This window comes from Emys orbicularis, chromosome 1 (genome assembly GCF_028017835.1).
Source record: "Emys orbicularis isolate rEmyOrb1 chromosome 1, rEmyOrb1.hap1, whole genome shotgun sequence".
NCBI lineage: Eukaryota > Metazoa > Chordata > Testudines > Emydidae > Emys > Emys orbicularis.
The window spans coordinates 143,978,432-144,049,557 of record NC_088683.1 but is presented as its reverse complement, the minus strand read 5'-3'; the positions used below and the strand labels follow the sequence as shown (position 1 = coordinate 144,049,557).

The 71,126-nt window shown below is 49.9% G+C and overlaps 1 protein-coding gene across 1 annotated transcript; it reads right to left on the bottom strand.

Annotated features, from left to right (window-relative positions):
- Nucleotides 1–15,961: 15,961 nt before the first annotated feature.
- LOC135895215 (alpha-2-macroglobulin-like protein 1) lies at nt 15,962–66,262 on the bottom strand. The gene is made up of 37 exons (XM_065423290.1): nt 66,195–66,262; nt 63,277–63,460; nt 61,716–61,757; nt 61,133–61,277; nt 60,334–60,386; nt 58,514–58,534; nt 57,653–57,821; nt 56,892–56,976; nt 55,740–55,863; nt 54,084–54,198; nt 52,595–52,704; nt 51,450–51,614; nt 49,446–49,679; nt 48,865–48,928; nt 46,499–46,644; nt 46,111–46,257; nt 44,835–45,023; nt 41,224–41,338; nt 36,866–36,986; nt 36,011–36,236; nt 35,249–35,375; nt 34,991–35,112; nt 34,611–34,662; nt 34,152–34,235; nt 32,707–32,883; nt 31,853–31,934; nt 31,572–31,728; nt 27,810–27,884; nt 25,840–26,002; nt 23,181–23,386; nt 22,538–22,753; nt 20,635–20,759; nt 19,320–19,410; nt 18,222–18,290; nt 17,885–17,987; nt 16,658–16,699; nt 15,962–15,987 (listed from the first exon to the last, which is right to left on the bottom strand). The coding sequence occupies exons 1-37, from the start codon at nt 66,260–66,262 to the stop codon at nt 15,962–15,964; spliced, it is 4,440 nt and encodes a 1,479-aa protein (XP_065279362.1).
- Nucleotides 66,263–71,126: the final 4,864 nt, after the last annotated feature.

Genomic DNA, 71,126 nt, shown 5'->3' with positions numbered 1-71,126 from the left:
AGCAATTTAGCAGATTTTTGCACTTCAGCATGTCAGCAGTATTGCTGTCAGCCCAAGAACCTTGGGCAACTCCTCTGTCCTTTTGTTCCTGCCTGGGTTGCTGTCTCTTTGAGATGGCCTCTAGCTCTAACTAGAAGTTGCACACTTTGTTGCGTTTGTAGGCAGAGCTGTACACCTACTGAAGATATAGCTACACTTGCAGCAGCGTGTAGAGTACAGACAGTGCACACCGTGCTAGCACGGGTATAAACAGCAGCATACACAGTGAGGCACGGCTTGGACGGATAGATCAGAGTGCTCTACATACCTGAACCCGCAAGGTGTATAACCCACACAGATCTCTACACACCCAAGCTGTGCCTCCTATGTCTACACTGTTGTTTTTAGTAGTATAGTGTTCTGCTGCTTCCCTGCTTGCCAGGGTCTTTCACTGCAGTGTATAGCTATGTAATGCCAAGAGACTCCAGCCATTGTTGGCTGGGATCAAACCTGTGACTCCTGGAGTTTAATGCATGAGGTTCTACTGCTGAACTAAAAGATACCTCTCTCTTAGCCAAGGCTGTAGCAGGCTCATCGATCTCTAGCTGGTCTAGCCTCCACTAGAGGGGGGCAGAGTGCCACACCACACAAGCATTACAGCTACCCTTGCAGTGCCTGTACTCTACATGCCACCCTAAGCAGACAGCCTATGAGCAGCACATTAAGCTGCTGTCTCTGCGGTATGCAGCAGCAGGGGGCGCCACAGAGATTCCGCTGCCTGCAGCACCAAAGGGGCATGCTACTGGCCTGATTTTTCCCACACACCGGTGGAAATCAGGATTTTCTGGTTTTCTGAGTATCACCAAAATTAATAGGCATCTTCCCATTGATGCCTTGAACCTAGGCACCGACTTCTAATGGCGCCGGTGGGTGCTCGACCCCCCTCTACCCCCCCCCCACCCCCATTCCAACCTCCTCCCCAAAGTCCCCACCCCAACTCCGCCCCCTCCCACCCCCATTCCAACCTCTTCCCCAAATCCCGGCTCCTGCCCCACCTCTTCCCCGCCTCCTCCGCTGAGCGCACCATGTTCCTGCTCGCCTCCCTCTCGGAGCTTGCTACAGCTGTTTGGCGGCGGCAAACGCTGGGAGGTAGGCGGAGGAGCTGGGACGTGGCACGCTCAGGAAAGGAAATGGAGGAGGAGGTGAGGTGGGACGGGGAGCTTGTCTGCCGGTGGGTGCAGAGCACCCACTAATTTTTCCCCGTGGGTGCTCCAGCCACGGAGCACCCACAGAGTTGGTGCCTATGGCCTTGAACAGTTCCAGGAGTTTTGGAATTGATCAGCTGTGGTGTTCAAAAGTTATCATGTTATAGACAAAAAGGGAAGTGCCATTGAGTTGAGTGTAGGGCCCCACTTTGCTTAGCCAACTAGTGATAAATGTGCTTCAGTTGCAAGTTTGTGTTGCTAAAAAGTGTGTAGATAACTAGGACCCAGGCACTTGGAATTTAAGGAGTTTATTTATTATTAATTATTATTATTTATTATCATTTACATGCTTTGACCAACTACTGTTCTCAGTCTGAGTGTGGAACCAGGGTAGTGTGTGGTCTTGTAGATCTAGAGTTAGTTTGTGGAGGGGACCTACACACTGGGGCTGAATCTAGCAAGTTAACTACTGCACAGTCACAACGTGCGTTCAGTCAGGTTGTAAGTGTAACATTTACAAACAGTGGGAGGGACTGCAGAGGGAAAAAAACTCTCTCTGGCTTCTTTTCTCAGGCTGAGGTTGTCCTGTAAGGGAAAACGAGGAAAAACACTGATGAAAATGGGGATTCTTTTCCTTTTTTGCAGAGCCCAATTTTCTCCCCAAAATATGATTAGCTGTACAGAATGACAACAGGCCAGTCCTGAAAGGGGTTTCTTGTGAGCTGTTTGACAGCTGGGGGAGGCATTTGGGGGAGGGCGGAAAGTGGCAGGTGGGGCCTTGGGGGAGGGGTTGAAGCACAGTGGGAAGAAGTAGAGCAAAGGGGGGGCCTCAGGGGAAGGGGCAGAGTGGGGGCAGGGCCTCGGGGGAGGAGCGGGGGTGGAGCACCCCCAGGGAAAAATAAAACTCAGCACCTATGTATCAGCCTGTTTGGCCCCATGAGGAGCAATCCTACATCTCCACCCATGTCTTCACTGCGGTAACTCTATTGACTTCAAGGGAGTTACTCTTGATTTACACTGGAGTGAGGGAGATCAGAATCTGGCTTATTGGCTTTAATGGGAATTTTGGTTGCGCCAGGAAGACAAAATACACCCTTCTTCTGTTCTTCTCCTGCTCTACAAACCACGGCAGCTGCATGAAACAGCTGAAAGTTTAACTGCAGAATTAAGCACAAAAATATTCATAATGTTTTAGGCACTTTCACACCCCACAAGTTTCACTTTTCCATTAAACACCCTTTAATGGCTGTTACAGCATCAGCACCATGTGCATCCTGAATGTGCAAGAGTTCCGATTCCAGAGTCAACTTTGGCTGCAGGTGGGATTTTTAGAAGTGCCTCAGGAGCACACGTCTCACGGACTTGCAATAGCACTTGTGCTCCTAAGTCATTTCTTTGTTTTGGAAAACCCCACCTGATGGGGCCATTTCCTGCTCAGAAAGTGACTCATTTTCTCTGTAAAGGGATCCATTTCAAAACTCAACATGTACAAAATCTTCTATATTTTTCCAGTGAAATGGGCCCTTTTTCAAATATGTCAGAAAATGACTCAGAGCCCACAGATTTTGAATGGCTCATCCTTTCATTTGTATAACTTCTTACATCTCTACATATGCAACTCAGTCTCTCCTCCCCCACAACTCATCCTCTCCCCTTTCTATCATTTTCTATGTAGATGTAAGGGGACTGTTGGGCCCTTACTGAAACTTAGTGGGGTTTATTGGTTGGCTAGCTCCCAGTACTGAAAGAAAGGGGAAGGGCCGATGAGAAATCAGGACACTGAGACTGACAGTCCCCAAGACCAATGGGGAGAAGCCAGCACTCCAGGTCAGCCTGATTGATAGGGCAGGCAGGCTAATGAGGGAGTCAAGAAGCCAGGGGTCCCGTCCTCTATGTGAGTGGGAGCTGCCTGGGCCAGAGCAGGCTAGACTAAGGGGAGAGCAGGAGCCGGAGCTGAGCTGGGGAGCAGAGCTGCACCGGCCAGAGCCAGAGAGAATCAGAGAAGCAGCCTGAGCAGAGCAGCTGCAGTCAAAGGGGCCAGAGGAGCAGCCCAGGGCATAGGCGCCATCTTTCCCCGGCGCCGGTGGGAGCTCGCGCTCGCGCCTCCCCTCCGTCCCCGCTCCAACTCCACCCCTCCCTGCCCCTGCCCCGCCCCCATTCCAACCCCTTCCCTAAAGTCCCCGCCCCAACTCCACTCCCTCCCTGCCCCATTGGACCCCTTCCCCAAATCCCCACCCCGGCCCCACTTTTTCCCCGAACGCGCTGCGTTCCCCCTCCTCTCCCTTCCCTCCCAGCGCTTGCCACGGCACAAGCGCTGGGAGCTAGGGGGAGAAGCGGAGCCCGGCGCGCTCAGGGGAGGATGCGGAGCGGAAGCGGAGGTGAGCTGGGGCGGGGGGCTGGGGCGGGGAAGGGAGAGGAGGGGGAACGCAGCGCGTTTGGGGGAAAAGTGGGGCCGGGGTGGGGATTTGGGGAAGGGGTCCAATGGGGCAGGGAGGGAGTGGAGTTGGGGCGGGGACTTTAGGGAAGGGGTTGGCCCTCCACCCAACTGCTCTTTCAGAACCATATCTGGGTCTGGAACACATCAAGGGTCTCACCGCTCCACTTTGCTCATTCTCTCCTGGAGGTCATACACGTATGCCCAGACAGTTTCACCAGGCTCCTGCTTTCTCTCAAAGAACTCCTGGAGCCGGGGTCCAATAAGTACCTGGTCTCCATACACTTCTAGGTGGAGTTCAAATACCTTTTCCACATCTTTCTTGTCTGCCATTGCCAGGAAGTTTACTGTGGCCTTGGCCTGGCCCTTGAGGTATTCCCTATGAAGTCCACACGATGGTCTTCAGGTACTCTTAGCCCATGCAGAGCTGCCTTCACAGACTTGACTCACTCCTCTACTGTAATGTCTCCTAGTCTAGCTGGGAAACCACTGAACTCTGTGACCTTCTTCTCCCTTGGGAAATAAATAGTAGGGGGTTTCTTAGCTTCTGGTGCCTGTTGGTCTATTACTGCCTGAGCAAAGTGGAGCGGTGAGACCCTTGATGTGTTCCAGACCCAGGTATGGTTCTGAAAGAGCAGTTGGTGCTGAAGGCTCTGGACTGATTCCCTGCGCCGTGAAATGAAAAGGAGGTTTAAGGAAGAGCCCAGTAAGAAGTTCCATGAATTCATGCAGGCTGCCATTATGTGATCCGAAGAAGAGGAAGTTCTTGTGGAAGAGACGGCCAAGCCTAACCCCGGTACATGAAGTGGAGACCTAGTGAATGCAATTGCTGGGGAAAAGACCCCGTCCCAAACACAGTTAACATTGGAAAGTTTAAATGAAGCTGTCCAAAAACTGGCAGTCCAACAGGAGGAGATGCTGAAAGAGACGACTAAGGTGATGAAAGAAAGAAATCCCCATTAGTATGCCAAAGTATCCAAGAGCATTGGGATCCCGAAGATCCCCACTGAAGGACGAGCTGGGAAGATACATTTGTTCCACTTGTGAAACACCAGGGCATACTAGCTGAGAATGTCCATGAGTAGGAGAACAGAGTCCCAGGCACTCGGAACCAAAGGGGCACCAGGAGTGAGTGGCCCACCTACAGTAGAAGGCCAAGCAGTGACAGAAGGATTCCTAGGCCTGTCCTTGTTGGAAAATTACTCTGCATACAGTATTGAAAGGAATGCGGGCAGTGCCAGCATATCTAGCGACTTCTGTAAGCGAGCATTTGGAGACTGTCTAACTGCTGAAGTATGTATAGCAGGGGTGAAGACCAGCTGTTTGTTAGATACTGGCTCAGAAAGAACAGGAGTATTGTGGCACCTTAGAGACTAACAAATTTATTTGAGCATAAGCTTTCGTGGGCTACAGCCCACTTCATCGGATGCATAGAATGGAACACACAGAAAGAAGATATTTATACATACAGAGAACATGAAAAGGTAGAAGTAGCCATACCAACTGTAAGAGGCCAATCAATTGAGATGAGCTATCATCAGCAGGAGAAAAAACAAAAAACCTCTGAAGTGATAATCGAGATGACCCATAGAAGGTGTGAGGATACTTAACATGGGGAAATAGATTCAATTAGTGTAATGACCCAATTAGTGTAAATACCCAATGGCATAGAGGAGCCTGTCCCGAGGAGACTGAAACCAATGGAGCAAATCCAAACCCTGACAAAAATGACCAAATCCCTCAAATTGACCTGGTGTTACCTGGGGACAGGGGAATAGAAAATATGGGTAATGAACTATCAGTCTTAAGAAGGTCCCTGAGAATTTATGAATGTCCACCTGTTAAACTTAGAGATGATTATGTTATTGGTTCTATGCATTGTGTCAATGAATATTATCATGTATAGTATAAAGAAGTGGACATGGAATGTTAAATATGTTAATTGGTCTTTTGTTAATTGTTAATATCTATCTATCTATCTATCTATCTATCTATCTATCTATCTATCTAAAACATAATGCTGGTAAATGTTGTTAATATGGGACCTGGATGTGCTGGTGTGAACATTCTGGCTTTTGGCAGAATTTTAGCAAGTGGGAATGTAAGGGGACTGTTGGCCCCTTACTGAAACTTAGTGGGGTTTTTTGGTTGGTCCTCTCCCAGTACCAAAAAAAAAAGGAAAGGGACAATGACAGTCCCCAAGGCCAATGGGGAGAGGCAAATGCTCCAGGGTAAGCCTGATTGACAGGGCAGGCAGGGTAATGAGGGAGTCAGGAGGCCACGGGGTCCTGTCCTCCATGTTAGTGGGAGCTGCCTGGGCCAGAGTGGGGCCGAGCTAAAGGAGCCTGGAAAGCAAAGCCGCACCAGCCAAAGAGAACCAGAGAAGCAGCCTGAGCTGAGCAGAGCAGCAGCAGCCAGAGGGGCCAGAGGAGAGCAGCTGGGGAGAGCGAACGGGCCCTGGGCAGAGGGCCCAGCACAGGGAGACGCCACCAGCCAAGAGGCCTGGCAGGCTGGACTGGGAGGGAGACTGTGACCCTGATGGGGTGGGGGTGGGGCTGATGCTGAGGAGAAGGGCCCTGCCACCTAGAGCGTGAGGGCATGTGGCTACCACCAGAGCAAGTGTCCGTCCCGCAGCAGAGCCAGGACCTGGGCGGTAGGACTGGGACGTGTAAGGAACAGACTGTGAACTTCACTTAGATTCCAGAGATGCTGTTTGTGGTTTTCCTGTGCCCACAGAGCAGGGTTATGTGTTTTTCTTTAACCTTTCCCATTTTTCCTTATTTTTTTAATTAGTTGCTGTTTAATAAATCGTATTTGCTTATAAGTATATCTAATGATCAGTGGGTCAGGGAAGTGTCCAGATTGGAGAAAGCACCCCAGAGTGGGGACACCCTAGTCCGTGTCCTAACTGACCACAACAAGGTTGGGGGTTGAGCCCCCAGGAATCCTGGGCCCAGCCTTGTCAGAGTTACAAGGACTCTGCCACAAAGGAGAGTGGAAGGGGAGTCCTCGAGGTCAGGCAGGCCTCTGGGGAAAGGAAGTGGGAGCGAGGCCTCAGATTCTTTCACTAGCCAATTCCACCGGGGTAGTGTATAAACTAGGAAAGTTCCCCACAATAGCAGTACCATTCTCCTGCTTATATAGAGTATCACTCACAAGTAATTCCACCTGGAGACTTGTAGCAGGTTTCAGGGGGGAGGTCTGATCACAGGCTGTATTGTACTCAGCAAGACATGCTCTTCTGCAAAAGAAGAAACCCAAACATCACATTCTATCAAACCGTTGCTGTATCTACCACATACATATCTTCTGCCCCGTTACAGAATATTCCCAACTCATAAACACCTTTGAGAACCTGAAGCCTCCCTGAGAAAGATTTCCTTTTGTGAGTCCTGGAAATGACAGGACAGAGGAAGGTGTCATATTTTCCTTTAATATCAATTTCTTTCCACCAAAGACCCACAGTGGTGGATTCCAAACCCATGGAGCTCCCACCTTGCATGACACAATCCACCCAGAGAGTCCCAGTTCACCTAACTCAGTTGCTTTAATGTTGCTTTATTCGGATTTTTGATCTTCAGGAAAAATTTAAAAAATATGTACAAAAATCAAGTTAAAAACCCCTCAAATACACCTTTCCTTGCACTTATGTTGTTCACAAAGAAGAGGAGATGGTTTATTCTTAGTTTCCACCTGCATCACCATACAATCATCCTGAAGCTTTAAACACGGAAATGGGAAAGAGGTCCCATTATTAACACGTGACATCCCAGAACCTGCAGAAATGGCCACCTGGTGGCACCAAGAGACATCACATTCTTAGCAAATGCGACTATTGGCAGCTCTGTTCGTATGGGATTACAGTGGCATCTAGTGGCCAACGTCGGTACTGCACCAAAAATCACTAGGGGGCAGATTTCCAAAGGTATTATGGAGGGGTTATAGAGCTCCTGACTCTCCACAGTTACCAGTGATGACCAGAATGTATTGCAGGGGGAGCTTGGCCCCTGGCCAGAGCTGTAAATGTGACCCAGATGCCCTTCCATCAGGACAGAGAGCAGCTGAGCAAGTTTTAGTGGCTCTGCAATCTCATGTACCTGCTTGGCCACCCGACTGTTGCAGTCCTTCCAGTGCCCATGGGCACCAGGTATCCCCAGCCCCTGGGGAGAGGTGGCGTGGGGGACACCAGGAACCCCCAGGGCTGGGAGGATTGAATCCAGGCTGTTAGTGCTTCCTGTGGAAGTGGAGACGCAGGAGGAGGATGCAGTCTGGGCTCCCAGAATTGCCTGACCCATGGTGGGGATGATGCTCTTCAGCCTGACCACCTCTCTGGGAAAGAACTCGGGGCTGGGTGTGGGGCAGGGAGACCATGGGGGGAGGAAGGGGATGGGTGCAGTGGGGAGAGCTTGGAGCAGGGGTCCAGACAATGTGCGGGGGGAAGAGTACAGGGCTGGGTGTGGGGTAGCAGGAGAGGAATGTGTGTAGAGGTCAGTGCAGGGAGGAGAGTGCAGGGTTGGTTGCAGGAACAGCAGGTGGGAGTGTGTGGTGCAGAGTGCAGGGAGGAAGGGCAGGTGGGAGTGTGTGGGGCTGGGTGCAGGGCAGAGGAGGGAGAGCTCTGGGCCTCCTCCTTAGTAAAATTCTGGTGCACCCCTGTCCACCACTAAAGGCATTGATATGATGCCTCCAGCTCAGGTTTCATAACTGTGCAATGAGCTATTACAAATTCCCACTGTGCTTGGGTCAGGAGGCTGCACATGCCAGATGCACAAAAGGCAGCAAGGCCCCAGGCCCAGTTTGTGCTCATCCCCCTGCCACAGAGTGTGAGGAAGCCCCTGCTCTGGCTTTGGTGTTAGTGACAATTTATCGAAGGAGAGAAAGGCTGTTAAATTCCCAAGGGAGTTGCCAGTTGCACCTGGTCTGCTGCCAAGCCCCAGGGCAGACACCAAGGTCAAAAGTGCAGAGTAAACAGACATGGAGAAGAGTCAACTGCAAACGCAACCAATGGCTCCACAAACGTGAGAGAAAGGGGGTTAAACAGCTGCAGGAGAGCATGTGCTGGTTAGAGGTGGCATGGACATGGAAAGGGTTCTGTGATGTCATAGCCCACCTGGGATGCAAAGAGTAATAACCAGTTTTATATATAGAAACCAGGGCTGCTTTCTTAGTGTTGTCTCTCTCTAGAGTGTAGCAGGGGGAGAAGGAGGGTGCTCATGAGAGGGTCTGAGCATGTGTGGGGTGGGCCCTCTCCTTGGATTTTGGAGATAGCATGAGATCAAGTGGTGGGGCAGGTAATGCCAGGGGGGATGGGCTTTCCCAAGGGAGTCTGGGCAGATCAGAGGGATGTGAAGACTGATTCATATTCTAAATTCCATCTGTCACACAAAGCAGTGGGATGTGTATTGGGTATTCACTAGCACAACATACTCTGCTGTGCAACCTGTAGAATGGGAACAACAGGGCCACATCAGCACTTGGGAAACCCTGGCATGAAAGCAGGGACATAAGCCACATCCCCAAAGGGCTGCTGAAGGAAAAAAAAGATGGTGGCGGGGTGCGGGGAGATTAAGAAGCAGTAAGAATCAAATCCCAAAGTAATCCCCCCCCCCCCCCCAACCTGTCATGTGAGAGCAGGGCTCAGCACTGTGTATGGTGCAGCAACTGGGGAGAGATTCCTTCATGCTGTCCTGCACTGTGGAGACCACTTAGGACCCCAACCCAACCACTAGACACTGCGAAGACCCCACTGTGTAGAGAGAGTGAAATCATACTACGCACACAGCAAACAGATTCCAATACACAACAGCCAGCAACTCATCTCTCTCCCAGTAGGAGGAGAGGGATCATACTGCAGCCCCAATAGTGCTTTCTCCGACCAGATACTGTTCTCCTCTGGCCCTTCCCTCCTCCCCCCCAAATTGACAGGGCTCCAAGGAATCTCCTTGAATCACCTCCTGACTGGAGCTTCCTTTCAGCCCCTGGACACCCTAGAGCAGTGGTTCTCAACCGTTCCAGACTACTGTACCCCTTTCAGGAGTCTGGTTTGTCTTGCATACCCCAAATTTCACATCACTTGCTTACAAAATCAGACATAAAAACACAAAAGTGTCACAGCACACTATTACTGAAAAATGGCTTACTGTCTCATTTTTTACCATATAATTATAAAATACATCAATTGGAATATAGATATTGCACTTACATTTCAGGGTATAATATGTAGAGCAGTATAAACTAGTCATTGTCTGTATGAAATTTTAGTTTGTGCTGACTTTGCTAGTGCTTTTCATGTAGCCTGTTGTAAAACTAGGCAAATATCTAGATGAGTTGATGTACATCCTGGAAGACCTCTGCGTACCCCAGGGGAACGTGTACCCCTAGTTGAGAGCCACTGCCCTGGAGAGCTCAGGAATGTGTCCCCAGAATCCCTTGCAACTGCCCAGCCCCTTGCCAGCAGAGAGAAAGTACCGTCCCAACCCTCTCCTCCTTTGTTGGCTGTATGCAGCGCAGGTGCTGGTAGCTGTCCAAGCAGGGCCGGCTCAAGGCACCAGCTTGTCAAGCAGGTGCTTGGGGCGGCCGCTCCGGAGAGGGGCGGCACGTCCAGGTATTCGGCGGCAATTCGGCGGACAGTCCCTCACTCCGCCTGGGAGCGAAGGCCCTCCCACCGAATTGCCGCCGCAGATCGCGATCGCGGCTTTTTTTTTGGTTTGGCTGCTTGGGGCGGCCAAAACCCTGGAGCCGGCCCTGTGTCCAAGGGTGGCGAGGCTGCTGCAGCCAGTCCTCTTTGGGTCAGGCAGAAACCCCCTTTGCTTACATGTGTTGGGGGTCTGGAAACTCCTCACACAAAGATCCAGTGGCATTCTGAGACCATTGCTCTAACAAAATATTAGGCAGGGGGATGGGAACATACCAACCAGCTGACAGGGGATGGGGGAATTCACAGAAACAGTGAAACAATAGCCCAATCCCTCTCCCACCTCTGGAGGTGCCCAAAACCTTCACACACACACACACACACACACACACACACACACACACACGGGGCCTCTAATCCCACATAAAGCTGGATGCGCTAGCCTGGCGAGGTAGCAGCTTGCTGGCTGCTCAGTCAGAACTCCGGGTTGGTGGGTATGTTGCTCCCTGGCCTCTGCCTGCCCTCGGGACACACACGATTCTGTGTCCGAGGGGTTCACTCCCGGTCCGCAGCCCCAGTCTAGCAGCATCCATCACAGCCCTTTCCCCAGGCTCGCACATCCCTGCACCCAGGCCAACACAGTCCTTAGTCCCTCCACAGAGGCTCCCGACCCCCCCCCCCCCCCCCACACACACACTACACCTAGAGTCCCACCCTCTGGCTCTTCCCAGCTGTCCTGGAGTCCTCCTGCTTCTTGCCCCTCTCGGCTGTTGATCCTCCAGGGCTAGGTTGCTCACTCTGACACCATCTGCTGCCTGATTACACTGCCACTAGGCAAGGGCAGGGCCCATGCTGGGCAGTGACCAGTGCGGTGCCCACAGACAGTCAGGCCCCTTTTCAGTTCTCATCTCCATTCCCGAGTTCTGCTCCCATGGGACCCAAGAGGCCCCTCCATACAGAGCTCTTGCCCCAGTGAGCTCTTGCCCCAGTGAGGCCTGCCCCAGGAGCTCTGGATGACAGCTGCCTCCCGGCCGTGCTTAAACCGGTAGAAAAGGGACCCTGGCGGCTCCGGTTGGCATGCTGACTGGGCCATTAGAAGTCCAGTCAGCAGCACAGTGGGGACCCAGGGCTAAGGCAGGCTCCCTACCTGCCCTGGCTCCGTGCTGCTCCCAGAAGCGGCCACCAGGTCCCTGCGGTCCCTAGACACTGGGGCAGCCAGGGACTGGGAAGCTCCGCGCGCTGCCCACACCCCAAGTGCCAGCGCCGCAGCTCCCATTGGCTGGGAACCGCTACCAATGGGAGCTGTGGTGGGGGGTGCCTGTGGGCGCGAAGGCAGCGTGTACTGCGCAGAGCCACCTGGCTGCCCATGCACCTAGAGGCTGCAGGGACCTGGTGGCTGCTTCCTAGGAGCAGTGGTAAGCACCGCCAGGACCCAGCACCCCAACCCCCTGGCCCAGCCCAGAGCCCCCTCCTGCACCCCAAACCCCTCATCCCCAGCCTCACCCCCAGCCAGAGCCCTCATCTCCCCGCACTCCAACCCCAACCCCTGGCCCAGCCCGGAGTCCCCTCCCGCACCACAAACCCCTCATCCCGGGCCCCACCCCCAACTGGAGCCCTCACCCCCCAACCCCCTGGTCCAGACGGAGCCCCCTCCTGCACCCCACACCCCTCATCCCCACTGCCAGCTGGAGCCCTCATCCCCCCACACACCCCCCGCAACCCCCTGGCCCAGCCTGGAGCCCCCTTCTGCACTCAAAACCCCTCATCCCCGGCTCCACCCCCTAGCTGGAGCCCTCACCCCCTCCCGCCCCCCAACCCTTTGCCCCAGCCTGGAGTCCCCTCCCACATCCCAAACCCCTCATCCCTGGCCCCACCCCAGAGCCCACACCCCCAGCCCAGAGCCCATACCCGCTCCCGCACCCCAACCCCCTGCTCCAGCCCGGTGAAAGTGAATGAGGGTGGGGAAGAGTGAGCGATGGGAGAGCGGGGGGGAATGGAGCAAGTGGGTAGAAGGGGCGGGGCATAGGAGGGGCCTCGGAGAAGGGGCAGCGTAGGGGTGTTTGGTTTTGTGCCTGGCTTCTCCTCCAGCAGTCCCTGCCAGATGAACCCTCTCCCAGCAGTGGGGCTCTGTAAACAGAGGAGGACCACACTGAGGAGCTGAGAGTCAGAGGGAAATGGTCATTTCTGGGACTATGTTGTACGTGGCTCTGTGATGGGGAGTAAAAACCCCATGCGGGAGAGGAAGGGGTTAAGGAACAACTCTGGGCCCGCTCCACCTGCAGCGCATGCCCAGGCTGGGGGGAGGAGCTGAAAAGGAGCACGGAAGGAAGCAGAGTAGCTCATTGGCAGGAAGCCAGGGGAGATGAGCGGACACACACACTCTGCAAAGGAGCATGATGGGAGGCCCAGCTCCTGGGGTCCTGACTATTGATGGTCTAGCCGACCTGCTGAGGGAAACGAACTCGGGCCATTTGTAATGTTGGAGATTCATTCTTTGATTTATTTCATTTACCGGCTTTTGCTTTTTCCTTTTGTGTGGGAAGGCTGGTAGGAAGTGATCCAGGGAGGCAGCACACAGCACTCCAGGGGGTAGGACTCAGCTGCCTAACTTTGGGCCCTGGATTGGAACCTGGTGGAGTGGGTGGGGCTGGGTTCCCCTACTCACCAGGGCTGGAGGTGAAAAGCCTATCTCTGGTACCAGAGACCCAGCACTAGGGAGCCCCCATATCCCAGAGAGTCCAACTCTGGGTCTTTGGCTGGGTGAGGCCTGAAGCTCCTGGCTGGACAGCAGAACCAGCCTTTGTTGGACTCTTTAGATAACCTGGAAGGGTGGAAACAACTTGTGTCCCAGCTGGAGGTCTGAGTCACAGAAGGGGAAAGCCCACTGCAGGGCAGGGATGGCTATCAACAGAGAGTGCCAAGACCAAAGAGCACCCACGACTCCCTTGACTGACCACTAGGTGGCACCTGTGGGAAGCAGATCCCTTCACAGGCACCTAGAGAGATTTACGCAGCCCCTTAGTGAAAGGTGAACTCTGCAAACATTTCCACAACCCCTGCTTTCTGTGGACTAGGGTGACCAGATGTCCCGATTTTATAGGGACAGTCCCGATTTTTGGGTCTTTTCCTTATATAGGCTCCTATTGCCCTCCACCCCCGTCCCGATTTTTCACATTTGCTGTCTGGTCACCCTACTGTGGACACAGGGCCCAGCCCCATGGAAGCTGGGGGAAGCCCCCCTGTTTGAATTGCTCAAAATTGGAATAAACAAACCTGCTTTCACCACCAGGGGCAGGGCACAAAGGGGCAGGATAAAACCCTCTGGGCCCAGCCCATCTCCAGTGGCTGTTGTCTCACCAACTCCCAAGGTTCAGCAGTCAGGAGTCCAATCAAAACTCATGGCATTGGCTCAAAATTCATGAGATTTTTAAAAGTTATATTGTATTTTGCACCCCTAGTCCCCACATCAGTTCTGCCTCCCAGTCCCACATTGGCCAACCCCCCCACCCAGGTCCCAGCAATTAGTGCCACAGACGGCCCAGCCCCACCTCTACCCATTGCCCCTCAGTGCACCTCTGTTCCTCCTGCAGTAACACAGGGTCTTCCCCCCGACCCTTCCCAGGTTGGGTGCAGCAGGGATGCAGAGGGGAGGAGCAGGGAGGAAGTTGACCCATTGTTCACAAGAAGGGGGAGCAAGGTCACCCTGAGCTGCTCTTTCTGCCCCACCCCCGCCCCCGCTTCTGTGAGGATGGTGTCAGCTGCTCTCTCTCCCACTCCCCTACCCGAAAAAAGCTCTGGCCCCTGATGGGAGGAGGGACAGCATTGTCTGACACCTGCAGCAGCCCTGGTTGGCTGCTATTCCCCAGGAGGCGAGCAAGTGGGGAAGGCAGCCAATCAGAGGGATTTCCCCTGGGCAGGATTTGAAATGCATGAAAGCTGGAACCTGGAGTCATTCCCAGACTGGCTCCAGCTGGGGCCGAAATTGTGTCACTGGCCATGAAATCCCAGGCGTTGGCTGCTGTGCTCGGAGCGCTGCAGTGGTGGAGCAGCAGCCCCTGCTGCAGATCCCAGGATGTTGTGACTGAGGGCGGCAGCACCTACAGGAGGAGCAGGAGACATCTCCCTCCGGGACTGGAGTGATGCAAGTGCGGGGGGGGGGGGGGGAGGAGCGCTATTGCATAGGCGCTAAGGGCAATGGGGCCCAAGCAGGAGAGAAGAGCGAGACAGACCAATAGCTAAACGTGCTGCATGACAATAGCAACCAACGATTATTAGATGTGGCTGTGTTTCCCTTTCTGACATGGTGCCATGGGCAGGAAAAGGCTATTGCGATAAAATGGTGCTGGAACAGAATCTCCTTGCTGTTGGGTGGCGGCCGAGCAGAGGCTCTTGCTGATGTGACCATTCCGGGTGGTCCCTGGACGCTTGGATAGAGCTGACCGCCAATGCCCCTCAATCCTGATGTGCATCCCCCTTCTATTCCAGTGCTGGGCTCCCCACGCAGCTCTGCCAATGCCCCTCAGTCCTGCCCTGCAGCCCCCCTGCTATTCCAGTGCTGGGCTCCCCACGCAGCTCTGCCAATACCCCTCAGTCCTGCCCTGGAGTCCCCCTGCTATTCTAGTGCTGGGTTCTTCACAGCTCTGCCCATGCCCCTCGGTTCTACTCTGCATCAGCTCCTGCTGTTAGCTGAGTGTGTCAGGGTGGACCAGCATTGTGGGAAAAACTATTGTTTGAATTGAAGATGATTTCAATTTTCTGGCTTTTAATGGCCTGTCTCAGTCCAGTACCTATGGGACAGGTGCTCCCCAGAACCACCATCAGGATATTAGCCTCTTGTTTACTGTCTCATCCCAGCAGTGATGGATAGACGGTGGCTACTGAACTGCCTGTCATCCCAGAGGAGTTCCCTCAGGACAGAGTGACACACGCTGGTGACCCAGGGTGTGCATGTGTAGGAAGCTGGCCCTTGCTACTGTCCTTGCTCTGCCTGGTCTGGGGTTAAAGAAAAGCCATTAGTGCCCCAGGCTGTCAGTCTGGCAGCTTTTACCGGTGCTATGTTTTAAAACAAAAACCAGAACCTCGAGGATGTAAAGATTTTCGATCTGCTCTAGGAAGAGAAGAGATACTGAGACAAGGACCAGGAGACACAGGTTCCACAGGCACACAGCACACAGGCCTCCATAGTACAGTTTATTCATTTTGCTTTTAATACAGTAGGGATTGAACCAAAACCGTGGAAGCAAACTCCCTGCTGCTCTGGGGGAATCAGGATCCAAATCTGAACTTGGCAGGTCAGGCCTTTCCTTGATTCCTAAAGAAATCCCACGCAAAGGAAGAAACCAAGGCAAGGAAGAGATCATAGAGCTCCGAGCGCATCTGGAGGGGACCGTTTTCTCCAGCTCTTCCTCCTTCTTTCTTACCTCCTTGCTTCCAGCAGATGGATCCCACCTGGATGCGACCCCCAGTGGCTTTGCTCTCCTCTTTGCATGTCCTGACCCATTAATGTGGCTCTCCCGGGTTACAGCCCAGTTCCACACTATTGCGCCTCAAGCCAGGTTTCCCCTTGAGAAGATGGGTGCAGATCAAAAGAAGGAGAGAAAGCGAAGGGGAACAGAAATGAGCCTCGTAGAAAAGAGGCCAAAGCTGGGAAGTTCTTCCCCTACCAGCAGTGATGCCCAGATTGAGGAATTCAGGGCTCAGAGCCAGAGGGCTTTACTGGGAATCCTCCTTCTTGACATCTGCAGAAGAAAAGAATAAGTATCAGGAGGTAGCCGTGTTAGTCTGTAGCCACAAAAACAACGAGGAGTCCAGTGGCACCTTAAAGACTAACAGATTTATTTGGGCATAAGCTTTCGTGGGTAAAAAATCCACTTCTTCAGATGCATGCCACCGGATTCCTCGTTGTTTTTAAAAGAATAAGAACATCCACAATGCTGGATGAATTTAAAGGACTCAGGGAATGAGATACTCTTTCTTCACTAATATCCATGTGGTCAGTTCCAGTCCTGGGCTAAATTGGGATGGTGTGGGACTGCATCGTTAAAGTGGATTGGAAATGGGGGACAGAGTCTTTCATCTCTAGGTGGCATGTTCAGATCCAGCCCATTAACCAGGTCTCAGGGGCTTGGATACAGATCCCATAACCTCTCCATCACTGGTTGAAATTCAGTCCTACATCAGAGAGGACTGAATGGCTAGGGTTGTGCAGGAATGAGATGTGGAGCTTTGCACCACTAGGATACACATCACATGGGGAAACCAAGCAGCAGGAGGTGCAGTGATGTGTCCGGTGTCACACAACAGGTCAGTGGCAGAGCAAGGAATAGTACACATCTGTTCTACTTCCGGGACCCTGCTCTAACCACTCAATAGGCTGCCCCTACGAGGGTGTATCCATGCCACACCTACCTGAGCTGCAGGGGGCGTTGTATTCTGTAATCGCACTGTCACCTGTACGAGGGAGGAGAATTTGCTGTGAAATGCAGAACTGCACAAGACCCCGAGCTTGATCCCCCTTTAGGACAGCAATCTCTAGTGACTTCAGTTCCCTGCCACATTCTCTTCAGTGCCTAAATGGCAGGACAAGCATCTTCCCAACATCCCTTGGGAAAGGAGAGTAACCAATGGCCACTGGGGTTACTACAATACTCATGAGAGGCATAAATTTAAATTCTGCCTCCAGATTGGTCAGGGTTGGTAGCGTTAAAGGCCCCTTTAAATGTATAGTAAATGTAAGGTAAAGTCCCATTCCTATCTCATTAAACAAGAGCCTAATATTGCCAGGAGACCTGAGGAGCTGGAGGTGACAGAGTAGATTAACAAAGAAGCCCCATTTCTACCGAGACCTGAGTTAAGAGCCAGAGCAGGCCACTATTGCATCGAGGCCTCAGCTGGAGTGTTGTGTCCAGTTCTGGGCACCGCATTTCAAGAAAGATGTGGAGAAATTGGAAAGGGTCCAGAGAAGAGCAACAAGAATGATTAAAGGTCTTGAGAACATGACCTATGAAGGAAGGCTGAAAGAATTGGGTTTGTTTAGTTTGGAAAAGAGAAGACTGAGAGGGGACATGATAGCAGTTTTCAGGTATCTAAAAGGGTGTCATAAGGAGGAGGGAGAAAACTTGTTCACCTTAGCCTCTAAGGATAGAACAAGAAGCAATGGGCTTAAACTGCAGCAAGGGAGGTCTAGGTTGGACATTAGGAAAAAGTTCCTAACTGTCAGTGTGGTTAAACACTGGAATAAATTGCCTAGGGAGGTTGTGGAATCTCCATCTCTGGAGATATTTAAGAGTAGGTTAGATAAATGTCTATCAGGGATGGTCTAGACAGTATTTGGTCCTGCCATGCGGCCAGGGGACTGGACTCGATGACCTCTCGAGGTCCCTTCCAGTCCTAGAATCTATGGAGTTTGGTTTTCTCCACATCACAAAACCAACATGGTGACAGCCTGCCTCTGCTCAAGAGAGGAACAAGACATGATCAAGGCATTATGCAAGTCAAGTCTGGGAGGTTGTATGTGGGAGCCCCAGGACTGGAATAATAGGGGGGCGGCAAGGCAGGACGGAGAGGAAGGGGCAGAGCTGTGTGTGTGGGCAGAGGAGAAGTTGGTGACTTATCTCTCTGACAGTGAGATCCTACCTGGCTGGTAATAATCATAGACCGTCACTGTCGCTGGCTTCAGGTTCTGCACTTCGATCTCTTGTTTCACTGAGAAGTTGAAGCTGATTGGAGACTTGTCCAGCTAAGGAAGGACAGTGAAGGGAATGAAGAAGCTTATGATTGTGCTCACCCCAATCCCAACTGTATCTTCCCCACCCCCCCAGTAATTCCCCTGTCTCCACAGTGTCAGGTCTCCCATTCACTCTCTCCTGTTCGCCCTTAGCCCCAGCTGTACCCACCACCCTGTGCACCCTGATTGTCTCACGTGCACCCGCCTACTCCGTGTTGAACTGATAGAGCCCTACACTGCACTCACCTCCTCCAGGTAGATGGTGAGTTTGCTGGGCTCGTCCTCCGTCTTCTTCACCAGGGGCATCTTCTCCAGCTGCCAGGGAGCAGGAGAGATGAGCGCAGTTTAGCATCAGCTCATTGGGCTTTACTGTGAACTCATACATGCCAGTGTGAATGAAGGGTCCATGGTGTTACAGACGTGTAAAACTGCGGTGAGTGACATCACAGCCAGGCCCAATGAGTCTCATGGCCCTGGCCTATGGAGGGTGTCACACTCTAGAGCCCCCCGCCTCCCATGACTGTATTTCACAAATCCCTTTGCTCCATTAGATAAACGAATTCTGCCTCATGAATGGGGGAGGGGGCAGCAAGTTTTCCCGCACACGAGAGTGCTGGAAAACTTGCTGCCTCCTCCCCCATCCAAGGGGGGGGGGAGATAGCTCAGTGGTTTGAGCATTGGCCTGCTAAACCCAGGGTTGTGAGTTCAATCCTTGAGGGGGCCATTTAGGGATCTGGGTCAGAAATCTATCTGGGGATTGGTCCTGCTTTGAGCAGGGGGTTGGACTAGATGACCTCCTGAGGTCCCTTCCAACCCTGATATTCTATTCTATTCTATTCTATAGTCTATGTGGCGTTCCTGCTTACGACAGTACTGGGTTTGCAGGGAGAACATAGGATACAAGGTGGGAGCCTCTGTCAGGTTTAGAACATACCCCCATAAACAAATGCAGGCCAGCTCGATCTCTTCAGCAGGAACACACAACAGAGCTTCCTGGTTTCCTTCTGGTATAGTGTGACATGTCCCACAGTGACTTCCTTGGACTCAGTGTTGCCTTAGGATATATCCCTAGACATCATGACAGACCACATGGCAATGCTGACTTTTTGAGATATATTGGGACGTGTCGTGGTGCAACTCCTTTGGACTCAATGTTGCCTCGTGATGTAACTGAGAATATGGCCAATCTCTGCGTTTAGTGGAGTCTCAATACACAGTATGTACCATGGGTGGAAATCTCTCCATAAACTGTCCTGAAGGGCTGGTGGTTTCTGACTGAGTCATGCACGGAACATAGGGTCCCCGTATGATCAGGGAAGGACAGTTGGGGTGGGAACATCTCACCTTCTTCAAGGACTTCTTCACGGGGACGAACCCTGAGAGCATCATCACCTCTATCAGGGCCATGTTGCTGCTCTCCCGATGTCCGACGTAGCTGAAGAAAGATGGGAGAGAAGGTGCAATGAGAGGGATGGTCAGTGTAGCAGTCCTTGGAGTGGGTGATGAACACCCCCTATCACCCAGTTGCAGAAAAGCTGAGTCCCCTCCAGCCAATGGAAGAGAGAGCGAGAAACCCCTCCCTCGTACTCTCTACCCTGCCTGGTCAGCGTGGGAGAGGGTTTGTCCATGTTTCACTCTCCCCCATCCCAATCTCCATTTCCCAGGGATGGGGTCACTGAGCAAGAAGTGATAAGAGATCTTGGGCTCCATAGCTGGTGACAGGCCTGGTCCCCAGCCCCTTGCCTCTTGCCATCTGGCGTCAGGAGGGAGAACGGTTGAAGCTGTTTGAGGTCAGAGCAGCCAGTGGTCTCAGGAGCATGGAAAGTATGGACCAGGATACTCCCCATCCAGAAGATTGATCACGGGCAGAACTGGACTCCCTCCTCCCTCCATATGTTCCCTTTCTTCCACAACGCTCTCGTGGTTCTCACACAGAGCAGAGGGGTTGCATGAGGACTGTCCTGAACAGCCGTGTCCTGCCTATAGACTCTGGGCTGCTCCAGCCCATATTGCCACAAGCCTGCAGCAGCAGGGGAGCTCCTGCTCCTAGAGGGCCATTACGAGTGTGATGCTCACTGCTCATGGCCCCATGAGCTGCTTCATGCTGACTGAGATCTCTGGGAGGTTACTTGAGACACTGAGCATGATGCAAGTTGCCCCCTTCTCCTGAGTAAAAGAAAATCTGCAGCTGCTGTCCCCTAGTTCCCTCCTCCCTCCCTTCCCCCCAGTTCTGGACATATTATAAGGGCTGGCATGATATGGAAGAAGCGCGGGAAGAGGAGAAGGTCAGACAGTGCATCTCAGTCCCCACTGCCATAGACAGGGCCGGCTCCAGGCACCAGCTTGGCAAGTAGGTGCTTGGGGCGGCCTCTTCGGAGAGGGGCGGCAGGTCCAGCTATTCGGCGGCAATTCGGTGGACGGTCCCTCACTCCCGCTCGGAGCGAAGGACCTCCCACCGAATTGCCGCCGCAGATTGCGATCGCGGCTTTTTTTTTTTTTTTTTGGCTGCTTGGGGCGGCCAAAACCCTGGAGCCAGCTCTGGCCATAGAGCTCCATTGGGCAGCTTTTCATGGGGTTGCCTATGTTGCCCCAGCCCTGTTGCAGAAAAGGGAGCCAGGGGAGAGACCCTCAGGAAGCAGCGCAGGCAGGGATCCCATACCTGACTTGCACATGGAGGTCAAAGTGTTTCCTGGCAGCATGGTTGCACTCCTCAGGTGCCGTCTTCACATCCAGGACAAAGGTCGCTTTGCTCTCTGGGGGCGGGACGTTATAGCGCAGCGTCGTCTGGGGGGAAGAATTTGTCTATGTAGTGCCCTGGGGGCTCGCTACGTAAACAGACCCATTTACACCACAGGCTTCTCACCAGTTTGTCACCAGATGGTACTTGGCTGACCCCACACAAGGGTTTGTGTCCATATACAACATGGTTAACCTATGGAGCCAAATACATCCCTGGCATAAGGCCTTTGACTTCAATGGTTACACCAGGGATAACTGTGGTGAAGCTGCTCATGAGCCTGGCTTTGCACAGCTGTCAGATGGTAGCTGGGTTCTAAGGTGAGAGGCAGGACTAACTGTGTTAGTGTATCAGGCATTGTTGCAGCCATGTTGGTCCCAGGATATTAGAGACAAGGTGGGTGAGGTAATATCTTTTATTGGACCAATTTCTGTTGGTGAGAGACAAGATTTCGAGGTACATAGAGCTCTTCTTCAGGTCTGGGAAATGTACTCAGGCCTGTTCTACACTAGGAAATTAGGTCGGTATCATTAGGTTGCTCTGGGGTGTGAAAAAATCCACACCCCTGAGCGATGCAGGTAAACTGATCTAAGTCCTGGTGTAGACAGTGCTACATCGATGGAAGAATTCTCCTGTTGACATAGGTACTGCATCTCAGGGAGAAGGAGTACTTACGCTGACAGGAGAACCTTTCCTGTCCGCATAGGTAGCGTCTTCACTGACACGCTACAGCAGCGCAGCTATAGTGTTTTAAGTGTAGACAATCCCTCAGAGTGTCAGCTAAATACAAGATGGAATAGATAGTTTAGAATAAGTAGTTAACACATATTTCAAGGGATCATTCAAGGTGAAGCGGCCAGTTAACACCTCTCCAGTCATAGGCGGGAAAGGGAAAAAAAGCTGGGGGCGGTGGGGAGGATTAGGGGTCATAGATTGTTGTAATAAGGCATAAATCTAATATTTTGATTCCATGTTTGTTTTTTAGCATCTACAAAGTTACAAGGTTAAGCTCCCAGGCTCATTGCAGAAATGTTGTGCAGGTTTCCTTTGAGGACAAGGACTGAGAGGTCAGATACGGAGTGATCGCTTTGTGAAAAGTGTTCTCCCACGGGTGTTAGGGTGTTTTGTCTTTTATCATTTTCCTTGTGAGTTCATTCGAGAGTGTAGTGATTGTCTGGTTTCACCCATATAGTTGTTATTGGGGCATTTATTGCACTGGTACACCACGTGTTGTGATAGCCATATGTAGGACCCAGGAGTCTTGAAAGGTGTGTTGTGGGGGTGCTACACAACTAAAGATATTATCTTACCCACCTTGTCTCTCAGTGTATCAGGGTTAGACAGCTCTCCTCCATTCCCCATCTCTGTATGGGATGACATCCCCAAGGGACATGCATCATGGGAAAGGTAGCCACAATCCTCACCCCATCAGCTGTTACAAGGATACTGGGACTTGATGCAGGAACCACGGGTGAAATTATATGGCCCGTGTTCTGCAGGAGGTTAATCATAGCTGCATAGAATCTAGGAACAAAGAACTGCTCATATTCTCCCAGAACACACCAGGCCACAGCACAGTAGTTGTGGATGGGCCAGCAGGGCTGACACATGCTCTTGCAGGGAAATGCTGTTGCGTGGAGGCACTCAAGCAATGTTCGCTGTAACTACCTCTAGTGAGCATGCCAAAGCCCCCTGAGGATCCACCTTTAGTATAGACAGGGTCAAAGGCAGACCCAGACCGACAGATACATAGAGTTGGGCCAAATCCTGCTCCCCTGGGAGTCAGTGGCAAAACTCCTATTGACTCCAATGGGCCGTCACTCACCTGCACATATGCACAGCCATTCCCGACTGCCTGCACCACGTACTCCCCTGGGACTTGAGGGAGAGATGCCTGCTGCAGCACCAGCTGGTTCTTCTTATCCACGTGGAACTCCTGCTGGGAGCCCTCCTTGGCTTGCACCGTCACCTTTACCCCTTCTGCCTCGTGGTATGTCAGGGCTGCATATCTGGCCAAGGCCTGAAGGGCAACCACTGTGTCCTGGGGAAAGAGAGACAGGCACCTTGCTGTGTGTGTCACTTCTTTGCAATCAAGAGTCAACACTTTGGAGTGACGGGATCTGTGTGCTGTGGGGCACCCACACCAGCATGCACACTCCACCCTGCAGTGTGGTGATAGCCGCACCCCTCTCAGCACCAGTGCCAAGATTCCAACTCTCAGTTCCCAAACAAACAAGATCTACATCATCCAGGCCACAAGCTACCAGATTCCCACCCCCAGCCCTCACTACAGCATGATCCTCACCACAGGTCACCAGCATGGGGATTGACACTCCGATCCTTCAAGCACTGCAGGTTACTTGTATCCCCCCTTTAGGGTTTCATTGCCAGGTTAGGCTCATGGCCCCTGATTCCCCAAGCATGCCGGGTCTCTTTCTCCCTCCATTTCTGAGGGAGCTGGGTGGTACCTGAGTGGAGGCAAAGCCACCATAGGGGTTCCGTTGATGGGTGAGCCAGCGCACAATCTTGGAGGTAGCTGAGATTTCTGCAGCTGACACCTCTGGTTTGGAAATGTGAGTTAGGAGGATGTAGGCCATTGTCTCAATTGAGGACGAAGAATCTTCTATCACTTCTTCAGAGGAGTCCTCATCATTTGCCTGGGGCAGGTGCCCTCCTGAGGGGGGAGGAAAACAGTGGAGGAGAACATAGTCTGACAGAACAGCAGCTCACTATGTTCTGGAGCCCCCTGGGGGCTGAGGATCCACTTCACACCTGTCTGGGGCACTTCCTATTGCAGTGACTGTAGCGCCTCCTGAACCTCTTTTTATTACATTGCACATTGCTGGGCCTGGTTTCACTTCTCCCTTGAGAGCACCGATCCCTTCATTTCTAGGGACACGCAGGTAGCTGCTGTGGCCCCCAAATCCAGATGATAGTGGCCTTTCAACAGAGGGTTGTTTGTATTTAAAGTGCAGTTCTCTGAACAGTACCTATGTGAAAATGGCCCCTTCTCACTCAGGAGCTTTGCTCCATGATTTCAGTGGTAACAATAACATGTTTTTCATCCCCGTCTGCCCTGCAGAGCCAGCACAGCTCAGAAGGAGAGAGCAGAATTCCAGTCCTACTTGTGCATCCATGGAATTATTCAGTAAGGTCCCATCAGGGACACGAGAGCAAACCCACAGAAGACAAGGGAGCTGCCCTGGCATCAGTGAGGGCAGAGTTTGTCTCACTGGATCTTCGTAGCAGATGATGATGTGGGAGAAGGAAAGGGCCCAGCTTGACTCTCAGAGCCATGAGGGTGTTTGCAGGGCTGGCAGGTCAAAACAAAAACTTTGAAATGGAACCCATTTAATACTTAATCACTGAGAGACAGACATGGGAACCTACAATGCGAACAGTAGAGTCATTATTCAGAGCAGGCCATGCACTTTAAGGAAGAGAGACAAAACAAGAAAAAAGCTTTTACAGTGACTCGTTTAGGTGAAGGCTGTGCAGACTTCTCTACGACAGGCTAGAAAACAGAGCTAGAAAGGGCAGAAGCTGGTAGCTCTCTGGGCCACATTGTGGTCTCAGGGTACGTCTGCACCACAGTTAAACACATGTGGCTTGCCTGGGTCAGCTGACTCGAGCTCACAGGGCTTGGAGTGTGGGGCTGTAAAACTGTGGTGTAAATGTTTGGGCTTGGGCTGGAGCCCAGGCTCTGGGACCCTCTCACCTTGTGGGGTCCCAGAGCTCAGGCTGGCTGTTTTATAGGAAAGCCCAGTAGCCTAAGTCCCTCTTACCAGCTCTCCCCTCACTTCTAAGGAACGCTTCAAGAACTTCATGTGGGTAAGGTAAGAATATATGGAATCTGGTAACACCTATATCTGGACATCGTTAACTGGAGGGTCTTTGGGGTCAGTAACCGTAGTCGCACCTCGGACAAGACATGGAATTTGATTTTAAACTAACAGAACCCACCAGAGATTTTAATCAGCCTGTAGGTCCATATAGCAACACATCCCCAACGTGATTTCCATGTGGCCTTTGTTCACATGGAGAGGACAGAATCCTAAAGAGCTGACTCTGCAATGTGCAGAGTACCCTGGCCACCATTAAAGCTGACAGAAGTTGAGGGCCCTCTCTACCTTCTAATCGCTATCTTCTAATCCTGACGTTTTCATTCAGGCAAACCTCCCACTGGCTTCACTGAGAATTTGACAGAGCAAAGACTAAGTAAAAACCAAGTAAAGACAATAGGGTTTGGCCCACTGACTCTAGATACTGTAAATTGCTTAATTATATTTATATGGGATATTTACCATGGCAACCAATAATGTTCTGGCAGGAAAGATTTGTGATTAGCTACTTCCAAGGTGACACAAGCAGAACAGTCTTTCCAAGAAGTAGCAGAGGGTTTTCTGGAGCCAATACAACTCCATCTGACCCACAGTTTATCTCTGAGGTCTTTCAATAAGAGGCTCTGGCTTCAACTACTTGGGTGCCAACTGTAATTATATTCATTAAGTGAACAGAAACCACCAGCGAGGGAAACCAAGGGAGGAAGAGAAAAAAGGTTCTGTTTCAGGACAGCAGTGGATACAGTCCTCAAATGTAGTCTAAGGTCTCTAAAAATTACTCAGGGAGCACTAAAATGCTTGGATAGACTAGGCAGAATGCACAGCCAGAGAGCTATGATTTTCTCCTCTCACATCTGTTTCACTCTGGTGTAACTCCATTGTTCTCAGTGGAGATAGTCCCAATTTAGTTCAGTGCAAATGAAGCTGAATGAACCCGTCACTCTTTAATTATATGGTGTATATTTACAGTGTGCCACATCCTGAGGTCTTTGTTCAGTTCTTACTGGGTGGGATTTTCAGAAGCACCTAATCAGGAACACAGACATCTAACTGAAATTCTCCAGCTCTTAGTTCTTACTCAGGCAGAACTCCCACTGACTTCACTTCAATGGGGGTGGGGGGGGTGCCCGACTAATAGCAGAACAAACTGAATAAGGACCTCAGGATTTGGCCCATGGACATCCCAGGAAGTTGGTAGTGCTCAGAACTTGTCAGGATCAGGTGTTACCAACAGCCAGAGTAATTTTCTTTGGGAACAAGTAGCTACTAAAAGAAGCCACCATACCAAGTTGGCCAGCCAGTTGGTCTAGCGGCTCCAGGAGCTGCTGCCTTGTCTCCATGTCCTTGGCCAGCGTGAAAACATAAGCCATCAAGGCCTGGGCGTAGGTGCTGTTGACATTGTGTGATGCCTTCTTGAGGCAGAGTAAAGCGTCATCCACCATGGTGCCCTTAGAAAGGAACATGAAGGTGGTTAGGCCACGTATAGCTTCCAGGAACTGTTCTAAATCCCCCGGTCATTCTAATACATCCAAGGAACATGTTCTGGAAGAATCTCCCCTCATGGCCCCAAGTAGAGCTTGGAAACAACCAAAGTAGAGTATGTCTCTGTTGGAGTTGGAGGTGTAATTTCCTATTTGGGTAGACATACTCTTACTAGCTCTCATTGAGTGAGCACACCAAAAATAGCAGTGTAGCCACAGAGGCATAAGTGGTGTCCAAGTCCGTATCTTGAGTTTCAGACAGGATCACATGTGGAGCATACGCAGAGTGCTGCCCATGTCACCATGGCAACACTTCTATTTTTAGCACACTAGCTTGATCAGAGCCAGCCAGGTATGTCTGCTCAAGCTGGGAATCACACCCCCAGCTCCATGTAGACATACCCAGAGTCACAGCGGACAAAGAATCATCCTGGATTTTCCATGAGAAGCATTGTAACCTGGGACAGGACTCTGGCCGTGTGTGGTCACTTCTGTACAGCATTCATATCAGGTGGATGTACCCAGTAATGCTCCTGGAAAAACGTTTTCAAACCTGCGTGTCTAAGATGAGGCTCCTAAATAGAAATGACCTGATTTTCAGAGGCACTGAGCACTCCCTGTTCCCTTTGAAGTCAATGGGAGTGGTGGGAGTACTGCAGCTTGGGAAACTGAGCCTTTTTTTAATTAAGGACCCTAACGTTCAGCACCCTGGTTTGGAAGTTCTGTTGCTTGGCTCGTTAATATTGAGTCCCAGGGCCAGATTTTCAAGCCAGCATTAACTGAGTTTCTGGTTTTGTATCTGCAGTTTTGCAGGCACACTTGAAGCCAGTTGGGTATCTAAGCACCTGACAGCACTCATGAAACCAGTAGCTAGATGTTTAAATGATAGCCGAACGTGCACCCCCACATAACTGTAGGTGCAAAACTATACCTCTGATTATTTACACCACAATTTACAGGTGCAAGAATGAAGGCCAGTGCTTGACAATCTGGCCCATGGCCTATTAATTCCAGTCTCCCAATAATGTAGGGTACTAACAGTTCCCATATTTAATTAACGTATTTCCCTAGGAAGCGTGGCTCAGATATTGCACCTTGCATTGGGTAGGTGGATACTATTTGTATGTTATTTCCCAAGGAAGTTTGACTCACACACAGAGCCTGGTTTCCAATGAGGGCTGTGCTGTTTATTAGAGATGGGGGATTTCTTATGGCTCAAGCACAGGACTGGGAGATAAGGCCACTGGATTCATTTTCTGACTCTGCCACTGACTTGTTGTACAATCTTGGGCAAGTCACGTCCTTTCTCTCTGTGCCAGTTTCCCATCTATACAAAGCAGATTGTACTCGCCTGCCTCAGAGGGGGATTCTGAGCCTTGAGTCATAGGTGGAACATGCTTTGGGATGTATAATGTGTTATCACTATAACCGGATATTTCAGTCAAGTGGCCCAGGCAAAAGAAGATCAAATTATCTTGGTCTTCCAGTCCCATGGTGACAGTCAACAGCTTTGGGGGGGAAATGAGAACCTGGGACTTTGAATTTCACACAAAATCCACCAAGCAGGGGATTGGCAGATTCTTCCCCAAAGAGATGCTCTTCACTTCTGAATCACCAGCCCTTTGCTTTCTCCATGCTGGTGACGTACAAAGCAGTAATGAAGTGGCAGTGGATTTCCCTAACTCGGGCCCACCATTCCCTGTACCCTAGGGCTCTGGAAGGAGGCCGGGTGGAGGGTTCCCCCAACCCCAGTGAACGTTCAGGAGCTACTCACATTCTTCTCCAGGTGGAGCTCCAGCAGTGCGGCAGTGATGTAAGCCGTCAGCGAGATCTCATCGTCCACGCCACCCTGTGGGGTGCACAGAGAAGCAGGAGAAAGAGGTGAAACGAGAGCAGAGGGGGCATGCATTACTTCCTTGCCATGTGGAAAGTGCTTCCAGACATCCCTCAGTAAGAGACAGGGGAAGCTCTGTCAGATTAACGGTGGCGCAGAGGGAGCAGTGAGAAGCCACCTGCACTGTGGCCAAATTTTCATGCTCTGCAAATTGGGCTAGAGAAATCTTTAGCCAGGTTAATGAGAGGGGGTGCAGAGGCCCCGTCTCAATACCAGGTCCTGATCGCCCTGTATCATGAGCCCTTTGGATTTTCTTGGTCTCTGGGATCCCAGAAAGGATTTGGCTCTAAAGAGTCACACAATGCTCCATCCATTGCAGCTTGGAGATTTGCTAGGCTCATAAACAATAGAGCTGAGGCTTAAACCATCTTTCTCCATCTAATTGAGCCTCCTCAACTCCCTCTCTCGTGAAGCAGATCTGAAAGAATTTCCTCCTCTATATGTGCCTGGGGCTGTCTATGCGACCTAGGATGAGTAAAGAAGAAGCCAAAGCTCTGTTGAGGGGCTTGATGGAGTTGGCCTGACTTCCTTACCACTGACAATCCAGGGCAGGCTGTAACCATAACTCCTGGTAGAACCTGGCTGATCAGGACTATTTTGCCTGTATCACAAGACATCTCCTCAGTCAAAATTCCAGTGAACAAGCTCCATCCAGTTCTGATTTGTTCCATTTAGTCAACTAAGTTAAAAGAGAACTGGATAAATTCATGGAGGTTAAGTCCGTTAAAGGCTATTAGCCAGGATGGGTAAGAAATGATGTCCCTCGACTCTGTATGTCAGAGGGTGGAGATGGATGGCAGGAGAGAGATCACTTGATCATTACCTGTTAGGTTCACTCCCTCTGGGGCACCAGGCATTGGCTACTGTTGGTAGACAGGATACTGGGCTAGGTGGACCTTTGCTCTGACCCAGTACGGACATTCTTATGTTCTTACAAATATAGCCATGGATGTTTCTGGGACTACTGGTCCTCCGGTAGAAACCAGAAAATACCAACAGAGACCCATGGAAGTTTTCTAATGGCATCTATGTGTATTTCTACTGGGGATGAGCCTTCTCCTGGCCTCATGATACAGAAGTGGCCAGTACTCGAGCCAAAGATGCCCTCATAGCTTGAAGCACTATTCATGTGGGGGAGAGGATGAAGAGGTGACTATCAGGGGAAGCAAAAACAGATACTTTAGCCTCAGTCATCTGTTCTTCCTCATTCACCTCCAGCTCAGAGATGTCATCTCAGGTGAATTGGGCTTGGGTGACCCAAGGACCCCTTAGTGCCAACTGGCAGAGGGCATAAGGGATGCATAAGAGTTACAGAGATCCCCTGGGTTGGATATCTACCCAATAGTTCAACAATGGCGATATGTAAGGTTCCTGCTGAAAGCCAGTGGTCATCATACTCACTGCGAACTGTATGTGCAGATAAGGGCTGCATGCTCTTCTGAAAGTCAGTAACCCCCTGGTTGTCATAATCATTACAAAATGTATGGATGGATAATATTTAAGGAGTTATGTGTATGTACACTGAAAATTATGTTTTTTAAGTCTGTGACTTAGGGCTGGTCACCAGAAAGTAATAGACAGGTTCCTGTTAGGCAGGAGGTAAGGGTCACTTATCTCTCTGTCAAAATATATGTATAGAATGTATTGTCCACTTCACAGTTGAGGCCAATCTACCGACTGAGCCAAATGCTAATCGATAGATTGTGCAATCAACAAGAAAGGAACATATAGGAAGAAACAACCAGTTGGGGGGGGGCGCGTCCTATATATCAGTAAAGGCAATACATTCTTTGAGGATAACTGGGGGTGCAGAGGTACACCTGGCATCTTTCACCTAGGAGGCAAATTGGCAGCATGACTTGTCTCATGAATGGAAGATCCCAGCCGAGCCTGGCTGAAAAATGCTGGAAGGACTTTGGGGTTGGGCATTGCTCTATAAGACTTGTTAGTCAAGCCTAGGTTCTCAAATGAGTGTTATGATTTTGTTTTAGATATAACCTTGTGTTTCCAGTACTTCTGCTTGCTGTCAGTCCAATCTCTTCTCTTTATTAAATAAACTTTCCCTCGTTTTCACTGTAAACATATCTAAGGGCTGTGTGTTAAGTGGAGCAGGGATCTGAGGTGGAACTGGTAAGCTGGGGCATTCTGCTTCTTTGGAAGCAATGTATCTGTGAATTCTGTGTGCCCAGTGGACCAGGGGCCGGACACTCCAGGGAGATGCTCGGTGGGCTGGTGTGTGCCTATCGCTAACCTGTAGAGTGACAGTGAGCCTTGCGAAGCCTAAAGGGGAATTCTTGTGTTGCCAGTGGAGTTGGGAGCTGACCCATGGCAGGCACAGACAAGGCTTCCTCATGCTAAGGGCTGGTAGTAGAGAGATGCTTCACAACCCTGTATACTCCGGGAAACGTCACAGCAATTTATGCCTTACAGGAGTTTCTGCTTCCTCTTGTGGACGTATGGGGAAAGGAGACTGACGACTTAGATCTCTTTATGGCTGGGTGCAGCCACCCTACCTGAACTACCAGACAGCAGACAGGGAACTTCCCGCTCAGGTCTCTCCCAGGGTAAAGGAAGAAGGCAGGGCTGAGCCGGCAGGGCCAATCTGGCATTCAGAGGAAAGCCAGGGAATGTGGCAGTTACAGCTCCACGGTACTCAGAGAGGGAGAGTGGAGCTCCCCATCTCGTTGATAGAAAGCTGGCTTGGAGCCTGAGCTGGGCCTTTTCTCTTTGACAGACTCAAGGAACTCTAGCTGATTAGAAAAAACTTTCACATCTTTTGTTACAAGCTGTGCACCGTAAGGGCCAGATTCTCCTCTCAGTGAGACCGGCACGAATCTGCAGTAACTCACCCTACTAACATCCATGCAGGGGCTCCACACTCACGCAGGAGTAACCGAGAGTAAAACCCAGCTTTAAGGCTCAGGAAATACAGCCTCGGGGAGGAAAATCTCACTTTGCACAAGGCTTATTTGCTGCTTCACTCCACCAATCTGCAGTCAGTTGTTCTACTACAAGTGCAGTTCTACTTTGAAAAGTGACTATGTAAAAATGGCCCCTTCTTCGACCGGCTTCCTGTGTGTCCTCAGTCAGAACTGCTGGCTTTGATGCCTTCTTCTGCTAGCCCTGCAGAGCTAGCATAGCCCAGAGGGAGAGCTGGGCTCTAGTCCTGCCTGTGTGTCATCAGCAGAATGGTTTTCTGAGTTTCTATCATTTACACCATGCAAACTTAATGGCAGGTGACGATGTGAGAGAAGGAAAGAGCCCAGACTGACTCTCCGAGCCTAGGCTGGGCTTTCTGGGGCATTAGTTAGAAAAAAGTATCTGTATTTTGTAAACAGAGCCCATTTGATGGGGATTCTCCCAGAGACAATGAACATGGCACCCCATGGTGCCGTTCTGATAGTCACTTTTCAGATTCAGAAGTGATCCCCTGAGGGGATCCAGAGGAGATCAAAGCAGTAAGGGAGAGGACACTGATGTTATAACACACTCATTTCAATTACAGTTCATTCTAGCTAGCAATGTGGTGGGAGAGTGCTTCCCTGTGGCGAGTGGGAGCAGAGAGCTTTTCTGTGGGGGCTGCCGAGGACCCAGCTCTCCTCCCTACTAGTAGGGCTTCTCCCACTCCTCCAGTGTCCATACCTTGAGGGCATTGTTGAAGAGCTTCCCCACACTCTGGAAGCAGCCGCTGGGCAGCTGGTTCTGTCCCAGCCAGCGGACAGCATCCTGTATGTGCCGCTCATCGATGTACAGGTAGGAGCTGGCCTGGCCAAAGGACCGGGCCACAAAAGCCGTCAGCCTGCAAACAGAGAGCAGAGGAGAGAGGATCTTTGTATTTATTGGCCTCAGAAGCAGGAAGGCTCATACCCATTCATACTCCTGGCCATAGGTGTGGCTGGATGGCCCCAATTCTGCTCACTCACCAGGTGTTGCCCTCGGCATCATGCTTCCCAAAGGCACTGTAGGAGCCATTGTCGTGTTTGTAGAGCAGTTGGCGCTGGTAACCTGGGGAGACAGAAGGAATGTGATGGTCTCTCAATCCTGAGGACTTGCAGCACCCCCTGAATTATAGCCCGGATGTGGTATTCCACAGGATTGCCCCACACCTACAGAGAGCATCTCGTTCCCTATCAGATCCTGGCAGCTTGAACAGGTGCCTGAGCCTTAGCACACCTCACTGGAGAAGCAAACTCTTTTTCAAAACGCATTTAAATCTTATTTCCCCAAAGGGCTGGTAGGTCCCTCGTGTGTGGGAGACCCTGATGCAGTGATCTAAGCCCTGGTTTGAGCTCTAGCTGTGAGCAAAAAAATGTTGCCAGAACATGTGAATTTTCAGAAAAGCTGGTTTTATTCTGGTAGCTGTATGTCAGGAACCCCTTGGTCAAATGGCCCCAAATTTGGATCACTGACCTTACACCAAATCCCCATGAGGTACACCAGTTTTCAAGGCAATCTGCATAACTGTATGGATTTTAGAGCACTTAGAACAGTCAAGCTTTAAGCAGAAAGCTGGTCTTAATTTTAACTATAGAGGAGTTATCATTCTGTATAAGTGCTGCTTGTTAAAAAGCATGGTCTTTCCTTCCTTGAGGCTTATTCCTTGTGGCATCTTGTTATGGAACAGATCCCCACAGTTCTCCCAATGCCCCTTAGTCCTGCCCTGCAGCTCCCTTCTATTCCAGTCCTGGGCTCCCCATACAGCTCAGCCAATGCCCCTCAGCCACGATGTAGAGTATCTTCCTTATACCAGAGGAGGAGAGAGAAGGGCACTGCTTACCGGTCTTCATGAATTTCAGTGCCTTGTTTCTGATCTCTGTGGTAGCCTGTTTTGTCTTCTCCAAGTATTGGAGTACAAAGATGTTTGGAGCAAACATGACCATGTTCTGTTCACCACAGCCAAAGGGCAAACGAAGTAGCTGGTGTAAGTTCTGTAAGGCTGTGCCCATGATATCCCCTGGAGGTTGAGGATGGAGAGAAAACACGTGAGATCAGCTCTATCATCCAGTGTTGTTCCTAACGCTTCTAAACCATGAAGGGAATCTGGATATGCCCTGACATAACATCACGGAACAGGGAGTTGATAATCGCTCTCTCTATGGACCTGGTGTGGCTCTCCCCTGGAATACTGAGTTTAGCTCTGGACACCATGGCCCAAGTCCTCAGAGGTATTTGGTTCTCCCAACTTCCATTGATTTTGAAGCGAGTTAGAGGCCTAAATACCTTTGAGGATCTGGGCCCACAGCACTAGTAATACACCAGTACTCTGCAGGGAATTCAGTGAAAAGCAGGGGTGGATGTAGCCTCCTGATTCAGGGGATGCACTGCGGGGCACTGAACACCTGCAGCAGCACACGCCACCCTGGCACCCCAATCCTAATCCCAGCCTGGTGCAGAGGGGAGGCCCACGGAGGGAGCAGGGCTGGAGCATGAGCCAGCCCTGCACTCCCGCCACAGCGGCAACGCCTGTTCCACGGGGCTTTGGCCAGCTCTCTGCTCGGGGCGTCATGACCTGGGAGTGGGCCAAGCTTTGTGGGACAGAAGCTACCACTGCTGGGTGAGTGTGGGGCAACTCGCTCTCCAAACCACACCACACTCCAGGACCCCCCCTCCAGACCAGGCCAGGAGAAGTGTATATTTGCCTGTTTTCCCACCCTGGTTTTCATGATTTCTGTAGGTGCAGTTGAACCCATGAACCCACACTAGAGCAGCCCCTGGAGAAAGAAATACACCGATTACAGGGTTTGAGGGATTATGTATAAGGAGATACTAAAAGAACTAAGTCTGTTTCCTTTGGCTAAGCAATAACTAAGGGGAGTGGGGAGATGAAAACCCTCTATAGTTATCTGCAGGGTGGCAATTCTGAGGAGAGAGAGGATTTATTTGTGGCAGGGATTGCCAGAGACTGAAACTGGGATGAAATTTGAGCAAAGGGTGGAATTCTCAGGCTCGATTTCAAGAAATCTTTCCTAATGTTGAGATCTGTGGCATGGTCTCCCCAAAAGACTGCCTTTTCCAGTCCAACCTTTTGGGGTGCTTTTCGTTCTGGATAATTCTTCTGGGAGGGCAGTGGCTCCAGAAAAGGATTTTGGTTTTTGATATAGCTTTCAGGGGCTATAAGCTTCAGCCATGTCTGACAGAGGCCTGGGGTTGGTGCAGCATTAGTGCCAGACGCTGCATGATATCTTCCCCCTGGAAGCAAGGGAATAGGGAAAGGGTCTTCACCAATGACAGAGACAGTGGCTCGGCCTGATCCTTCCAAGACTCCTTCTGGCAGCTTCAGGGAAACTTCATCAGTAACTGGATCCTCTGAGAGAGACAAAACCCAAGAATTAACAATGTGGGAGATTGGGGAAAGTGGGAATCATGGGTCCAACACAGCAGGAGGAGGCGCCACTCAGAGAGTGTAAAAAAGGAGCCCAAACTTGATAGTGAAGGTCCTGGCAGGATGACCTGCACATACAAACAGCATGCACTTCTCACCCCGGGGAGCTGCTCCTCACAGCACGGAGTGTAACCGCAACATGGGCATGGTACTTGTGCCTGAGAGCGCCTCTCTCTCTGAAGGGGATGGTGCTCTCAGTGCTTTCTTTCTGAACAGTTGCCTCCACTATTTGGGGCCCAGAAATAACACAGAAGCCTCCATTACAAGCCAAAGCAATCGGGGGACTAGTCCATCCGTACCTGTAGCACACAGGAAGACGTTGTGAGTCTTCTCTTCGAGGACACCACCCGGCTACGGAAGGAAAAAGAGTGTGAGTCTGAAAGGAGACGACAGAAAGGCAAACCGCTGTCCCAGTGCCAGTCTGTCTGTGCCTGAGGGGGGCTACTCACCCCCTGATATCTCATTTCCCCTCCGTAACCCTGCTGCCTGAGTGCCGCTGTATCTGTGCCCAAGGAGAACTAATCTCTCCCCACCACCTCGTTTCCCCACCCTGGCCCTGCTGTCCTGGTGCTGGTCTATCTGTGCTTGAGGGGCTGATGTCCCCCTGCAGCCCCACTTCCCTCTCTGACCCTGCTGTCCCAGGGCCAGACCCTCCTGTTGCCTTTGAAGCCCGACTGACCTTGACAAGCAGGGATTTTATCACCGTGTCGGTCTGTCCCCGTGGGGGTGTCACGGCGATCTCATTGCCGCACAGATCATGTGACTCCAGTGCCTCGGTGCTCACGGTGACATTCACCTTGCCTGGGGAGGTGACAGGAGAGCATCACTGAGGGCTCAGAGCCGAGACTGGCAAAGGGCAGGGGGCGAGAGAGACACATGGGCAGACAGATGGACATTCAAATTTCCCCCTGTCCCCTCTGCCTCTCAACTGCCTCACCCAGTTTGGTGGCTGTCACATTCCAGGAGAAGGTCTTGGCTTCATTGGCACAGAGACAGCTGGTGTATTGGCAGCCTGAGCAAGACTCAACCTGGAGCTCCGGAGACTCTGCCAGGCTAGTGTGCACCTGAGCATGAGGGGAACAAACGCAGGGGCAGCAGGTTAGTACTGGGCACCCATAGGCATGGGAAGTAGGGATGCGGGGGGTGCTGCAGCACCCCAGTTTTACACCCAGGATCCCAGCTGCCGGCCCCGCGTCCCTGCCACCCAGGGTCCCGGCCACCAGCCCCGCACCCCTGCTGCCCAGGGTCCCGGCCGCTGGCCCCGCTACTGCTCAGCCGCTGGTCCCACTCAGCCGCCAGCCCCACGCCCAGGAGCTCGCTGCTGGCCCAGGGTCCTGCTCAGCCGTGGTGTCCTGGCCCCCGGCCCCACATGCGGGCTCCTGGCTGCCTTACCCTGTCCACATCCCCCCTCCTGGAGCCATGGCCCTGCTCCCGGCCCTAGCTTTAGGGGGTGGTGAGGGTGTGGACAGGGGTAAGAGGGGTGCAGCTCAGCACCCTCACTCCAAAAAGTGTTCCAGCGCCACTGTGGGCACCTGGCAGCTGCCCAAGGGAGAAGGAACCTCTGGTACTATGAAACATCAGTCTGCGTGGTGTGAACCAGATGTGCATGACCGGGGCACTTCAGAGTAGTGTACTCAGTCTCTGGACCAAGAGCTGTGGGTACGTCCTTGCCAGGGCATGTGGGGTGGGGAGAACTCACCTGGATACAGTCCTTCAGGTAGTTGAAGACGGTGGCCTTCAGGGTGAAGGTCTCTTCCCGGACCACAGAGTATGGCAGTGTCACATCCACAAAGAAGGGTTGGAAGACCCTGAACTTGGCCGGCTGTGAGAGTCCAAAGCCACTATCCGCAACACAGAACATGTCGGCTTGCCACTCTGTGATGGTGTCAGGAGCAGTGACCTGGAGAGATGCCTTCCCCTCCTCACTGCAGAATGGATAGAGACAGCAGATCCTTCAGCACCACCACAAACCAGACTGGGGCAGCCAGTGCACTGGGGAATGGGGCATGGAGCCTCTCACCTCTAGGGCACTGGTTTCCATCCAGTGTCAGCTCTGGGGCATTGGCTGACTCAGGGGGATAGGGCAATTGGGTACAAAACCTTTCATCTCTAGAGCACCAGTTTCTTTAATGCAAATTATTTCATATAGCTCTCTTCATAACCCCCCAAATAAAAGACCAGGAGCAGAAACTGGGGGGGAGGAACTGAATTGTTTCCTCCATTTTGAAGACTCATAGAGGGGACTAAATGTTTCCGTCAAATTTTGGGTGCCTGTTGTGTACGTGTGACTATGATATATTGCTTGGGAAACATGAGAGGCCCGCTGGGTATAGACAGAAGGTTCCGCTCCCTACAGCGGGACCGTACCAATCATGAAGATAGGGATTTTCCAGCAAAGGCTTCTCCTCAGTCCCTGTGCTGGAGAAGTATTTGAATCCCATCATGAGGCACTGCGAAGTGAGGCTCAGCACCCACTGGAGATGGCACAGGGTTCCATGCTCAGGGATCACCAGTGATTTTCTTCCTGGTGGTGGATCTGTGGGGGGTCACTCACCCAACGGGGAACAGATCCCAGATCCAGGTCTCTGGAAAATGTGTCCGTGGTTTTGTCTTCTTTTCCTTCTCAGGGCTTGGCGCCACACCATCATGTGGTTGAGGAACAGGCAAGGGAATGACTGTGGGGAGTAAAGGGGCAGGTCAGTAAAGATGTACGGGCTACTGTGTTTAGTGTTTCAGGGGGAGATTAGCCCCTCAGTCACAGACAGCCCAGCACTTGGACATCAAGTTCTGGCAGAGGAGAGGGGTGTGCGAGGGCATCAGCCCCTCAGTCGGACAGTCTGACACCAGGACAATGACTTCAGGGAGAGAAAGAAGGCATCAGAGGGAGATCAGCCCTCAGGAGCACATAGTCTGGCATGGAGCCAGCAGGTTGAGGGTGGGTGTCAGGGAGGTGTAGCATATAGGAATAGAGTATTCCTTTACAGAGTTTAGAGGGACAAGGTGGGTGAGGTGATATCTTTTATTGGACCAACTTCTGTTGGGGAGAGACCAGCTTACACAGAGCTCTTCTTCAGGTCTGGGAAAGGTACTCAGTGTCAGAGCTACATACAGGGTTGAACAGAGAGTTTACCAGGAGTAGTCAGCACATATTCTAAGGGACCATTCAACGTGAAGGGTCTGTTAACACCCCTCTAGTTACAGGACAAAAAAGGGGGGCTAGTGGGTTACAGATTGCTGTAATGAGCCAAAAATCCAGTGTCTTTAATAAGACCATGATTTTCATTGTTTGGCAAAGTTATGAATTTAAGCTCCCAGGCTCATCTTCAGAAAGTGTTGTGCAGGTTTCCTTTGAGGACAAGGACTGAGAGGTCAGATACAGAGTGATCGCTTTGTGTTTTTGTCTTTTATCATTTTCTTGTGTGAGTTCATTCGAGAGCCTAGTGATGGTCTGGTTTCACCCACCTAGTTGTTGTTGGGGCATTTAGTGCCCTGGAGGAGGTACAGCACATGTTGTGATAGGTACGTGTAGGACCTATGGATCTTGAAAGGTGATGTGAGGAGTATTGATCATCGCAGCAGTGGAGCTATGTCTGTAGGTTTTGCATCTGTTGTTCTGGCAGGGTCTGGTTTTGCTTTGAGTTGTTGTGTCCTGGTCTGTGGGGAGTTTGCGTCTGATGATGAGCTTGGAGAAGCTGGAGGGTTGTTTGAAGGCCAGAAGAGAGGGTTCATGAAAGATTTCTTTCAGCATGGAGTCCCCACTGAGTATAGATTGTAGTTTGATGATACCCCATATGGGTTCCAGTGTGGGATGGTAGGTGATAATTAGGGTGTGTGCTGTGTAATCAGAGGGGGTTTTAATTCTGTATTGAAGCAGGTTCTCCTGGGGTATTTGGTTGACCAATTCCATGATGCAATCTACTTCTCTGGTGGAGTGTCTTTGTTTAGTGAAGGTGATTTTGATTGTGCTAAGGTGTATATCCTGAACTTTCTCCTCGGAGCATATTCTGTGGTATCTGAATAGTGGCTGTAGATAACAGATTTCTTGGTGTATTTGGGGTGGCTGCTGGATTTATGAAGGTAGATGTGGTGATCCATGGGTTTTTTATATATAGTTGTCTGTAGGGTTCCATTGTTGCAGCTGATCGTGGTGTCCAGGAAGTTGCTGCTGGTATGGGAGTGTTTCAGAGAGAGTTTAATGGACAGATGGTGGTTGTTGAAGTTGTGGGGGACATCTATGAGAGAGTTTAAGTTGTCTGTCCAGAGGATGAAAATATCATCAATGTATCTCAGGTATATCATTGGTTACATGGTGCATTTGTCAAAAATTCTTCTTCAAAGTCGCTTACGAAGAGGTTGGCATATTGGGGAGCCATTCTAGTACCCACAGCTGTTCGCATGGTTTGGACAAAGTGTTTGTTGTTGGATGTAAAATTGTTATGGGTGAGGATGAAATGGATGAGTTTGGAGATGTGTTTGGGGTGGATATCTGAGCAGTGTCCACTGTCTGTAAATATTTGAGGTAGTCTGCTATGCTGTCATTGTGAGGAATGCTGGTGTGTAGGGAGGTGACATCCGTGGTGGCAAGATGGTGTTCTGAGGGATGTTGTTAATGTTGCAGAGTTTCTGGAGGAAGTCGGTTGTGTCCTGGAGGAAGGTGGGCCTTTCACTGGTTTGAGGGTGGTTTCTATGAGTCCCGATATTCCGTCAGTAAGAGTGCCATGGCCACATATAACTGGTCTGCCTCGGTTCCCTTATTTGTATATGTAGAAGCATGTAGAACATCCCCGCGGTGGGTTCGTGGGGGGATGAGTCTGTAGAGTTTCTCTAGGAGTTGTCTGGGGAAGGATTTAATGATACCCTTAAATTCATGGGTAAATTGTGGTGTGAGGTCTTCTTTGAGTTCATAATAGTAGATAGTGTCAGAGAGTTCTTGGTTGGCCTTGTTAACAATCAATAGGGGCCCCACCAAATTCACGGACACGAAAAACGCATCACGGACCATGAAATCTGGTCTCCCACAGTGAAATCTGGTCTTTTGTGTGCTTTTACCCTATACTATACAGATTTCATGGGGTAGACCAGCATGTCTCAAATTGGGGATCCTGACCCAAAAGGGAATTGCAGGAGGGGTCAGAAGGTTATTTTAGGGGGATGGCGGTATTGCCACCCTTACTTCTGTACTACTGCTGGTGGGGTGCCACCTTCAGAGCTCAGCGCCCGGCCACCAGCCACTGCTCTCCGCCCACCCAGCTATGAAGGCAGTGCCCCACTAGTAGCAGCACAGAAGTGAGGGTGGCAATACCAGACCATACCACCCTTACTTCTCCGCTGCTGCTGGTGACAGCTCTGCCTTCAGAGCTGGGATCTCGGCCAGCAGCTGCCGCTCTCCAGCTGCCCAGCTCTGAAAGCAGCATTGCCACCAGTAGCAGTGCAGAAGTAAGGGTAGCAGTACTGCATCCCCTTCCCACAATAACCTTGTGACCCCCCCACAACTCCTTTTTGGGTCTGGACCCCTACAATTCCACCACCATGAAATTTCAGATTTAAATAGCTGAAACCATGGAATTTATGATTTTTAAAATCCCATGACTGTGAAATTGACCAAAATGGACTGTGAATTGGATAGAGCCCTAATAATCAACATGGTTAAGGACTGGGGGGAGGGATAGCTCAGTGGTTTGAGCACTAGCCTCCTAAACTCAGGGTTGTGAGTTCCATCCTTGAGGGGGCCACTTAGGGATCTGGGGCAAAATCACTACTTGGTCCTGCTAGTGAAGGCAGGGGACTGGACTTGACTCAATGACCTTGCAAGGTCCCTTCCAGTTCTAGGAGATAGGATATCTCCATTTATTACTATGATGGCTTCCTCTTTGTCTGCCTGTTCAGCCACTATCCGGTGGTTAGATTTCAGATACTGTATAGCTGTCCTCTTGGTGGTGGATGTGATGTTTGCGAAGTACTTCACAGTCATTTTTTTCCTGGAGCAATCAATGTCATGATCAAGAGTATGGTTTTGTCCGCTCTGTGGTGTCCAGTCAGATGATTCTTTTTTCTGATGGTTGTCAGAGGGGACATGGTAATTGTGAGTGGTGTCATCATTGTTATGAAGGAATTCTTTGAGGTGGAGTTGGCGGAAGAATTCTTCTAATTCTCCACGTGTTAGTATGGTATCAGGTTCTGTGATGGTGCAGAAGTTCAGTCCCTTAGGGAGAACAGATAATTCAGCTCTAGTTAAGAGCAGTCTTAATAAATTGATGATGTTCTGGTAGAGTTCACGTGGTGGGTACTGGTGCCATGGTTTCTCCCGGAGGTGGTGTTCTGTGTGTTGTGGAGTAGTTGTAATTGGTTCCACTTGTTTGTATTGGATGGAGTTTGTTAGACTTCTGGTACTGGGAGGGAGGGATAGCTCAGTGGGGGGGGAGGGATAGCTCAGTGGTTTGAGCATTGGCCTGATAAACCCAGGGTTGTGAGTTCAATCCTTGAGGGGGCCACTTGGGGATCTGGGGCAAAATCAGTACTTGGTCCTGCTAGTGAAGGCAGGGGGCTGGACATGATGACCTTTCAAGGTCCCTTCCAGTTCTAGGAGATGGGATATCTCCATTAATTATTATTTATTATTACTGTTCACTGTTTTGTATGATTCAGGAGCCACAAGAACCCACACAGAGCAGCAATGTGTATATGTAGTTGGCCTTGCATGTTGTACATAGTTAATAAACATAGTTAGCTGGACCCCTCTTTGCCCCTATGGGTCCTTCATATTATGTTTTTTATATATAGAACAAAAGATGCAACAGGAGAGACTATGGCAGCAGGTTCGGAGAGGAGAAAGGGGAGGGTCAGGTGGGGATTAGCCTCCCTCAGTCAGACACATTCTGGCAGGGAGTCAGCAGAAGACTATTCAGTTCTCACCATTATCACTGTCCTGGGTTCTGGCAGCATGCAAGATTCTTCTCTCGTAGGTTGGCCGTTCACAGGAAATGGGCTTCTTCACTTTGGTGTTGGTTAAAATTTTCATTCTCAATTGCTGTAGAAAATGGAGAGAACGAAAAAATAGGAGGGAAGGGGGAACAATGAAAGAAAAACCATCACAGCAAATTCTAATTAGTGAGACAGTGGCAGCCAAAGTGTTGCAACATTCTGTATATTCATATAGAATCCAAATTTCACACTGTCAGGCCCAGGAAAATGTGTGACAAAGTGCAGACAAATTTGTGATAAATATTGGAGCTGATTCTTCTCTCTCATGGGAGTAAACCAAGTTCAGCTCTACCTAAGTCAATGGAATTACCCAGGTTTTACCCTGATAACAATGAGCTCAGAATCAGCTCCACTAAATCTATTAAAAAACAATTCATGAACAAAACCAACTTTACTATGTTATAAATCTGTTCAAAAGTTGGACCATGCAGTATCGGAACACCAGGCCAAACCCTAGGATTCTTGTGCAACTTATTAGTCAGTCCTAACTCATGGAAAACTCCCATGGAAGTTACTGGCAACTTATCTGAATAGGGACTTAATTAAGCATGTGGCCCATTGGTTTGAATAACGCCTCCAGGGTTTGCCCCAGGAGGGGATGAAATGTTGGGCTGAATGCACACCCTTCGGGAGGGATGAATTTCAATCTTTATGTGTAACAGTCGCTTTTATACATGACAAAACTGGCTAGTTATTGCACAACTCCTCTAGTTATGTAATAACCTTTTGAAAAGTGCCGTAACCATTCATGTAAGGTATAAGCATCTGTAGAGTATACATGTACCTGCCGAGTTAGAGTCTTGCCATTTGGGACACAGTCATTCATTATGGGTCACTGTATACAGAGAAAAATCCTTGATTTGAAAGGTCATTTTCCCACAATTCCCCCAAAGATCATTATTCTTGGGTTGTTTGTTTTTTTCTTGCTATTGAGGATTCTGGGTAGCGTAGTCCAAAGGCATTTCCTGTATTATAAAGCTTAGACAGTCCTGTGAAGCCCTTGGTATAAGTCAGTATCATGAGCGGGATTCTGCTTTTGCTGAAGTCACCTGCAAAACTCATTTACTGCAATGGGCATTTTGCCTTTGTAAAAGACCATTCACACCTCACTGGAAAAACACAGCAAGATTTGGGAGGAGAATCGCTTGCAACGAAACCATAATTCCCATGCCTATTCTCTCCTCGACTTCAGAACCTCACCTCTCACAGCGGCGTAGGCTGCAGAAGTCATAGAATCATAGAAAAGTAGGACTGGAAGGAACCTCGAAAGGTCATCTAGTCCAGCACCCTGTGCTGAGGCAGGACCAAGTAAACCTAGATCATCCCTGACAGGTGTTTGTCTAACCCATTCTTAAAAAAATCCAATGATGGGAATACCACAATGCACAACCTCCCTTGGAAGCCTATTCCAGTGCTTAACTATCCTTACAGTTAGGAAGTTTTTCTCCCTTGCTGCAGAAAGCCCATTACTTCTTTTCCTACCTTAAGTGGGCATGGAGAACAACTGATCACCGTTTTCTTTGTAACAGCCCTTAACATATTTGAAGACTGTGATCAGTTCCCCCCTCAGTCTTCTTATCCCTAGAATAAACATGCCCAAGTCTTTCAACCTTTTCTCACAGGTCAGGCTTTCTAAACCTTTTATCATTTTTGTTGCTCTCCTCTGGACTCTCTCCAGTTTGTCCATGTCTTTCCTAAAGTTTGGTGCCCAGAATCGAACACAGAACTCCAGCTGAGGCCTCACCAGTGCTGAGTAGAGCAGGACAATTGCCTCCTGTGTCTCACAGACTGTGATAAATGAAGGGGTGGGGGAGCTCCCTTTTGTAGACACCCAGCCAGCCACTTAGCTATAAAGTCCCTGTTGGTGGCTGTTCTCTGCTTGCTTTACCTGTAAAGGGTTAACAAAGTCCCCCAGGTAAAGAAAAGGGCACCTGACCAAAAGAGTCAATGGGAAGGCTAGAACTTTTTAAAATTGGGAAAGAAACTTTCCCTTTGTGTCTGTGGTTGTTCTCCAGAGAGCGGAGACACAGCAACAATGCTGTAAGCAGCTTTAAGCCAGGTATGATCATAAATCATCAGATCATACCTAGAACTACTTATCTGGAACTCCAAATGTGCAAGTAGATGAGGAATGTTTAGAAAGACATGACTAGGGTTATTTCTGTTTATTTCTTATGGCTAATGGACTCCTCTGTGCTAACCCCAGATGCTTTTGTTTGCTTGTAACCTTTAAGCTTAACCCCCAAGAAAGCTATTTTGGGTGCTTAATTTTTGGAATTGCTCTTTTAAAATCTAGTAACAGCCTAAATTCCAGATGTATTTTCTTTCTTTTTTGTTTTGAATAAAATTTACCTTTTTTAAGAACAGGCACAGCTGATGGGAGCTGGGCAGATGGGAAAGCGAGAGGCAGAACTGATTGGGGGGCTGAGCCAATGGGGGGTCTACAGAGCAGAACTGATGAGGACTTGGGGGACTGAATTGATGAGGGCTGGGCAGATGCACTTCAGTTTATTTTCCCTCTATTTATCATTGTGCCATATATTTAGCTTAGAAACTTTTCATTTACATTTAAACACACTGGAGTTAGACTGGGTTGATACAGTTCGATGTAGAGTGGTACACTTCTAATCAGACACTTAATGCAACATAAAGTGATCAGTAATTGATGTGCTTTCATTGGTTAACTTGGCTGAGTGTGGCACTATACTTTTCCAGGAAAAAAAGATGGTGTGAGCAAGTGTCAGTTAAATTTCAGGCAATGAGAAAGGGAAATTAGATGGCTGTTCATTTATTTTGCGTTTAACTTCTAATTTTAATGTCATCGTTTCAACAGAATTAATATTAATAGCATACTGTTTTAATAGCATGACAGTGTATTTGTATAGCTATTTGTTTGCCATATTTTGTTGGAATATTTTCTACCCGCACTCTTAACCTTTTATTCTGTGATTAATAAATACAATCTGGCACACCACTCTTGGAAGGTTGCAACCCCTGTCTGGTGGCAGGCTCACTAAAAGGCAAACACCTGACGAGCCCTTTGGCCCTAGAGAGCACCCTTTTACTGCCAAGATTTGGACACAGCCTTATCTGGCCTGCCAGAAAATGTAAGTGAATACCACTGCTACAGGGAATTCGCAAATTAACACCATACATCACCATGTGTATTACTATCAATAGGTGCTGGAATTAAAATGGTTTAGTTTGTTTTAATTTTCATTCAGCTTTACAATTGGTATACCACATTTCAAAACCGGGACTGAAATAACCACAGTAATTTAAAAATAGAGTGTTTGGCTTTGAGTGGTGGTAAAACAGCAAAGGGAAGGAATTGAATATGCAGAGAAGGACCCCCAAACTATAACACCCCTGGGCCCCCATCAAACTTAATTCGGTCTTGGGAACAGTTAAGCACAGGGGATTGTTAGTAAATCTCACAATTCTGGTTTTCCTTACAAACTCCGATATATGTACAATATGCCATACCAGTGATCAATACAGGCTTAGGAGAAGTTTGGTTCAGGAGCAAAGAAGATACCCACCTTAAACAGACTATAGACATCAGCCTCGCTTTGATACCAGGGAGCTACCATCAAGGAGCGTCTGTTCCGGGGAGTGGTGGGGAAGGGAAGGACAGGGGGCAGACAAGGATATGGCTCAAAGTCTTCCAAGCGATAAACAAATCCTCGGCCGCCAATCATATAATCCTCTTCAGATCCCAGATTGTACACCTGGAATGGGAAAACAGAGGTTACTGTACTGAACTGGTTAGAGAGAGAGAGAGAGAGAGAGAGTGTATGTGAACCATAGCCCTCTACTGGCAAGGAGCAGGGCAGCTGAACTTTTGCATCATAGACCCCATACTGCTAAAAGCTCATGGCAATTCTCCTTTCCCTCAAGACCTTTTGGAGCAGGGGGATCTAAATTCTATCCCTACTATCAGCATGAAGTTTTGAGGAGCCACAGTCTGCAGCATAGTGCCAAAGAAAGTCCTAGGTAGCACAGTTTTGTTACTCTATAATAATACTTTGCCCATCTCCAAAGCTTTTCACACAAGGGTCTCACAGAAGCATATGAGCATCAGTGAATTAAGTCTCACAACCTACATGCCAGATGAAAAGGAAACTGAGGCACAGAGACCCAAGGTCACCCAGCAAGTCAGTGGCAGAACTTGGACTAGAACCCAAGAGTCCGGGCTCCTAGCCCCCTGACTGAACCATTAGCCCAGACCCCCTCATGGCAGAGAAAGGTGGCATAGGTGAAATAGCAGGAGGTACCAGGAGGGCGAGCAGAGGGCCAGCAGCGAACCCATTGCCAAACCACACCTTCCCTGGAGGGAGTTCCCACTGCCCCTGTGAAGCTGCCCCTTCCATCTCTCTGCCTGCCACCCCCCAGCCTTCATTCCAAGGGTGGCCCCTGGATCAGCCATTGTAGGAACAAGGAGGAATCAGCCACCTGTCTGGCAAGGGGACAGAGTGAGGTAAAGGTCTGCTGGCAACCAGTGCATAATCAGGGCTGGCTCTACCATTTTTGCAGCCCTAAGCAAAAAAAAAAAAAAAAAAAAAGCCTTCTGGACTGTGCCGCCCGAAGAATGGACGGAATGCCACCCCTTAGCATGTGCCGCCCCACCGCTTCCTCCACTGGTGCCTGGAGCCAGCCCTGTGCATAATGTAAGGGGTCAGAGAAGCTGGTGGTGGCTGGGTGCACCCACCTCGTGTGACAGCCCTGTTCCAGTACATCAGAGTGCTCCTCTCGCCTGGTACCTCCTGCGGGGTTAGTCTGGCCAGGGTGTGGCTGGGACAGAGCAGGTTTACTCACACTCTCTGGTGTCATGACTCTATCATCCTTCAGGAGGACACTCTTGTCCAGGGCGCGGACGGAGCACAGGGAGCCAGGGTCGGCCTTCAGGTGCAGATTGACCTTTGACCCTGGGAGGTCCTCCTCCTCTGAGAAGTCCAGTGTCACCTATGGGAGGAGACAGGATGGGCTTATCAAATGGAAGAAAGGCACAAGACAATGAGGGTGTATGAGCCACGAGCGACAGAGAGGGAGAGAGAGACTGGGAGAGGGAGGGAGGAAGAGTGGGAGAGAGAGCCTGCTAAAAACACAGACAGAAGGGCACAGGAATTGTCGAATGTATGTCATCCCAGCCAGATCGCACCTCTGCCACACATCCCATTTCCCCCACCTCCTGGGTGACCCTCACCTTGTGTTTGAAGCACTTGCTGACTATGAACACATCCACGTCGGCTGCCACCTCTCCATCAGCGAATATGGCGTAAACCAAAAGTGTGGCAGAGGGTGCAAGTTCAGAGCTGATGGGCAGAGTCAATGAGAAGGAGCCCTTCAGTGCTGTATGAGGGAGTGGAAAGTGAAGGAGATGCTTATTTAGATCCATGTGAAACAGAAAAAACCTGTGGAACTGACTGTTGCTGGATGTTATTGAGGCAGAGGATTTCATAGTTCCTGCACGTGGTGTGACACTGGCAGACCAGTGCCAATTCATGCCAAGGTCACGGGTCTCACTGAACACTGACAAATGCACAGTTGGAAACTAGTCTGGCTTACCTGTGGGTTCGTATCATTAAAATAGTTACTAGTGTTATAAGAATGGGTTTTGTGTTTAGATTTTATGGAATGCTTGTAGGATGCTGCATGTATTAATCCTACTTATAATATCTGTATTCCATGGTATAAAGTTATATTGAGTGTTTGCATTGTAAACCTCTCTAATTGTGTAACTCACTGTGATGGGGCATCTGCCCCACACTGGCAGAAAGGGGGTTAAAAGCAGCCCTAGGGATCATAGAAGGGCTATAAGAGCAGCCAATCAGGGGCGGGCTGGCCTGTATAAGAAGGGCTGCAGAACAGAGCAGGGTCAGTCACTCCCTGGAGCTTGAAAAGGGAAGAGGACTGGCTGCCTTTTAGGCGGAGGGCAGCAAGTACCCTGGGCAAAGCAGTGCTGTAGGCAGAGACGCAGGAAGCTAAAGTCAGCTCCTGGCAGGCTGCACAGATCTGCAGGCTGAGGCCCTGACACAAGAGCAAGGAGGGTGCTGGGGCCACTGAAGGAAGTGGCTGGACAGTGGACTGCAGGTCCCCCGGAAGGGGGAACATGGAGTATGACACAGCTGGAGGGCAGTGTCATGAAGAGGACGCCGTGGTCCTGGGAGTGACATGGGTCCAGGAACAGAGGTGACAGTGGGCGAGACACCACCAGAAGAGGGTGCAGCGCTAATTCCCCAGACAGCCAGCAGGAGGCGCTGAAGTGGTGAGTCGCACTCTGTCACACTCTGTCACACTCACCAAACAGGAAAAGAAGCACTAATTAAGGTAAACTGCTCGTCCTGCACACAGGATGGCCCATTGAAGGAAAATGAGGGATTGTGTAGAGCCAAAGGACAGAGACCTTGTTGATTCCATTCCTTACTCCCTCCAGGAAGAGGAAACCTGCGCATGAACTCATCCCATCAGCTTGGATTCTGGGGGGACGGGGATAAAAATCCCTGACAAGGAGAAACCCGTCCTTTTATGCTCTCTGGATTGAGAGAAGCAAAGATTCCTAAACATAAGCAAGAGATCCCCATGCTGCTTGGCATGGGTCAGCCCTAGCGGACATCTAGAGCTGTTTATTATAGAAGATTATATTACCTTTTTAAATTTAAGATTGTAACTCATTTGTGTGTGTATGTTTCCAGTTTTAACCTAGTAAATCACTCTTATTTCTTTTCTTAGTTAATACATTTTTAGTTCATTTATGACAGGATTAGCTATAGACATTGTCTTTGGTTTGAGATTTGAGTACAACTGACGTGGGGTAAGTGACTAGTCCTTTGGGACTAGGAGTAACCTGAATATTGTTGTGATTTTTGGTGTAAAGTGACCATCTATCAGATAGTCCAGCTTGCCTGGGTGGCAAGATAGACTAAGGGGACTGTCTGTGACTCCATGGTAAGACTATTACAGGGCTTTGGGAGTTCACACCTGGTGAAATCTAATCACAAAACATACTACCATTTTGGTGTGTTTGCCCTGCTTTTTGGCAGTCTGCCCTGCGGTTGGCACTCATGGTTGTGAGCCACACTAGACAGTGTGACTTGTGGATAAGAACAGAGACATTCACTAGGATAAAATTGACCCCCCCCCCCCCAGGATATACTGACCCCTCATTGTCTCAGGGTCAGTAAACCTTCCTCCCTCCTGGAAGCCTACTGAACAGGTGTGGTGTGTGAGTTTTATGCCTCCCTATGAATCATCTGCCATGGGCCAGTCAAGGAATCATACAAATGTAGGATGGGAAGGGACATCAAGAAGTCATTTAGTCCATCCCCCTGCACCAAGGCAGGACCAAGTATACTAGACCATCCCTGACAGGTGTTTGTCCAACCTGTTCTTAAAAACCTCCAATAATGGGAAGGATACTAGACTAGACAGACCAAGGCAGGAGGTGGGACACTGGACTAGATCGCCCATAGCCTGGCATGGCAGGAGCCTGCCTACCATACTAAGATATCCCAATAGCCTGATCCATTGTGATGATTTCCATGGAGTTAATTTCAGGTGCATCCCACTTACTCTCATCCTGACCAACTGGCACCTGAGTCTGTCCACTGAGAACAATCCTGCCTCTTGAGACAACCTGCGGAGGAGATAGAACAGCCTGTCAGGGGACCGGGGTTCTGAGGAGAGAAAATGCAGAGCTGGGAGAGTCTGGCAGAGACATTCACAGGTGCTTTATCTTTAAACTTTGAATGGACAAGGGCCCAGCTGCCTCGGAGACTTCCTCTGAACAACGGGACCCGTGGGAAATCCAAGGCCAGGCTGCCAAGGCACTCCCTTGGCAGCCATGCCTTCTGGTGCCACCCACGGAGTCAGGCCAGACTGGCAACAGGGGAAAATAGCCTGTCCCCCAAGGCTCAAGACATTCCTAGCTGGATGAGCTAGCTGGGGTGGCTGTCAAATGCTGTGGAGCTGGGAGGCTGTCGAGGGAGATTTCAGAGACATGCATTCCAGGTACCGAAACATCTACAAAGAGATGCGTAAAATGGAACCCACAAATTGGCCTATAGACCCATGAATAGTTACCCCTGTTTCACGGGTCTGTAGGTGCCAGTGTTGTATAAATATCATGTGATCCAACTGCCCTGGGTGCTCACCAAATAATAGAAATCCACGTGATCTGCCCCAGGGCCCAGCTCATTCCGGTCCAGGATATAATCCACCCGCACTTCCTGTTCCTGGTCACAGGGTAGCTCCTCCTCCACCTGCTGGATCTCTAGGAAGCTGTTGCTCTCAGAGTAGAAGGGTTTCAGCCAGTTGTAAGCCTCCTTTTGTGCTACTAAAATGGTGTGGAGATCCCTCTCGGTTATGTTCACAATGGAGTATCTGCCCTTCAGAGCAAAAATGCATAGCAGGCAATCAGAATTAACCAATGGAGGAGCCTACAAATGGGGTACCTGCTGGAAACACTCAGTGCGATCACCAGAGTTATATGTCCAGGGCCCCATGTAATCCACAGAGGCAGAAATTACAGCAGAATGTACCCCCAGCTGCAGACCTGAACTCCAGAATATGAGTTTTCTTTTTCTTTTCAACTTTGTTTTGAACACTTGTGATTTCAGATAAAACTTTAAAAATGTGAACTACATGCAGTCAGTAATGCCTGCCTGAGTCTGCAGACAGCCAGAGAGGTGTGAACTGGCCATTCATTGCAATAATGTGTTAACTCGGAAACCTACAGATAACAGTTACATGGCAACATTGTTAACTATTTCACTGCAAAAATATACAACTAATGTACTTGTCCCAGAATCCCAGCCTACCTTCTCCACCTTGCCAGGTGCCAAAAGTCCCAGTTATCCCCTGCTCAACTGCCCAAAACTCCATCTTTCTCTAACATCTATAATCCAATTATGTGTCCTCAGTACCATAATCTGCAGCAGATTGAAAAATGAAAGCTATGAGGCAGAGTAAAATAAATTGAATTTAATATGAAAACAATGTTACCCTTTTGACCCAAGCAGTTAGCCAAAAATTTGGAGTCTTGTAGTGTATTCCAGTTGGGAGCAGAAACTGGAGTCAGGCATTTCTTTGATGCAATGTTTTGTGTTTACAAGGAATGTACAAAGTCCAGTTTCCCTGAACACAGGAGGAACAAACCACAGGAGATACTTTCCTTGCTCGCAGCCCCAAACCTTTTAGCCAGCATCTAACCCAACACCTTTCTCTAGACTTCTGCCAGGGCTGCCACACCATGAGTGGTCCAGCCTACGTCTGTAGCCTCCTTCTCTGCCTGTTTCTATCAGTTTCTTGGCTCTTATTCCTGCTTCTTTCTCCCACACACACGTCTCCCCAAAACCATACAGTGGATCAGTATATTTGATTTGGGAGAAATGAAGTAACAGCTGCCCAAATTGAGCTTGAGCACTCCTGAATTTTGAGGGTGTTCAAATCTGGAAGGCAGGTGCTAGATTCCCTTTCTGAATATTAGCTAAATCTGGAAAGGAAAAGTCAATTTCTGCTTCCATGGCTCAGAAGTGGAAATCCTCCTATGGGCCTGGTACTGTATCTAAAGCTGCCCAGGTCCTCTAGTAGAGCTTCCCCTCCCTTACTTTTCATTTTAAATTCTAGTGGGATCCACGTACCTCCCTTGCTAGGCTTCAGATAGAGAGGTGTGCTGCCCATTTAGTCCACCCAATTCTTTCTTTGGGGGCTACAAGGTGAGGTCACACCAGTATCCCTAATCCAGTCTGGGGATGTCTTCTCAAGGGGATATCTGGGCCAAAGGCTTCTACTCCTTGGGCATATTTGCTCCCCCATTCACAGTGCCACCCTGTTCTAGCAGTGAGCTCTCCATTCACAGCAAGCTGCAGCATGAGGTCTCAGCTACCTCACTCACTCCCCCTCCCGTTCCTGTTGATCGCTACCAAGGGAATGCTGGGAAATGTAGTTATTTACCTGCTCCAAGGCTGGCTCTATAGGCAGGGAGCTAACCAAGGAACTACAGCTCCCAGGGCCCCCTGTTGGTTCTCAGCTCCCATGCTGCATCCCCCCTGCCACCCCTGCAAATGTGCCACCCCAAGCACCTGTTTGCTTTGCTGGTGCCTAGAGCCAGCCCTGCCCCTAGCTCTGCCCCTGCTCTGTCCACCTGTGTGACTCACCCTCAGAGAAACTAGAGTATTGTTCCATTTTGCAGTGTCTAGTGAGAAGTGGACTTCGCCCTTCTCATCTGTGACGAATGGCAGGTGCATCTCCACATCATTGACATCCACAGTCAGGTAGACAGTGTGGTTTTTGATGGGAACATCATTGATGGTAAAGCGCATCTGCAGAGAAGAAAGGGAAATAAACACCTCCTGTTCCAATAATCGCTGTGCTGGGGGGGTTGGGAGGCATGATACCCTCTACATGCTGGTAATCAGGTGAGTTCTGGCAGGATATAGGGGTCCTAATATCCACTGCTGAAACAACATCAGCAGCTATGCTAGAGTAACAATATGCAAGAATTTAGGACAAGAAGGAAAGGGAGAGACTACTGAAGGGATTTTAAGGACAAGAAAGATAATTATCTTGGCTACTGAGTTTAACACGTCTTTTTCTTTGCATAATAGTATAGGGTTAGTCCTTAAAGATTAGAAATGGTTCGGACTTCAATTTTAAATGTCATCTGAAACTCCAGCAGCACAATTCTTCCTAGCCCACATTGGAGCATTAGGTCAGTACTGACCCAGAGGGGAAAGCATTCCCTATTGAGCCACCCACACTGCTCGCTGCAGTACCATGCTCTCTAGCACCACACTAGGGCATTGGGGTCAGAAGTGATAGCTGTCAAATCACTACACAGTAGCCTATGCTAGGCCTGAAGTGAACGTGCAGAGACCTTTCCAAAGGTAACACCATCCCCTGCATGTATGTCCTTACAGAGACAGATTTTTAAGAGCAGAAGAGTACATCACTGTTGGAGAACATTGAGAAATGCACCTACAAGCCCTCCAGAGACCACAGAATCCATCTTCCAAACAGTTAACTCCCCATACTTGGTGACTAGGCTGGGAGAGAGGAGGGAATGGGGGGAGGGTGTCAGAATTTCTCATAAAGGTGGACACAGAGGAGCCAATCCTCAGCTGGCATAAATCAGCATAGCGCCATTGACGTCAATGGAGCTACACCAATTTACACCAGCTGAGTATTTTCCACATAGTTTATTCCCAGCAATATTATTCTCTCCTCTCCCCCATGCCTGCCTCCCAAGTATGAAGAGGGGACACTGCCTTGGTAAGGGAAGGGGGGGGGGAATGTGCGTTACCTTTCCCGTGTATGGAAATCCAAGTTTGTAAAAGGGGTTGAGATTGACAAAGGTCACCTCCACTACCTTGCTAGCGATAGCAACAGCGACTATTCCCATGTTCGTGGCTCCTGGGCAGAGAGAGGAGACATCTGTTAAATGCTGACTCATTTGTTAAGCACTCAACACTAGAGGAGACAAAAAAATAAGGCAAGTGTCCTCCCCATGAAGCTTACAGTCTAAATGTCAGCTACATAACAAGCCTGAGCCACATCCATATGGACATTGAGACTTGAACCCACAACTTTCAGCACCAGCCACTATTCCTAGAGCCAAAGGAGCAACTCTGTTACTTGCGGGTAGGTAGGAGGCTGCTCTGGTCACTGCAGCCAGCCACTATGGGGAGACTTTGTCACACCAACTAAGGCAGTTGATTACTGGCTGATAAGATGCACTGGGAGAGCCAAGGGACTGTGTTACTTTAGTAAAACATGTCAAGCTCTGTTTACTCTCCCATGTCTTCCCTCCCATGTGCAGTTGGCCTGCAAAGTACTTATGACTGGTGAAGATTAGTGTTTGCAGACCATGCAGAAGAAGCAAGTCTTCAGGAGGGACCTGACTGAGGAGAGGGTTGGGAGGCAACCGGACTGGGATTGGGACGTTATTCCAAGCACAGGGGAGAGCGCAGAGAAAGGCATGGAGATGGCAGAGGGGGGACGCAGAGGGCTAAGACAGAACAAAGAAGGACACAATAGGAGATGATGTCAGAGATGTAGGCTGGGGTGGAGCTGTGTCAAGCCCTGAAGGCAGGGGAGAAAAGCTAGAGCTCGATACAGTGAGCAAGGGGCAGCTGGTGGGGGTTTGGCACATGGCATGCTATGGTCTGATTGATGGATGAGGAGGCATTTGGGGCAGATTAGAAGAAAGCAGTGTTGGTATTGGGGATGCCAGAGAGACAGGAATATGTGAACAAGACTACCTAGTCCTTAGCATAGGAACTTATCAAAGAGACTGTGGTGAGGGACTAACTGTGGGGGAAAGACTCTTATGACTGACCGGGGACATAAGGATAAGATGCTGCTTAGCCTACGGCTAGCTATGGTTCTGTGGCTGATTGAGAGTCACGTTTTGTGGAGCTGGAGCTTACTTTAGTGACTGGCTGGTGACTGTTGTTGGACCCTCTTTGGGGAACTAAGAAATATAGTGAGCAGGGACACTAGAAAGAAGAATTCTAATCACTGGTGTGGCAGAAGACTAGTGACCCCTAATAGACACCATAACTAAGACACAATGGAATTCAGTCCCCCTGAAGATACCAGAAACTGGAAGTGGCTGAGGCTTGGCTCAAAGATCCGAGGTTAAAAAACAACCTGTACTGGAAATGGAGAAGTGTGGAGGCAACCAAACACAAATGCAGTTAGTTAGGGGGTTCGCGGAAAAAGAGTAGCACAGGCCGATGGCTGTGTCTCCCCTCTCCTCTTCCCCTCCTGCCACCCCCCCTCCCCCGCACCTGTTCCTTCTTCTTCCAGTTCTGCTACAATGAAAAAACTGTTCCCGTAGCCAGTGCTGTTTATTTCTAGCTCATCCATATCTACTGTAAAAATGGCACAACCTTTCTTGTTCGTCTGGGGACATAGAGATGGATGGAGAGAAAGAGAGAGAGAAAGAAAGACACGTTAGTGAGGCTGTGGTTTATAGATGTTGGGTAGTCTTAAAAATCCTCCCCTCTGTCCCATGACTGCTTAGAAGTTCAAAACCATGTACATCTTATCAAAACCATGGTGGACTCCTCACTTATGGAGAGGAGAAATGACATTGATTAGACAGGCACCGATGAATGATATATCCATGGCTGCAGACAAAAGGTAAGTTTATTAGAGAAATCACACACATTCCTAGAGAGAACTGGGACCAGACCCCATGCCCTTAGCTGTAAGAACACAGGCTTTGACAACTTGAGCTAGGCCGAGCTCAGCCAGTTAGTATTGGTAGAGGGTCTTTCCTATTCTCTGCCTGTGGCACATAATAGTTTAGTCTCTTAAGGCCAAAATACTTTGGTTCCAGTACAGTTGTTGAGCTTAGTGTGTGTGTGCTGGGTGGTGTTGGTGGCCTTTGATATACAGGACATCAGACTAAATGATCAGGTGATCCCATCTGGCCTTGGAAATCTCTGACCCTCTCTGAGGGTATGTTCAGCCCCTCCGATGCAGGAGAGAGGGCAAAGAAGTGTTGTTATTGTGGTCTGTGGTTTTGCTCCTGTTAACCCTGCAGAGCCCAAACAGCAGAGAGCTGGAATCCAACCTGCCTTGTGCCTCATTGGCAGAATTGTGACGGTGTTCCAGCTGCAGAGCCTTTACTGCTGGTTGGGTTGTTAGCGCTGCAAAGACCCAGCTGGACTTTCAGGTCTCAGCTTTGCGTGCTGACATTTAGAAAATCCTGGTTTGACTTGTAGACTGAGTGAGGAGGATCTGGAGTCATTGGGAGAAGAAGAATATGGAACAAATTGCATATTTAGGTGCATTGTGTATAGGAGTTAGCTATGACGCATCCAGTGCTGGCCCCTGTCAGAACCAGGATACCAGACAGCTGAGATGGATCAATAATCTGTTTGATTATGGGAGGAAACAGACCGCTGGAATAGATGGAACAATTGGTGGTCTGATCTGGTTTAATGAGAGGTGAGCTGCGAGAGAACAGTGATCTGATTTTCCATGTGATATGACGGAGGGTACTGGAAGAAGAAATTCCTCCTGTGGGATAGTGTTGCACATTCTAGAGGGCTTAGCTAACACAGACATTCTGTTTCCGGGCTGTTGATCCATTTACTTCCCTAATCCTGTCTCCCAAGAAATTAGATCTCACCCATGTCCAATTACTCAGGTCAAGCCAGCCCTACAATACTTCCCTCCTACCACCCCCCCTCCCAACCATTCAGCATTGGCTTCTGTCAGATATGGGAGACAGGAGAGCAAGACCAGTGCTTTAATGTAGTAAGTCAGGTGGCAAGATAACAGGGCAGATCGACTTATGATCTGCTTGGGTGAGGCAGGAGAAATAATAATCAGACTAGCTGGACCAGGGCACATTAGAAATGCCTAGATACATTAGATGGACCGACATTCTGTTCTTGCAGATGACTGTCATCTCCCCTTCCTCATCTGCTCACCTGGTTCACAAGGTCCGCAGTGCACGTGGACAATGTAATGTTTTCTTCTTTTTCATGGAGATTGAACAGGCTTCGAGTCAAAATAACCTCTATCTTCCCCTGAACAGGTTTCCCATAGGTGTACCTGGATCAGAAGGACAGAAAACACTGACAGATGGATCAGATACTTCAGCAAAACGAGTAGAATGAAGGGCACCAGCAACCCCTTCCGAGGGAGAAGATGGATATTAAAAGTGTCTACCTCTCCAGCCACCGCACCCCCTTTGAAATAAGGAAGAGGGCCTGAGATGTCGGCAGGATATACACCCCTGGAAGTCACCTCACTTGCACTGTATCCTCTTTAAATGGGGAACAGGGTCTGTATGAAAGGATCCTCCTCAATCAGTATCTCCACTGAGGTCTGGGCTTTCCCCACATAGCCCTTGTGGCAGAGCTAGTCGGCAGTTCTGTCAGAATGTTTTGCTGATGGAAAATTCACTTTCTACAAATAAAGGCATTTTCTGTGGGAAATTTTCAATTTTGTCAGGAAAATTTTGATTTTCCACTGGAAAGTCATTCCCAGCATTTTGGCTCCCCCACTTCTTTGCAGCCCACCTAGCAAGCTGCCAGGGGCAGCCTTCCAGGCTCCCACTCCCCAGCTCCAGAGACACCTGCTAGGTGGACTGCTGCAGACCTGGGGTTACCAGGGTTTCCAAGCTTCTGGCTCATCAGCAGCCCAGAAGCCCTGGGAGCCCCAGTTTCCAAGCTCCCAGCATCTCCAAGCTGTCTGGCTCCCTATCTGGCAAGTTGTCAGGGCTCAGGGCAGCATGGGGAGTCTTGGAAACGTTTCAAAATGGTCAAAACCAAATTTGGGAGCTGCGGTCCTGTGGTAAATTCAGATTGTTTTTGTTCTGTTTTGGAACGATGTTTTTTAAATTCAGGAATTTCTCACGGAACAGGAATTCTAGGTTCCGAACACCTCTACCTTGTGCCTCTTCAGACGTGTCTAATGATTGGGTGTTGGAGGAATCTTTTCCTTGCTGTGATTTGAGCCCCCACCACTACGAGAGAGAAGACACCACTGGAGGTCCTTACACTCCTGCCAGTACATTGGCAGCAAGAGGTCACTCTCCGATGTGGGGGATGGGACAGTGACAGAGCAGTGCCACTCACCTGCCACAAACCGTGAACTGAAATTCCTCTTCCGAAGTGGTGACCAGTGGCGGAACGTTAAACACCAGCTCAAACTTGGGCAGCTCTGCAGAAGAGAGTTGGGGCAGGTTGAGGGCATAATCCAAATAGGGGAACTCACCCTCTGCATCCACAGCAGAATCTCTGATACACTGCCCCAGCACTAGATGGATATGGAGAGTAACTCACCCTTAGGAGGGAATAGGTACCATCAAGCCAGGGGTCCCATGGAGAGAGCAGTTGAGGGGTGGAAGGGAGCAGGAAGTCAGGACTGAGTTAACATGGTGACTGAATTCCGCCTCACTCCCAGGAGACTGAGATCCCTCCAGACTAGGGGAGCACGATTGTGTGAAAGTGAAGCCCTGGCCTGATGGAACATGGAGACTAAATTGCTGGAGGAGCTGTCAGCACAGGGCTAGGGCCCCACTGTGGAGGTCTGTGCACTAGTACATATGAGAAGTTGGAGCTCAGGACTGAATGCACATTGGAGCTGCATTCCACTCTCTCCCTCCAGGGTGGGACTGGGGTGCCACCAGGGCAGCAGTGTGTGGCTGTGTGAATGAAGCACAGGATGGAAAGCACTAGGGACTGGATGGGGGGAGGGGACTCTGTACCCCAAAACTGCAGTTTACCTAAGCGGAGAAATCTAATGAATAGAAACATGGACTCTAGCAGGGAGGCTCCCATTACAGGCTCCATTCCCCAGCTCCTAATGCTGTCTCACACTTCCTTCTGAGACTCACCATATTCCTCCACCTTGAAGGTTGCCTCAAGCCCTCGAGGCATATCCTTGCCCACTTTGATCTGGTATTTCCCCGTGGCTGCTTCAGAGGCCAAGGGGAAGGACAGATCCACAATGCCTTGTCTTGGCTTCACGTCCACCCACTGGCTAATCCGGTTCCCATGGGGATCCTGTACAGGAACACACATGCATAATCACATGTGTTCAAATGTGCACTTCTGCGAACAGTCATGTATGCATGCACAGCCTCTCAGAAGCACAGTCACACACACACACACACACACACAGAATGAGTGAGGACAGTACCAGGGATCACAGCCCCATGCATTGCCCCGATGGACAGGCTGTCTGAGGGATCACAGCCCCATGCATTGCCCCGATGGACAGGCCGTCTGAGGGGGTCACAGCCCCATGCATTGCCCTGATGGACAGGCTGTCTGAGGGATCACAGCCCCATGCATTGCCCCAATGCACAGGCTGTCTGAGGGATCACAGCCCCATGCATTGCCCCAATGCACAGGCTGTCTGAGGGAGTCACAGCCCCATACATTGCCCCAATGCACAGGCTGTCTGAGGGGGTCACAGTCCACCCTGAGTCTCCTCATCCTCTATTTTTGGGGTTTTTTTTGGGATAGCTGGATAGTCCCCTCATTTACTGTTGCTTCAAGTCATGCCTCTACTTTTGCCCTGGGCCATTAACCACTGGTAACACGGCAGGGGCAGGGTCTTGGGGCAGAGTACAGCCAAGATGCAGATGTCTTATCTCTGAGGTAGCAATTGAGGGCATGGCGCCCTCCTGGAGCACAAATGGCATGATGGAGGAGAGAAGAAAGCTCCCGGAGGTCAGCTCCTGGTCACTCACCTCCAGCAGCACCAGGGGATGCTGCAAAACACAAGAGAGAAACAACATCACTTACGTAGAGAGCAACAACGTTCACGTGCCCCAGCATCATTAACACCCAGACACCGGCCCCACCTCAGGAGAGCCTGCCCCTAAACTCAGACCCAAACAGTCCCCATTTCACACCAAGGTCTCTGCTCCCTTTGCCACGGGAATGGAGGGGGCTGGGGAAGTGACCCCCAGAGGTGTGTTTCCCATGGAGTACCAGGCCCTGTTGTGGTCATTTGGCCTACAAATGTACCCTAATTGTGAGCTCAACTGTGAAGTGATTCAGGCACTGTGTTAAGATCATGCTTGGTAAACAAGACAGTGAGACCAAAAATCAATGAACCAAAATTGGTAATTTGGAAATTCGGCCTAACTGGTGGACAGAATAATAGGGGACAGGCTATTCCACCCCTCGCTCCTTTTTGGAGAGAAAAATTGGTGACTGGAGCAAGTTTCACCATCATGGGTGCCATCCTCACTGTCCCCTGGAACCTTTATTCTAATCCTGAGAGACGTCCTAACCAGACTGGGACAGAAAGGGAAGCCAGATGACAGTCACCTCTATCAGCTTCAGCTGAATCCCAAACACCACCTAGGATGTGAGACCACACAACCCCCGCCCCTGGTGCCCCGCCCCCTTTGTGTGCTCTTTTCCTTCCCCACCTTATTTCTTCTCTTTCCTACCCCTCTCCTGATGGCACTGAGTCACAGAGCACAGGTCAGCTGACTCGGGCTCAGGCTCGTGGGCTAAAAATAGCAATGTAGACATTCGGCTCAGGCTGTAGCCCAGGCTCTGACCCTTGCCCTCTCGCAGGGTCTCAAAGCCTGGGCTCCAGCCCAAGCCTGAGTGTCTACATTGCAGTTTTATAACCCCACAGGCCAAGCCCTGTGAGCCCGAATGAGCTGACCTGGGCCAGCTGTGGCTGTTTCATGGGTCTTTTATTGCAGCATAGACACACCCTCAGAGTCTGGCTTAACTGGCCAAGACTGTATCTTTTACAGCACTGCTGTAAGCCTGTGACCAGAAAGAGGCAACTAAAAGCAATGCCCTAACCAGCCTGATGTTGATAAAAGTTTGCCAGGTCTTAGGCATGGCACATGGGTTTGTCAGCCACTCCCGTGTTTTTCCAGCAGTGAGGTTGCAAGTGAAAGTCAACCTCAGAGACAGAAGCTGCATTTTCTGTCTTTGCTGGTCTTTTCTCTTCCCCTCCTGTGTGTGTTTGTCTTGTTTTGTCTTCTTAACAACAGCAGCAGCAACAGCTCCAGCCCATTTCAACTAACTTCTCTTTCCCCCCAAAAGACAGCTATTACCATCTTTGATGCTACCTAAAAGCCTGTCAGAAGGGGGGTTTCCTTCTAAAAACTCTCTACAGCTAAAGGGAAAGGGAACAAGGGATATTATTTAAATGAAAGCCTTACTTAATACTTTACATTTCAAATGCATTAACTCTCTTTCCTACTTTTCTGGATCTTTAATGAAAGGTTAGCAGGATTTTTAATGGTGTGTTTGCCTTGGTAATAAGCAAGCTGAAGTGTCTGTATGCCAAACCCTGAACCTTGTTTGACACTGTTTATGCTAATACCTTCGGCTCTCTGGGCCCCTTTATTCCAGTTAAATTAAAACAACAGGAGCGATCCCAGCCCTATTCTCTGTTAATAGGGGGCACACGGGGCAGGTTAGGTGTCTCTCACAAGTGTAATTCCTGTGGGTATCACTCTGTTTATCTGCTGAGGCTTGGCACACTCAGCACACTGATGGCCCCTACTTCCTGGAAAGCCAGAGGGATACTCACCACTTTATCAATGGCCTTAAAATCCTCATCAAGGGTCACAATTCGAAACTTCACTGAAGAAATATAGAAAGCACAGCAAGTTACTCAGTGTGCAACAGACCCCTGGATAGCTCTGTACCTCCCTTCCTAGTCTCAGATATCCTCTCCCTGTTCTTATCCTCAGAGCTACTGACCCTTTCCCGAAGATCCCCTGCAATAACACACTTCTGCCTATGTTGGTTTATATGGAGATGAGGCCTGGTAAACTCATTACATGTGTCCTGGAATAATAATAATAATAATTAATAAATAATAATTTAATTTTATTTATTTATTTTATTTATTATTATAAAACAGCAGCTCTTCTTGCCCCTCCCACCTGTTGTCTGTCTGGTCTATTTAAACTGTAAACTTTTGCGGGCAGGGACTGTCTCTCACTGTGTGTTTCCCCAGCAGCTAATACAATGGACATTTGGTGTGGTGTTTCTAGGTGCTGCTCTAATACAGACCATAATACTCTGGCAAAAGCTCCAGGGGATGTCCCATGACCTGAGTAGCCATGGCCTTGCTTTCAGGTCCCATCTGAGAGACAGTACTTCCACCACCATAGTGCCCCTGGGGTCAGTGCTGACTCAGAGGGGAGAGCACCTTGTAGTGACACACCCACCCCACTCCCTGCAGCACCTGGTGACTTAGGGATCTATTTTCCCTCAGGCCCTGTCCTGCATAGCTGGTTATATCTGAGGAGATCACCATCCCGTGCTGTGGACAGCCACCGAGTCCCCACCCCCAAGCTCCACGTGCCTCTTGCCATTCGTACCTGTCTCTCCAGGTTTGTAGAAGGGCTTGTCTGTGTCTATGACAATCCTTGTCTTCTGTCTTCTTACCAGCACCTTCTTGCGGCCCTCGTAGCTCACCCTATCCCCCATGTGGATCACTGCATGTACAGAGGCCACTTCTTCTGCCTGAGAGATGCAAAAGAAACTGGCGCCTCAGTGGCGGGACTGAGAACCGGAGGCCACCATGTGTGGGGAAGCTACTCTGCCAACCCACCCAGGGTAGGTCCTAGGAGACAGGCCTTTATCTGCTATCTCCTATGTTCCCAGGAGATTATGGATTTAAAAAAATCCCCATTCCCCTTATCTCTCTCCAACCTCCACAGCCTTTTTCCTCCTCCTCTTCTCCCTCCCATACCCATTCTTGGGCTCCCCTTGTTCCCCCTTCTCCCTCCTCTGCCCATCCTCCTCCTATTGTCTAGGTCACCATTTCCCCTCCTCCTCCTTTTTCCCTGTCTCATCCCAGCCTCCATATCTTCTCCTCCTCTCTTCATTTAGCTGGGAGGGGGGTGGATTGGAGCCCTCTGGTTTATGGGAACAAAGTGGGTTGGGAGATGTGAGACTTACTGGTTCATTAAACTGTTTTCCCCCAGGAACGAAGGCTGGCACCTGCAGAATGCAGGGGAGGGGTGAGTTGAGGCAAGAGGAAAAAAGAAAACAAATACATCAGTGAGATTTTATTTCTCACACACCAGAATGGTAAATGGCCGCAGAGCTAAACAACCCTGAAACTGCAGGACATTGGAGATCTGGATCCAAATTCTGTGGCTGGCGCCCATTTCTAGCCAACCTGATCCTACAAGGAACATTTGGAAGGATAAGGAGCAGGAGGGGGCATGGTGGGAGGTGGGGCACTCATCCACGTGCAGTGATGACCCTTGATTTGTTATTGTAGGGTTGCACCACTTGAAGACCAACCTGTAAGCGGGACCCTGGAGACAGTATTCTTGGCCTAAGAGAGGCCATGTGTCATCTAATGTGAAGCCAACTAACACAGCACTGGTACGACTATTATACTGTGCACAGTTCAGTGCACCTCAGTACCAGGGTGAGGTCAATAAAGCCCAGGGACATCCAGTGACGAGCACCACAAATGCTCATTGGGGGAGGGATAGCTCAGTGGTTTGAGCGTTGGCCTGCTAAACCCAGGGTTGTGAGTTCAATCCTTGAGGGGGCCACTTAGGGATCTGGGGCAAAATCAGTACTTGGTCCTGCTAGTGAAGGCAGGGGGCTGGACTCGATGACCTTTCAAGGTCCCTTCCAGTTCTAGGAGATGGGATATCTCCATTTAAAAAAAAAAAAAAATGGTTAGAGAGCAGTTCAACTCTGAAAAGTGACGCTGTAAGAATGGCTTTGTCGGGCTCCATGTTTGTCGTCTCTCAGGCTAGATCGAAGGGATTCAGTTTCCAAGTAGAAAGATCTTTTCTAACCGCATACTCCCCCTGGGCTCTGAGAGTCATACTGGGCTCTTTCCTTCACTCACATCATCACCTGCAATAAAGGCTCTGCAACGAGAACTTAGTAATTCTTTTGTTGATACACAGACCAGACTCCAGCTCCCTCTCACTGGGCTGGGCTGACTCTGTGGGGAGAACAGGAGTGAAAGGGAGAAAAACCAATGTGTCAGGAGAGTCAGGAACCATGAACCTGAATGCACATAGAAGCTTGTGTGTTACTGCGTAGGAAGGGAACCGTTTTACCTAGTCACATTTTAGGGCAGAACCACACTCTTAACAAACTAGAGTGACTGATTTATGAGGAAAGATGAAAAGAACTTAGTCCACATACATTAGATTGGTTAATGAATTACAAATACTTGAACAGTGTAAACACCAAGGAAGAAGAGGGCTGGTTTTCCTGCAGGGTTTAACTAGGATTAAATGGCATGAAACTGAGCAAAGTAGTAAATTTTAGTTTAAATAATGGAAATCTTTTCTAGTCAGTTAGACTGTTGGATGCTCTGCCCAGGGGTGGTAGGGATGGACGGAACCTGCTTGGTTAGAGAACTCAGGGTAGCATCGCACACAGCAGTGGGGTATAGCATAGCATGCACTAGGGGCACAGGGCTCTTTTCTGACTTGGAGGCGAGAGCGCTCCCTATAGAATCAGGAGCAGCACCTGAGCTCACCTTGAAGCTGATGCACTCAAAGATTCCTGGCTTCTCCACATCCTTCTCCACCAGGGTGTGATTCTGGGTTTGCATCTCCAAGGTGACAGCCAGGTGGACAGTCTCAGGGAGGGAGCTGAGGTGGATGCATACCTTCTCATGGCCAAGATGGTGAATGATGGCTGGGATTACTACCACATAGTAACTAGGAGAGAGGAGGAGATGGGGAAAAGGGGGGATGGGTAATTCAGTGTCTCAGGTGGGCAGGCCAAGGGAGGACCTCTCTACTGCTCCAATTGAGGAAGACACCATGGATCGGAGAGATTTCATAGACCGTGAGTGGGGGAACTTGTGGTGCAATTCCCTTCCCATCCCAGGAGGAGGCAGTGTGCCCAATATGGAATCAGAACATGGCACAATACCCTGGCATAGTTCTATCATACCTAGGAGATGGGTGTCTGATTCAGGGCAGGAGCAGTCTAGTCCAGTGTGTGCAAACTTTTTCAGTTGCATCCCCCTTACCATTCACAGAATTTGTCATGCCCCCCCCCCCCATTACTTGTAATTTGAAGTAATCCCTTATATCTGCGCTGCTGCTGGTGGCGGCACTGTCTTCAGATATGGGTGGCCGGAGAGCAGCAGCTGCTGGCTGGGTGTTCATGTTGTTTGTGGCGTGGGAGGACTATTGTTTTAATCCCACTCCCGTCCTCGCAATACCCACTCTAATTTTATCCTGCTCCTGCTCCTGCTAATATGGCACTGGGTCCTGTGGGACCCATGGGATCCCAGTTTCTTCCTCCTCCCACCCCCCAAGAACCTCTTGCCACTCCACTCCCCACCCCCAGTTTACACATCACTGCTCTAGCTCATTCCTCAGGTCCTCATAAAAAAAACAGTAAGAGAACCAAAAAATGCCACCATGGCTAAGCAGCAGAGTTGAAGAGGGGATTAGAGGCAAAAAGACATCATTGAAAAATTGGAAGTCAAATCCTAATAATGAGGAAAATAAAAAGGAACATAAACTCTGGCAAGTCAAGTGTAAAAGTATAATTAGGCGGGCGAAGAAATAAATTGAAGAACAACTAGCTAAGAACACAAAATCTAACAGCAAAACAATTTTCCAATACATCAGAAGCAGGAATCCTGGGGACCACTGGATGATGACGGTGCTAAAGAAGTACTCAAGGAAGACAAGGCCGTTGCGGAGAAGCTAAATTAATTTTTTGCATCAGTCTTTGCAGCAGAGGATGTGAGGGAGATCCCCACACCTGAGCCATTCTTTTTAGGTGACAAATCTGAGGAACTGTCCCAGATTGAGGTGTCGATAGAGGAGGTTTTGAAACAAATTGATAAATCAAACAGTAATGAGTCACCAGGACCAGATGGTATTCACCCAAGAGTTCTGAAGGAACTCAAATATGAAATTGCAGAACTACTAACTGTGGTATGTAACCTATTCCTTAAATCAGCCTCTGTACCAGATAACTGGAGGATAGCTAATATAACACTCATTTGTAAAGAAGGCTCCAGAAGTGATCCTGGCAATTACAGACTGGTAAGCCTAACTTCAGTACCAGGTAAATTGGTTAAAATTACAGTAAAGAACAGAGTTATCAGACACATAGATGAACACAATATGTTGGGGAAGAGTCAATATGGCTTTTGTAAAGGGAAATCATGCCTCACCAATCTATTAGAATGCTTTGAGGGACAACAAGCATGTGGACAAGGGTGATCCAGTGGACTTTCAGAAAGCCTTTGACAATGTCCCTCACCAAAGGTTCTTAAGCAAAGTAAGCAGTCATGGGATAAGAGGGATGGTCCTTTCATGGATCAGTAACTGATTAAAAGATAGGAAACAAAGGGTAGGAATAAATGTTCAGTTTTCAGAACGGAGAGGGAAATGGAGCTGGGTCCCCCAAGGATCTGTACTGGGACAAGTGCTGTTCAACATATTCATAAATGATCTGGAAAAGGGGGTGAACTGTGAGGTGGCAAAATTTTCAGATGATATAAAATTACTCAAGATAGTTAAGTTCAAAGCTGACGTTAAACTGGGTGATGAGGTGACAAAATGGCAGATGAAATTCAATATTGATAGGTGCAAAGTAGTGCACATTGGAAAAATAATCCCAACTATACATACAAAATGATGGGGTCTAAATTAGCTGTTACCCATCAAGAAAGAGATATTGGCATCATTGTGGCATCCCTGAAAACATCTGCTCAATGTGCAGCAGCAGTCAAAAAAGCTAATAGCATGTTAGGAACCATTAAGAAAGGGATAGATAATAAAACAGAAAATATCATAATGCCACTATATAAATCCATGGTACGCCCACATCTTGAATACTGCATGTAGATCTGGTTGCCCCATCTCAAAAAAGATATACTAGAATTGGAAAGGTGCAAAGAAGGACAATGAAAATGATTAAGGGAATGGAACTGGTTCCATGTGAGGAAAGATTAATAAGACTGGGACTTTTCAGCATAGAAAAGAGACAGCTAAAGGGGGATATGATAGAGGTCTATAAAATCATGAATGGTGAGAAAAAGGGAACAAGGCCAACACCCAAGATCTCATTTTCAAGGCCGTGACCAGGGTGGGGCAAGTGGGGCAGCCGCACAGGGTACAAAGCTGTGGGGGCGGAAAAATGACGAAAAAAACAAAACAAAACAAAACCCAATAGGTGGCGCAAATATGCTTGCTTGCCCTGGATGCTAAAATGCCTAGTTACAGCTGTGCTCATTTTCATAGGTGCCAAGCAACCACAACTCCTGTTAAAGTCACTGGGAGCTGCAGGTGCTTGGCACCTCTGAAAATAAGGTCCCCAGGAGCTCAGCACTGGGATTCTAGCAAATTCAGCCACCTCCCCTCCTCTCCCCGCAATGACATTCCTGTCTACTGAGTCCCAGCAAACAAAAGTGGAAAACCTTACGGATTCAGAGTTGCTAGAGCTGCAATTGGGAGCAGAGCCAGGGCCCAGAGGAGCGATACTCCCTGCATTGCTTGGGCTGGGACAGACCGCTGGTGAGATCCACACTTAAGTCTAGAGCAGCTGGCTATCAACGCCAGGGGTTGAGTCCTAAATATCCCCCCAGAGACTCCTAAGTCCAAAGGGTGCTTGACCCATACAGTGTAAGTATCTCATCTCCCCCGGGCTAATGACATTGACAATATTTACCGACCTCCACTAGGAACTTGGCAAAAGCCACATAGGCCCAGACCTCCTCCCACCCCATTCTGGAATGTGTCTGTGACCAAGTGTGTAAAAATACTTTGATAGTGAGTTATGGATCTGGCGAGCTGTAATACAGACTGAGTAGGTATCATGGGAGTAAGAATCTTCACATGTGTCTGGCATGGCACATGACTATAGCATGCAGTGAAAGTTAAGGTCGTGCACCAGTCCCCATCCCCTGTTCTCAGCCCCTCCGCAGGGGGAAGGCATCTTGAGTGCTGCCACTATCCGTTCACCTCCACCCTTTACCCACCTCATCCCCACCTCAGGGAGATGGCACCTTTAGATCCGCTGCAGGCTGTCATCTATCTCACCACTCCCCTCTGTCACAGATCTGGTCAGGCTGCCCTGGCTGGCGGCCCACCAGATTGCTGTGAGAAGACAGTGGCTGCATCCCTCGGTGTTTTAATCCCCCAGAGGCTGAACAGAAGCCCAGGCACTATTGCAGTTTTGGGTCCCTAGGCACACTCTCAGTAAGGGATTCCCCCTCTTGCAATGTATTCTGGGAGGGTTTTTATCTCCTTCCTCTGAAGCATCTGGCCATGGCTGGCGATGGGACACTGGGCAGGGTGGGCCAGGGGCTCTGAGATGGCACCGAGCATTCTCTCTCTCAGGGGCTGGGCTGGCTGGGTCTTGCTCACATGCTCAGGGTCTAACCGCTCACCATGTGTGGAGTTGGGAAGGAATTTCCTCCCAGGCCAGATTAGTGGGGACCTTGGGGGGAGGGGGGTTTGCCTTCCTCTGCAGGGTGTGGGTACAGGTCACTTGCCAGGATTATTTGGGTATATCTCACTTACTCATTTCCCTGCCACTGCCTTAATCCCTCCTATTCTCTGCCTGTAGTACATAATAGTCTAGTCTCCTGTGGGTCTCATTTACTTGGGTCTCATTTCAGTTTTGGGGTTTAGTGTGTGGGCGCTGGGGGGTGTCGGCGGCCTGTGTGGTACAGGAGGTCAGACTCAGTGATCTAATGGTCCCTTCTGGCTTTAAACTCTGTGACTCAGTAGCCCTCTGTCTGGCACCCCATCCTGAGAGCTGGGAACATGTGGCCCAGCTGCTGTCCCTGAGCTCAGTGCTGCCTCCTCAGACTCCCCAGAGTTTAAACACACCCTCATTCAGAATCTTGCCCAAAGGTGTGAGCCTTCTGTGTTACCTCTTCAGGGGGCATGGCGCAGGTGTGGCACATAGCGCACGGACACTGCATTGGGTTCTAACACCATTGCTCTTCACTTCTGCAATAAAGCACGAGAGTAGAGATCATTTAGAAAACAACACTCACACTGAAGACAATGTCCCTCACTAGCTCACCCTTCCCTGGGGAGTCCTTGGGGAACTCTCTGTAGTCAGGTAGGCGGGGTACCCTCTGGCCTTACCTGGTTCCTGCACCTGCTTCCCTCAACGTAAACTGGTGGGAAATGGCCAAATTGTCACCATGCGCCATGCACAAAGCTGCTCCAATCCTTTATAACTTTCCAGTCTCCTCTGTCAGGTCACTTCCTGATCAGCCTCAACAGGTGTCCTACCAGTAGCTTTGTTACTAGGTGACCTCTCCCTGTGAAGCGAGTGAGTCCATTATCTAGCATGTTGTATTTCAATGGACTTAATGACCCGCTTTTCTCAGCCCTGTGCCACTGCCCTGTTGGGACATCAGTCCAATATGGAGGAGAAGAGGCAACAGAGAGGGTAAAGAACTGCACATCCAAAATGGAGTTCTGCCGTCTGCAGGGGCCGCTCTAGGCACCAGCAAAGCAAGCACGTGCTTGGGGCAGCCCATTTGCACTGGCGGCAGGGATCCAGCATGGGAGCTGAGAACCAACAGGGGGCCCTGGGAGCTGTAGTTCCTTGGTTAGCTCCCTGCCTATAGAGCCAGCTCTGGAGCAGGGAAAGAACTACATTTCCCAGCATTCCCTTGGTCACTACCAACAGGAAAGAGGGGGAGGGAGTGAGGAAGCTGAGATCTCACGCTGCAGCCTGCTGTGAATGGAGAGCTGGACTGTGAGTAGGGATACCATATTTTAACATTCAAAAAATAGGACACTCCACGGGGAGGGAGGGTAGCCCCACCCTGCCACCATCCACCCCCTCTGACTACCCCCCACAGAAACCCCAACCCATCCAACCCCCCTGCTCCCTGTCCCCTGATCACCCCCTCCCGGGACCTCTGCCCCAACTGCCCCCCAGGATCCCACCCCCTAGCTAAGCCCCACTGGTCCTTGTCCCCTGATTGCCCCCTTCCGGGACCCCACCCCCTATCTAAGCCTCCCCTCTCCTTGTCCCCAACTGCCCCCTCCTGAGACCCCCCCCCAAGTTCCCCCCTAGGACCCCACCCCCTACCTGTCCCCTGACAAACCCCTGGGACTTCCATGCCTATCCAACTGCTGCCTGTCCCCTGACTGCCCCCCCAACCCCTGACCCATCTAACCCCCCTTCTCCCTGCCCCTGACTGCCCCCCCAAACCTCCACCCCATCCAACCCCCCCAGCCCCCTTACCGTGCCACTCAGACCAGCGTGTCTGGCTCCACGCAGCGCCAGACACACTGCTGCATACATGCTGCCGTGCTCCCCCGCAGAGCTACAGCCTCCCCCCCCCCCAGCACCTGCCTTCCAGATTTGAACACCTCAAAATTCAGGAGTGCTCAAGCTCAGTTTGTTCAGCTGTTACTTCATTTCTCCCAAATCAAATATACTGATCCACTGTAACTTGCTGTAGAAAAAGTAGGATAAAATTGAGCAAGAAATGCTTCCCAGGGGTTATTAGGACTGGAATTGCTATTTTCAACAGCCATTGCCTTTGTTGTTTGTTTAAAAGGAAGACAGTGATATTGCATTGGCAAATTCCCCATAGAAAGAAAGAGTGGAACAAAAGAATAATAAAGGCACCTCAACTTTTCTTCATTTATGTAGGACAGTCTTATAATATGCATCCAGATATCCTCCAGTCACACAAGCTGAAAATTGTTCCACTTTACTGCAGTTCTGTAACCATATGGGAACCAATCCTGTCTGTGTTCTGTGCACATCTAAAATTCCTGCTGAATGACCCGCCCTGGGAGTGAGTTACCAGTGACCCAGGGCTGCGGCGGAAGGAGGGTGCAGGTGGGGGGGAATGAGGGAGCCCAGAGCTGGGGTGGCAGGGGGTGTGGGTGGGGGGGAAGAGCCCAGGGCTGGGGCAGCAGGGGGGTCCGGCGAGGAGCCCAGGGCTGGGACGGGGGGCAGCCAAAATTTTTTTTGCTTGGGGCGGCAAAAAAACCTAGAGCCGGCCCTGGCCGTCTGTCACAGATACAAAGGGCCCCTGGTGTCAAACATGTAACCAGGGTCTAGGTGAGCTCTCCCCTGACATCTAGTGATGAGCTGAGGGAAAAGACTTCAAGAGCAGACTATTTGCATATACACACTTACTCTGTCTAGATGTGCAGCAAATGGAGCTGCTTTGCCAAAGTGATCAATTTTGGCTGGTTTTGGGTTACAAATCACTGTAGCATTTGAATGCAGGGGTAATTAAATGTTGTTATCTTTATTGTATGAGTAAAGAACAGCAGAACTATACTTAGCATGCATGGATGGAAGGGGTCACCTTACACTGAACCTCACTTGCTAAGGAGGGGATAGGGGTGCCAAAGACCAGTGAGGCTGGGAGTGGTGTTGGGGAGGGGGGAATGTTATTTGATACATACTGGCTCTTTAGTGTTTAAAGACAGCTGATCAAACTCACTTGTGAGTCCTTGTTGCTGTTTAGTGATTACTAGAACTGATAGTGCTGGTGAGCCAGGTTAAGCCTTAGCCCAGGTACGGGGACACTGTTGCCGTGAAAGGCACTGCAGAGCCTGTACTAGCAGTGAGGTTTCCTGTTATCTGCTGAGCTCACTAGCAGTTGGGTTAAGTGGTGGAACCTCAGCCTGGGCATTGCAGAAGTAGCAGCAAGCAGCAGTGATAATAATGGCAGAGAGACAGCACCAGTGGCAACAGAGAAAATAGCAGTAGTTGTGAGCCATTTGCAGAAGGCAGCAATAGTAGAGGCATTGCTTGATCCCTGCCCCCTCAGGGGTGGGAGGTGAATCCATCTCTGAACTCTGGGCCTTCGCTGACCAAGATCAGCCAACTGGGAGTGGGGCATAGTGCAGGGAGAGGGGAGTGGCATGTTGAAGAAACCTTTGTTCGTTGGACTTTCATGCCACAAGGTGAGAAACTGAGGCAAAGCACAATGTATTGTGGGATGGATGTTGCTTATGGTCACATGCTTTTGAATCATTGTTGTGGTGTTTTCCCAGATTAAGGCTGGCTCCCCTTTTCCCTTTTAATCAAAGTTTTCTTTCGTGATACAGACTCAATGCTTGTGAGAGGGGAAGTATTGCCTCTTAGAGGTGCCCAGGAGGGGGGTTTAGTTTTCCCAGGACACTGGGTGGGGCTCGAGCAGATTCTGGTTTTTGTTGGTAAGAGGAGCCCAGCCTGTGTTGCTGCTGACTGCATCTGGCAGAATGGTTCCAAACAGAATAATTCATACATCATACAGATTCCCCAAATCGTCACACCAACTCATCATCACTCGTCCACCTAGACTAGCTTCACTGCTGCCTCCCTCTGCCCATCCACACGAGCCACTCCCACAGTGTGGCCTGCCTATCCTTCCAT

Bases quoted from the DNA above. Each gene is read 5' to 3' on its own strand.
- LOC135895215 (XM_065423290.1), bottom strand. From the start codon at position 66,262: ATGCAGGGAGTATCGCTCCTCTGGGCCCTGGCTCTGCTCCCAATTGCA. The intron at 51,615-52,594 runs GTAACGCACATT...TCTTCTCTGCAG, and splicing joins GATTTCCATACACGGGAAAG to ATGCGCTTTACCATCAATGA. The intron at 48,929-49,445 runs GTGAGCACCCAG...TCTCCTCCGCAG, and splicing joins ACGTGGATTTCTATTATTTG to GTTGTCTCAAGAGGCAGGAT.